This window comes from Musca domestica, unplaced genomic scaffold (genome assembly GCF_030504385.1).
Source record: "Musca domestica strain aabys unplaced genomic scaffold, Musca_domestica.polishedcontigs.V.1.1 58, whole genome shotgun sequence".
In the NCBI taxonomy this organism is placed as follows: Eukaryota; Metazoa; Arthropoda; class Insecta; order Diptera; family Muscidae; genus Musca; species Musca domestica.
This window is the reverse complement of record NW_026712360.1, coordinates 1955583-2016530: the sequence shown is the minus strand read 5'-3', so window position 1 is coordinate 2016530 and position 60948 is coordinate 1955583. Positions and strand designations below refer to the sequence as shown.

At 36.0% G+C, this 60948-nt stretch overlaps 9 protein-coding genes across 9 annotated transcripts; 6 read left to right on the top strand and 3 right to left on the bottom strand.

The window, feature by feature from the left end:
* Positions 1 to 11937: 11937 nt before the first annotated feature.
* Positions 11938 to 15308, top strand: LOC101899252 (SET and MYND domain-containing protein 4). The gene is made up of 4 exons (XM_005188671.4): positions 11938 to 12561; positions 12769 to 12924; positions 12985 to 14108; positions 14171 to 15308. Exons 1-4 carry the CDS (start codon positions 12445 to 12447, stop codon positions 14643 to 14645), a joined length of 1872 nt encoding a protein of 623 aa, XP_005188728.2. The 5' UTR covers positions 11938 to 12444; the 3' UTR covers positions 14646 to 15308.
* A 31-nt stretch (positions 15309 to 15339) lies between these two features.
* On the bottom strand, positions 15340 to 16769 carry LOC101899601 (uncharacterized). Its single transcript, XM_020038618.2, has 2 exons — positions 16345 to 16769; positions 15340 to 16291 (listed from the first exon to the last, which is right to left on the bottom strand). Exons 1-2 carry the CDS (start codon positions 16514 to 16516, stop codon positions 15348 to 15350), a joined length of 1116 nt encoding a protein of 371 aa, XP_019894177.2. The 5' UTR covers positions 16517 to 16769; the 3' UTR covers positions 15340 to 15347.
* Positions 16770 to 17800: 1031 nt separating this feature from the next.
* LOC101898734 (uncharacterized) lies at positions 17801 to 18624 on the top strand. The gene is made up of 2 exons (XM_005188668.4): positions 17801 to 17943; positions 18010 to 18624. Exon 2 carries the CDS (start codon positions 18190 to 18192, stop codon positions 18622 to 18624), a length of 435 nt encoding a protein of 144 aa, XP_005188725.1. The 5' UTR covers positions 17801 to 17943; positions 18010 to 18189.
* Positions 18625 to 18626: 2 nt separating this feature from the next.
* On the top strand, positions 18627 to 20268 carry LOC101898899 (probable methyltransferase-like protein 25). Its single transcript, XM_005188669.4, has 3 exons — positions 18627 to 19022; positions 19086 to 19283; positions 19341 to 20268. Exons 1-3 carry the CDS (start codon positions 18627 to 18629, stop codon positions 20238 to 20240), a joined length of 1494 nt encoding a protein of 497 aa, XP_005188726.2. The 3' UTR covers positions 20241 to 20268.
* Positions 20247 to 21265, bottom strand: LOC101899080 (proteasome subunit beta type-5). Its single transcript, XM_005188670.4, has one exon. The coding sequence runs from the start codon at positions 21171 to 21173 to the stop codon at positions 20328 to 20330; it is 846 nt and encodes a 281-aa protein (XP_005188727.1). The 5' UTR covers positions 21174 to 21265; the 3' UTR covers positions 20247 to 20327.
* A 3902-nt stretch (positions 21266 to 25167) lies between these two features.
* CYP6G4 (cytochrome P450 6g1-like) lies at positions 25168 to 29054 on the top strand. The gene is given in 3 exon segments (NM_001286882.1): positions 25168 to 25647; positions 26496 to 27284; positions 28647 to 29054. Coding segments are annotated over 3 exon segments (1560 nt in total). The 5' UTR covers positions 25168 to 25182; the 3' UTR covers positions 28953 to 29054.
* Positions 29055 to 32677: 3623 nt separating this feature from the next.
* Positions 32678 to 35278, top strand: LOC101899434 (probable cytochrome P450 6t3). The gene is made up of 3 exons (XM_059128777.1): positions 32678 to 32831; positions 33434 to 34708; positions 34765 to 35278. The coding sequence occupies exons 2-3, from the start codon at positions 33446 to 33448 to the stop codon at positions 35038 to 35040; spliced, it is 1539 nt and encodes a 512-aa protein (XP_058984760.1). The 5' UTR covers positions 32678 to 32831; positions 33434 to 33445; the 3' UTR covers positions 35041 to 35278.
* A 388-nt stretch (positions 35279 to 35666) lies between these two features.
* Positions 35667 to 37120, top strand: LOC101898387 (geminin). Its single transcript, XM_005188666.4, has one exon. The coding sequence runs from the start codon at positions 35872 to 35874 to the stop codon at positions 36499 to 36501; it is 630 nt and encodes a 209-aa protein (XP_005188723.2). The 5' UTR covers positions 35667 to 35871; the 3' UTR covers positions 36502 to 37120.
* A 972-nt stretch (positions 37121 to 38092) lies between these two features.
* On the bottom strand, positions 38093 to 45352 carry LOC101898213 (proteasome-associated protein ECM29 homolog). The gene is made up of 20 exons (XM_011296329.3): positions 45104 to 45352; positions 44877 to 45007; positions 44585 to 44817; positions 44272 to 44515; positions 43810 to 44213; positions 43281 to 43754; positions 42945 to 43221; positions 42710 to 42887; positions 42455 to 42648; positions 42230 to 42398; positions 41998 to 42162; positions 41447 to 41926; positions 41196 to 41379; positions 40648 to 41132; positions 40475 to 40590; positions 40070 to 40414; positions 39893 to 40009; positions 39689 to 39829; positions 38529 to 39627; positions 38093 to 38460 (listed from the first exon to the last, which is right to left on the bottom strand). Exons 1-20 carry the CDS (start codon positions 45120 to 45122, stop codon positions 38243 to 38245), a joined length of 5673 nt encoding a protein of 1890 aa, XP_011294631.2. The 5' UTR covers positions 45123 to 45352; the 3' UTR covers positions 38093 to 38242.
* Positions 45353 to 60948: the final 15596 nt, after the last annotated feature.

Genomic DNA, 60948 nt, shown 5'->3' with positions numbered 1-60948 from the left:
ATATTTTTCAAGGACCTTTTGAGCTATTGACGTGGATTTTTTAAAAATATTTTTTTCAAGGACCTTCCAAGCCATTAACTTGGATTTTTAAAATTTTTTTTTAAGGACCTTCTGACCCATAAACACGTATTTTTGAAAAATATTTTTTTAACGACCTGCTGAGCCAATAACTTTGATTTTTTAAAAATACTTTTTCAAGGACCTTCTGAGCTTTAAACGTGGATTTTTGAAAAATATTTTTTCAAGGACCTTCTGTGTTATAAACGTAGATTTTTGAAAATTTTTTTCAAAGGACCTTCTCTGCTATAAACGTGGATTTTTGAAAAATATTTTTTTCAAGTACCTTCTGTGCTTTAAACGTGGATTTTTTAAAATTATTTTTTCAAGGACCTACTGGACCATTAATGTGGATTTTTTTAAAAATATATTTTGAAGGACCCTCTGAGCCATAAACGTGGATTTTTTAAAAATATTTTTCAGGGATCTACTGGACCATTCACGTGGATTTTTTGAAAATATTTTTTCAAGGACCTTCCGAACCATAAACGTGGATTTTTTAAGAATATATTTTCAAAGACCTTCTGAGCCATAAACTTGGATTTTTTAAAAATAATTTTCCAAGGACCTTTTGAGCCATAAACGTGGATTTTTGAAAAATACTTTTCAAAGGACCTTCTGAGCCATAAACTTGGATTTTTGTAAAAATATTTTTCCAAGGACCTTCTGAGCTAACGTGGATTTTTGAAAAATACTTTTCAAAGAAACTTCTGAGCCATAACATTGACTTTTTATTGTTTTTTAAGGATCCAAAACACAAACATGGAGCTCAAGCAGTTTATCTCAAGGACCATCTTAGCAATAAACATGGATTTTTAAGGAATTTCTTCGAGGGTCATCGGAGCCACGAAGTGAGTTTTTGAGGATTTTTAGCAAAGAGGCAAAAACAGAACTAGATTTTTCTTATAAAATTCTTTCAGGACTTTCTCTGCCACAAATTTGGCGTAATTTGTTTCAGATCTGAAAGGATTTTTTTCAAAGACTTGCTGAAGTCTCTTTTTTGTTTTCAATTGCTGAAACTTAAATTTTCACGGGCTTTGTTCAAACCTAGACTTTTAAGTTTTTTTTTCAACACCCATCTGAGAATAGCCCTGACCATTGCTAGCCACAATCCTATCCCACCCACTGTCACAAAATCACAGCCTCCAATTACTGGGAAATTCCATAACTACGCAATTAAAACTAAAAATACCCAAAAAACGAGAAAAGTTTCCAAAATAACCCAACTTCGCCTTGTTTTACTTTTGACATTCCCTGTTTTAATTTTTGGTAATTTGTTTTACCCTGAACTTTTTACTCTCTAATGATGATGGCGATGTACCTTTTAGCTTGCCATCATCTACCAACAACCCACAGCTTAAAACACCTTCACCGAACGCGAACACTTAAAAGAGGTGTTTTTAAAATATCACTTCCAAACAGTTGCAGTTGTTGGTGTTGTTAGTGTGTGGCGGAGTGAAATTTCAAATAGCCGAGTGAGGACCCATCAAATGATGAGATTTCGCGTTTATATTACCCTTCAACTTTTTTTGTGTGTTATTTTAAAACTGCGAAGTTTTCTGAGGTTGGGTGGGTAGTGCAAATGGAAGTGGGAGTGTGAGTGCTCTGTGGCATTGAAATCTTAGACACGGTCAGGTATTTTACGACACGGCAAGGAGTAGAGAAGATAACATCGTATCGCAGATTGCAGGACAACTTGTTCATATGATGCTTGGATGGCTGGGGAAAAGTGTTAAAAGGTCAACAATGACGACCCACATGCGATGCCACAGGCCAGGAAATTTAAACAAAACCAAACAACAACAGAAATGGCGTAAATACAGAATCCCCACAACAGCTCATGCAGCAGCAGCAGTAGCAAACTGCAATGGTTAACTTATGTTAGTGACTCCATTTTGTTTTATTGCCATAAGAGAACATAATTTATTTTTATTTTTTTTTTACTACTGCTTCTTGTTTTAATTTTTCTTCATCATTGTCGGAATGCACTTTCCTCAATATAGCCAGTTTTTTTTTTAATGTTGTGGCATAAAAGTTCTGAGCTGCGTGCGAGTGTGCGGGGGCTGGCTTGGAAGGAAATTGAAAATTGATTCCGGAAACCGTTTAAAAACGGATGTCTGCATTTTTTCACTCTCCTCTCTGCTTCTTTATTTATATTTGTGTGTTTTTTTATAAATTAAACGGATTGCAGGAAAACCTGCATTATAAAAAGTATATATAAAAATGGATGAATAAATGCGGAGGCATCAGAAATAGCTGGCACTCGAGATGAGAAAAATCAAATAAAAAGCCAACTTTTGAACTAAGTTCAAAAGTTAAAGAGAGAGAGAGAGAGAGAGAGGAGGAACATATCGGAGATATAAGCATGGATAGATTAAGTATTTTTGGAGAACCAACAGAGTTTCTAGTTTTGTATTTAAAAAAAATTTCAGGACCCAATTTTTCTAATGACATTTTTAGCAGAACAAAGAAGGTTAATTGACCCGTTCAGTGTCAACAAAATTTTTTGTCGAGATAAAAATCTGAAATTTCGTACCTAAGTTCATTTGATATCTCATAATTTGAGAAAAATACTAATTTTAAAATTACCTGTCACCCAGGTTCAATACCGAATGTTGAATATATTTGAAATCGGCATTCAGAGACATCTATAGTTTTTACTTTCCACTTTATATAAGTATTATTGATCCTGCTATAGTTTCCCTTTTTTATATCAAGATTTGAATGACATCTGTCCCGTGCGATGTGAATAAATATTTCTATAATAGAATGCATTCGAAAAGAACTGATCGGTTATATATTTATTGAAATGTGAGAACGGCGCCCCAATTCCAAATGAATTTGTGTTTTCAGAAACTGGCACAAAAGGAATGCCTTCGTGATCTTCTGGCTTTCAAACTGCACTCTAAGTTATTTTACACTTTGACGTATAGGCTTGGCGATTTTCGTCAACATATACTTCTGATATTGCTTCATGTTCCGCACCTGTGGTACATCAAATAAAGATTCGTCATCATCTTCGATTACATCATCAACATTCGAAAGTTCTTTAAGTATCCTCATGATACCCTCATCTTCTGTTAATGATCCCATTTTCTAGAGAAAATGAAGAAAAAATACTTGAGTTTGCCAGTAAACGTATAGTCCTAGGGTGAGACGAAAAAACTGCAACCAAATTTAGACTGGTGTCATTTTTAAGCCACTCGTCCGACAGCTGTTAAAATTATTCCAGTGACAGCTCCCTATATTGTTTACAAGCGTACAAAAGCATTTTGGTGAGAATTTTTCAGAAAAAAAAGTTATTCGTGATGAAATTTAAGCGTGATAGTGTGATTTCTTTATATTTGGCTGGAAACCCGCAAGTGGCTATCGTTAGAGCACTCCAGCATTTCAATGTGAAATGTGAGACAAATGTTTGTGTCTCGTGCCATTGCTCGTTACCGTGAAACTGATACTGGTAGCGTAACCCGTCGTCAAGGTAGTGGACGGAAGAAAACAGCAACATCAGCAGAAATGGTTCCAAAAATAAAGAATCGACTTGATCGAAACCCGCTCTGCAGTGGCCGAAAAATGGTTCGTGAGCTGAAGATATCGCAATATTCCATTCGGCAAATATTGAAAAATCAGCTCGGGGTAAAGCCAATGAAATTCCAAAAAGTGCAAGAACTTACACCGCAACAGAAAGAAAATATAGACACAAAAGAGCTAAAGAGTTGCTTCGCTTGGCCGTAAGTGGTGAACTGCCGAATTTGGGTTTCTCCGAAGAGAAAATGTTATCGTCGTTGTCAAGCAGTTTGTTAACAAACAAAATGATCCGCTCGTGTTTACTTGCCAAAGAGGTCAGCCGAGGTCAAATGTGCACCTTCTGTTGGCCACCAGAACTCATGAGCCAGCCATGGTGATGGGTTGGGCCGCCATAACAGCCGATGGTCGCTCTCCGGTCGTATTAATGGCATCAGAATAAATACCGCTGCTGGAGGGTGTATTAAAGCCTTGGGCACGGAAACATTTTGGCCGCAGACCATGGACATTCCAACAGGGCTCGCACCACCCAAAAATGGCTACAAAATGAGGTTCCTCCCTTCACGCACAATGGCCTACAACATCTCCGAATACCAATCCGTCGGACTATTGTGTCTGTATTATTTTGGAGCGGTGAAATCAGGCGATCTTGCTGACAAGTGCAAATCGCCAAAACGGGATATTGGGCGCCCAGAAAATGCATCCTTCAGCATATCGACTGTGGCACGTGCAGAAGCGTACTTTTGGCTTATTTACGTACCCGCTAATCACTAATGATTATTTTTGATGGTGATTAAGGATGGTATGTTAGACGCGATTAGCCTACGAAAACATCTTCAAATCTTGTACCAAAATTCGCTGCGAAAACCGTTGACTGATATCCATTTGCGTGGCACATTGTCTGGTCGATGTCAACGGCGCTTGACATGACATCCTCGGCTACAGCAGCAATATTCTCTGCAGAACGGATACTCCGGGGTCTGCCACGCCTGGCAGAATCTTTTGGCGAGCGGCTAAACGTCGCAGTGTTTCACCAGTAGGGATTGGACGGCCAAAAAATCTGCTACGAAATTAACATTGTGCCAAATAAATAGTCACAAATATTCTGCGTTCTGGAGCAGTGTATCGTAACATTGTTTATTAACGTGTATTTCACATATGTTTACTATAAAAATGTCAAAACAGAACTGACGTAAGGGGTAATCGTAGAATGTATGGCATTTTCTGATAGGAGGATTACTTTTGCACCACATTGTATTACAGGAAAAATGCCACTTTCACACAACAAAAACAAGACTAATTAAAACGACAATTTTCCCGCTACGCATTTTTTAGGGTCACCAACGATGCCTAGTTTCCCTTTCTCTATTTTTTTTTTCTTTGCTTTAAACGCACCTATATGTCCCTACAAATTCTCTAGAGTTGCATTTGATCTAATTTAAATTGTATATGGCAACGCTGGAATTTTGTACAATGAGCCAACAACTCTATCCGGTTATCTTTTTATTTCCCAGCAGCCAAGGTAAACACATAATTATTATCTTAAATATAAAATCTAATAATATCTAAAGCCGCATACAACATTTTATAGTTCAAATTATATAATTTTCTTAATAATGACTTTTGATTTTCTCCCCTTTTTAAAACATTTTCTGTCCCTTTTCTTCCCCTTTTTTTTCATGAAAGATTTTCCCTGCATTTATTTTCCAGGCTATATTTGGTGGCTGGTTTCTTAGCTGCTAATAGTCTCCAGGGTAAATTTCCATTAAATTGTAAAAGAATATGGAAAATAAAGAAGATGCTGGTTGCCCGCCACATCTCCCCGGTCTCGCTTTCCGACTCCGACTCTTTGATGGTTTGTTACTCGTTTATAATATTGTACAGAGAAAAAAAGTATGAAATGCGAATTGCCATGTGCCAAGGGGCCCCATAATGTTGGTCGTTTGTTCGTTGGCTCGGCTTGCCGCTCCTCGCTCCTTCATTTATCGGTTGGTTTGTTTGTTTGTTTAGACGTTACTTTGTATTAAATTTAAATTATTCCACTTTAGAGAATAGAGCCACCAACAAAAGCCCCCGGAGCCCATGAAGAAATTACAAAGAAATGAAGTAACAAAAAAGCAGAAACATTAAATAACATATATTTAAATATTGAATTCACTTTTGGCGCTGGCGCTGCTTGTAAAGGTTATGATTATTATAATCATGGGGATTTTTTTTCTTGGGAAACATTTTCAACAACACTTGTATTTCATGTGTGGGATAACGGCTGGAAGATTTTTGCTGAAATTCTAGCTTTTATATGAAACAATATCCCAATAATGTAGCTCAGGTCATTTTACGTCTTCTATCATTTGCCCCGACATAAAATTCCTCACTCCCACTCGATTTTCCTTTACACATCATCTTCTTCCGTCCTCCATCTTACCTTTTTGTCCCTTTCATAATTTACACTTTAACACTTTCATTCTGGGTTATTTACCGTCTGCTCCGTTTTTTTGTGTGTTCTTTGTTACAACAGCACTATTATTCCGCTGCTTACTTCATTATCTCCATTTTCATACACATAAATAACAACAAGGAAAAAGTTGTTAAAATAAAAAATGTTAGGTTCCAGAGTACCAGAGGTTTACTTGCCAGAAATTTAATACAGCACAACAAATTGCCCTGGACACATGGGAAGGGTAGAATGTTGCCATTTTCCCCTCTCGGGAATTTTTGAAGGGCGAATAAACTATGTTTTCTTGCAAATGAAACGCATTGCCCAGCGACGAAATATAGAAGATTTCATGATTTTCTATGGAAAGATCTAGTAATCTGGAAAAATGCTAATCGTACAAATCTCGTGGTCTTTTAATGACAAAATGTGCTGCATGTAAACCTAGTATAAGTCAATGATAAAATCATGGCAGAAGAATACAGGTAGATGCATCAATGCTTGGGAGCATTGATATGTCACAAAAATTTAAATATATTTTCAAATATTAGAAGATTTTTATATGTTTTCTTATATGACGGCATTCGGAGGTTATTATAATTCGCATTTTAAAACAATTTTTACAAATTAAAATAATTTTTCATTCAAAATTTTCAATTCCAAAATTGGTTTGACAGTTCACTGTCCAAGCGGCTGTGTCGATGCATCTACCTATATTCTTCTACCATGGATAAAATAAAGAAAATTTCATAGTAAAATTTAATTTGGTTAATTATAACGGCAATGAACTCCAGTGTAAACGTATCCTTAGGCTACATTGGCAACATGCTAGAAGAATACAGGTAGTCGCATCGACGCAACTGCTCTGACAATGAACTGTCAAACCAATTTTGAAATTGAAAGTTTTGAATGAAAAATTATTCAAGTTTATAAAACTTTTTAAAAAATGCATGTCATAGCAACCCCCGATAGGTGTCAAATAGGAATACTTATAAAAAAATACTTATTTTTTAAAAAACCTTTGAAAAAAATTTTGACATATTAATGTTCCCAAGCGTTAATGCATCTAACTGAATTCTTCTACAATGATTGTCAACAATCTTTCGTTTATTTCATATAGCCGATAATGATGTAAATTTTCCTTATTCTACATTTTCGCAAATTTTCCTACGATTATTTGTTCTTTACTTTATATGCACCTATAGTTCTCTACAAATTGAATTTTCTTTCTAATTAAATTCGTAGCTGGCAACATGCACCTATAGATCCCTTCAAAATGAATCTTCTTTCTAATTAAATATGTTCTCGGCAGCAGAAGGACTTTGTAGAATTAATGCTGGTTTTAAATAAATATGAGAATTTATAAAAAGCTTTTTTGACTGGCTTCCTCGAAAAAAAAAATAAAGGAACGTAGGGCCAAAATCGAACTAAGTCAACCTAAAACTCCTTTGTTAAGGTGCAAGTACATAATAAGCTTGAAGTCGTGGCAAGGCATATTAATGTCAAATTATAATGGAAAACGACGGCAGGAATTTAGTGCGGCTCTGTAATCCCTTCATGGAATGTCACAAAATATGCCTAGCCATGACTTAAATCTTCTTATGTACTTACAACTTTACTCAACGAAAAAGCCAGCCGATGACTTTTATGTACTCCCACCTTAAATAAATTCATGATTTTTTAAAAGACATCAAGGTGACAGCAAATTGTGCTCATTGTATAAATTATGAAGGTTTAAAATCGGACAAAATGTCAAAATTTGTTTAGTTCCAACTTATCATTTATTTGGCTTTTCAATTGTGATTTTTGAATCACATCCTTCTTTTTTGATCAGCTCCATATATCACACCTGCTCATCAGATTGCCTTTCAAAATGCTAATTGTTAATGGAATCACATGGTAGAATTAAGAAGGTAAAGTCATGTAATCATATGTTTACAATTTTTTTTTTTTCAAAATTATTCTTTTGACAACATCTTATTGTCAAAATGTGTATTTAGTAATACCTTGTATATACATGAATCAGAGATGGAAACCTAATTTTGATGAAGTAAAATTTTACAAGGTAAATTACAGAAAATGTAGAGATGGATATGCTTATTAGAATGACTTTTCCTTCTTAATTTTACCATAAGAATCACCGTACGAATGCCATTATGATAAAGTACTCTATTTTTAATTAGATTAACTGTCAAAATGATTTTTGTGATAAAAATCACAGTAAAAAGCCTTAAATCCCATTGTATTTCATTTGACACATACTTAATAGCATTGACAGTTAAAATTTGCTGGATTTATTATATGTATACAGCGTTTCATGGTAGAAAAATATAGGTAGACGCATCGACACAGCAGCTGGGACAATGAAATGTCAAACTTATTTTGAAATTGAAAATGTTGAATTAAAAATTATTTAAATTTGTAAAAATTGTTGAAAAACGCGTATTATAATAACCTCCGAATGACGTTGTATAAGAAAACATATAAAAATCCACTTATATTTGAAAAGACATATAACATTTTTTGACATATTTATGTTCCCATGCGTTGATGCATCTACCTGTATTTTTCTACCATGCAGCGTAAAAATGATTACTCTAGGTTTATATGTTTATGTATCTTTCTTAAAGTACGTTCACACTCAATGAATCCAGATTTTATAATATATACGTCAAATAAAATCCACTGCTTCCAGTATGATTTTAAAGAACAGCTTCTTATTGTGCCATATAAACAGTACAACCTTGTTCAAAAACTCTTTGTTTTTTGGTAAAAATTACTCCAACCAAAAGTTTCACTGGACATACTCTTATTCCCTTTATCTAATGATAGATGTTTATGATTTGGTAACGAGGCTCCTTGTTGTTTTTCTACGGGTGGCAAGATTGCCCACGCCACGAAGGAGGTGGGAGTTGGTAAAAAGCTGCGGCATTTATGTAAATTATAATTCACTTGTTGCATATTTTGTTCATCAAGCCCAGTCCAGGTAAACTCCATTCAAAATGTTGGAGGTTTAGACAAGGCTGTATTCAACGCCTGAGTAACATAATTCCATTGTTAATTTACTTGATAATGGCAAAACATAATTTTAATGCTTGACTTTATTAAACAACACAAAAACAACAAACATGAAGAAGATGGAGGATGAGAGGAAAAAAATAAATCAGAAAGCAACGCCTGCAACCCGAGACTCCTATTCGCACAAAAGTGAAGGCAAATGAGTTAAAAACACAAAAGTTTTATGAGTTTCAGGCAAGAATGCAAAGATAAGAAGACGAAGGTCTTGTATTTTTCTTCTAATTAAAGTTAAATTGAATTAGTTTGGGGTTGTTTTCTCCAATAAAATGCCAACACAATGCTATATTTAAAAAGAAAATTTTTAAAAAAAATTGCCGGCATAGAACAAATTGAGTTAAAAATCTTCATAACGTAGCTTTTATTGGTCCAATCCCAAAAATATAAGGGTTTCCACATGTAGAAGTTGCACACATCGTGTGATACATGTACGACATTTCAGTAGTGGCATACACGACTTTTTTTGACTGGCATCTCAGGCTTCTTCGGAAAAGAACAAAGGAGTGTAGGACCAAAAGCGAACTATGTTAAGCCGATGACTTAAACCATTCAAAAAACGCGTTTAATGTATTCTCACCTTAAGCAATTTTTGACATTTGACAAAATCTGTTGAAGCACATTATTATTATGCTATGTTCACACCGTCCGCATTGTCACCAACTTAAAGCCACATCATTCTTGACAATTTCAACTTGTTTAAAAAAATAACTAACTTCAGTAGCATCTGCTTGAAACTAAAAACCACAATCAATGAATCCTTCGAAAATAAACACAACAACAAAAACTATATAAATAATGTAACATGGTTGTGTTGCTCCATGTATTTTACACTCATTACATTGTTGCTGGTTTAACTACAGGACCCAGCTGTTGCTATAGTTGTTCCGAAAAAAAAAAAGAAACAAGGACATAACTTGCTCTACTGCATAAATATTTATTAAAGCCATGTCCCTTCAACACTGTTGCTTGCAACAACACAACATCGAGATAATGAAAGAAAATGTGGAAGCAATTTCAACTTTAAAAAATGTATACATTTTTATTTCTTAATTATGAAAATACGTTTTTTTTTTCTCTTTTAATTGAGCAATCAGAGAAAATGTTAATGGATTACTGGAGGTAAGTTGAACGAAAAAGAGAGAGAGGAAGAGGCGGAGGGACAGCAGAAAAGAGACATGCTCTCGAAGTCATAATTGAGCCATCAGAAATTGTTAATGGATTAATGAGTTCAGATAATGAAGAGAAAGAAAAAGGGAATAGAGGGAGAGTGAAACATCACACACCAAGGAACATGTTTATATTTTCAAGCAGAGGTGTCAATTCCAGACAAGTGTCAAAAAGGTCGATAGATTTTTTCTACGTACTGAAGGAGCTAAATAATATCGTCTATGTACAAAAATAAGCTTCAAGAGGGCTTTGTAAACTACAATGGTCTTGCATTCATTGAACAGTCTTTAAACCATTTTTCATATTAAGGCCCTTGTAGGACAACACTGACAATTTTACTTTTCTGCAATTATACGAGGCAGTTAATTTGAATTTTGGAAATTGTATGCAAACAGTACATACAGCCTTAAAAGCTTCATGATATGCACACGCCTGAACTTTGATATTTCATAAACAGGAGCAACAGTTGATTTTGTTTCCCTTTTTTTTGTTGTGGTTGTTCCTGTTCGAAAACATACATTCATAAGCATACACACGCCGTAACTAGGTACTCTGTAATGATTACGAAAAAAAAAAGTTTTCTAGCCTGAAGTCGTATACGGAATATTTTGTTTCATAGATGTTAACGACAATAGCAGCAGCTATATTGCCAATGGGATAAATATTGGTAAACATTATTGCCATGCTGGGTAGGGATGTGGCGAGAAAATAATACTAGTAAACATATTTGATATCACGCATGGGTTTTTCTATTTGGATTTAAGAGAATTTGAAAAAAGTGTGTATGGGATCAAGATTAACTCTATGTTTTAATAAATAATTTACATTTTTTAAGGTGAACTCAAAAAATCATAAAAATGCTGAGACGATTAAAATATAATTTTTCAACAGAGAATCTATCCTAAAGGCCCCAAAATAAACGTAATCAGACCTTTATATGCCTTATAAAAAAAATATTTTTTGTTTTATCCTGTTTAACTCCTGCTGGATATATTTGGAGCCACTGGCGGACAACACATCATGCTTTAATTCGAATACGATTTGTACAGTACAAAATTCTGGAGTACTTTCATGGTTTATGGCAAGAATAAAGTAAACTTTGTGACAAAAAAAAACTGGTGTTTTAGCCAACAACCAGTACTGTTTTATTACGATTTGTTGTACAACAATATATCCGCCAAAAAATCATGACAAAAAATAGTAAAGCATTTTTCATTTTAACTACTTTTTTACAATTAATCTTGCTGACATTTTTATTTGTAAACAGACGGGGTATGTTTAAAGAAAAGAAAAGAAAGTTTTTGTTTTTTTGGAAAGAATGGAAACTTTACATGTGTTAATTTTGACTTATCAAGGCGATTGCTGAGACAAATCGTTTAGTGCGTTGTCGACCTACGTAACCCTACTCCTAGTGAAAAATTTTAATCGGCGATCACTACTTTCTCAGGTATTTGCCGCCGCCGGTTGTGTCGGATGAAAATCTCCACCAAGCACCTGGAGAAAGTATGGCGCGTCGACATATTAATACAAGATTTTATTAAAATTTCAAAACATTTTGATATTTCTGAAAAATAAATTCTATTCTTATTTATTTTCCTTCTGATCTGCAGCAAAACATCAGCATCGCCGTTATAGCTGACAGTTCTCCGCCGCCGTGTGGTGATGAGCTCGCCGCCGACGAAAATATTGTCCCACTACGTTATCTGAGTGGAATTGGGTTTTTTAATTTTTTTTATATGTTAAACATTAAAATAGTTAAAATAGAATAACTCTGACAATTAGTTACCACAGGTGCTATAAGAAATTTACGATTTTATTAATCTAACAGTGGGAGCCGCCCATAAACAACTAAAGCAAATGCTCACTAGTGTTTGGCCGGATTGTGGATTGTCGGTCGGCAAAGAAGAGAAACACTAGGCAGCAGCAGCAGGCCATAGAAAAATCCTGAACATTTGAATCTGCTGCTTGCAAAAACACCATATATAAGCAAATAAACAGTACTGCAATCGGGCAAGAAAGAAAAAGTGACGCATTGGATTCCTGATCCCGTGTGGAAGTATTGTTTTGACACAGGTTATCTAACATAGAGTAAGGACGTATTTACAAATCCCAGACCTCCCACAAGCAAGAGTAGTGAAACGTGTAGCAGTGCATGCATTTGCGGTGGCGCAAATAAAGCTGCAATCAAAATGGACAAAATGGATGTGTATGATGTTAGCGATGATTTGGTCAAAAAGCTAAATGACTGGAAACTTATTGGCATTATATCCGGCAAATTTAATGAATTAAAAGAAAATCATTCGAAGGTGAGATTTATAAATAATAATAGAGAACAAAATTGCTTGCACATAACCAAATGTGGGGTTAGAAAATTTATTGATTATTTTTAAATTTGTTCGTTGGGATAGATCAAAATTCCTTATATATTTAGACAGTGCGACGTGCATAAAAATTCCTCTCAACCAAAGAAGTAGAAAATATAGTTATTAATTTTATTTATTTTATATTCCCAGGTAAACTTTGTACTACACGCCTTAAAGGATTTCAAATATATTGAAAAGATTCGGCTAAATGTAAAATTACGGGAAGAGAAATCGAATAAGCGCAGCTCGGAATATCGTATGCTGGGAAATGAACAGTTCTCATTGAAGAACAAAAAATACTTTCAGGTAATGCAGTCGAAATAAATACAAATTTCACGCACATTAATATTCTTTTATCTCATTTAGGCCTTGGAATTGTACAACAAAAGTATTTGCTATTCCGAACCGGGTTCTGAGAATATAGCCATTGGTTATGCCAATCGTTCGGCTGTACTATTCGAATGGAAACGCTACAAAGAGTGCTTGGAAAACATTGAATTGGCTCGCAAAGCAAACTATCCAGCCAGACTGATGCATAAATTGGATAAACGTGAAAAAGATTGTCGTAAACTTCTGGAAACTCAACCACCCGATGTTCAGCCCTATGATTTTCAAATGGAATTCGAGCGACATCCACAAGTGCCCAATATTGCCAGCTGTTTGGAATTGAGAGAATCAGCCGACCAGGGTCGGTACGTTTGTACGAATCGTGAACTGGCCGTGGGGGATTTGATTGCCACTGAGGAACCCTTCTGTTCAACATTACTGCCGCCCATGCGCTATATACGCTGCGCCACTTGCAAAGTGGAAAACTATCTCACTTTAATACCCTGTGAAAATTGTTGTTCCGTAATGTTCTGTTCGGAAGAATGTCGGGAAAAGGCCGTAAACACTTTTCACAAATACGAATGTCCTGTCATAGATTTCCTTCAAACCATGTTCAATAAGATACATGGCATTGCCCTGCGTGTATGTTTGTCAGCCTTGGAATTGTTCCCTACCATCGAAGAGTTAATGGCCTTCTGTGAAGATCCGGATAACCAGAATCGTTCTGCCTTTGATTTGGATTATAATAATTTCACAGCCAAGGAACATTATAGGGCCATACATGGCCTTGTTACCAATCAACATCTGCGTTCCGTATCGGATCTGTTTCAACGTTCTGTTGTGTGTGCCGTGCTTAAGCACTTTATGATCAATTTTACACCCCTTAAGGAGTATTTGGGCGGCGAAGAGGGCGAAAACTTCTTTACAGAATTGCTGTTTAGACATTTGCAGACATCACCCTCGAATATGCATGGCATTGATTTGGTGGAGCAGGTGAATGAGACTAAAGACGATACAACACATTCATCGGGAGCGTTTGCCTTTTTGTCATTGTTGAATCATTCTTGTGCTCCGAATATTGTGCGCATATATAAAGGCTGTAAGGCGTATGTATTTGTTTTTCGTCCCATAGAAGCTGGAGGGGTGCTCTACGATAATTATGGGTAAGTTGAAAGATAGCCATTCATTGTTAATTGAATTGTAATTGTATTTTTCTCTTCTGCAGAGCCCACTTTGCCATTTTACCCAAATCAAAACGCATCGAAACCCTTTCCATACAATATCGTTTCACCTGTAAATGTGAGGCCTGCGAAAATGATTATCCAACATTTGTAAAACTGCAACGCAAAATGTTCGTACCCTATGTCATTGATGAAACTCACACGGCAAATCTCATAGCATATGACTTTAATTTTGCCTTGAAGAACTATCGCAAATATTGTGAATTTCTGACAAAACACGGTGACAATTATCCCTGCCATCAAATTAGCTCTGCCGAAGAATATCTAAAAATGGCTTTGCACATTTTAGTGGATGCTGTTCCTTTGAAGGCGAAGATGAATCAAAGTGCCAACTTTTGGGACGCCTCCGAAGCAAAGTATAGAGCCATAAAAGAAGATCTTGAGGAGTCATTAAATGCTGATATCAAAACCAATGCCACCGAAGTTAAACCCGAAGTTCAAAAACAAATAAATGCCTGAACAAAACAAAAAAACGCAGCCAAGCATTTCTTTTAGAACAGAACCATAAGAACCCTAAAGAAAATACTTACGTAGGTTTGAAAATCTACAATAAAAAAAGAAAATACGTGAACGTATTTCAAGGAGAAGAAGAGAACAAGCAACATATATCAAAAACTTCGCATCGATCACATAGAAACAAAAAAGAAAAAGAAAAAAGAAGAAACAACTTTGCATGTAGTCTTTTTTAAAAGAAACAAAAACAAATAACAAAACATTATTCATGTGTTTCCTTAATTATTACACTTCTAACACTGCGTTGCATTGCTTCGGAAGTACGATCATATACACAGTAATTGTTCGCTTTAACATACATATATACGACTTTTTATTATTATTATTTTTTTATGACATAAGTAAACCATTTGTAAATCGTAACGATTATTTTTTTCTTTGTCTTGTTTAAATTGAAAAAAAAGAAAATCTTCCACTCAAAAACACTTTAAATATTAATTATTTGCAAAAGAATAAGATAATTACATTTGATTTTTTTAATTAATTTTCTCTTTCTACTCTTCAGCCACCTCTTGTGTAATACTAACAGCAAACAATTTCGTTAATTGTAAAATAACAAAAAGGAAAAAATATAACGAATTGAAAAAAACAAAAAAAAAAATCTAAAAACCTAACAATGTAGATTTCACTTAGGGTCCAATGGCAAATTTAAGATAAATTTAATTTATTGAAACTATCATTTGTTGGCATTTGTCGTTGCGTTGGAATGGAGGAAGAAGATGCCGGTCGTGATGTCTCCAAGTGCTGGCGATTATAGGTGGCATTTAGATTAACAAATCCACCTCCGCTTCTCTCACTCTGTGTGGCATTTTGGGAATTTACATCCAAATCTTCGAATAGAATATTGCATTGTTGTAGATTCTTTTCGAATTGTTTTTGGAACTCTTTGTAATGCAAGGGCTTAAAGTCTTCCGAATCCATGCCTCCCACTGCTCCAGCAGCTGTTCCTCCTGTAGGGCCCGGAGCATAACTCAACATATCGGCTAATTGATTAACACAACTTGCCGATGTGGACATTGGTGCTAGTTCTTGTTTTCTCAGCTGGGCAATTTCACTACTTTTGTTATAGATATTATCTCCAACTGTTTCTTTAAATTCATTAAAATATGATTGGTCCACATCGACAAAAAATGTACCATCCAGAGCCTGGAAACCCAAACGTATTAGTAGCGATATTTTCGTATGAAATGCCTCCAGCCACAGCTTATTGGTGTAGTAGATGTTATTCTGTTCCTCATCTGTACAGGAATTCCAAAAATCCAATAGAGTATTTTTGGCCACGTCAATTATTTGTGAGTGTTTTTCATTTGGATACAACTGATTGACACCGGCCAAGTGGCGAAAGGTTATATCCATTAGCTGATATTGATATTTGGTGTGAAACAATTGCCATTTATAAATCATGGTCATTAAATTCCATAGCTTGCCCATGGATACATCATCCAGGCGCATTAGCGAGCAGGTGGCAATATCTTTAAGCATGAATTTACAATGTTCTTCGCTTAGGCATTGGCCTCCCGTAGTTGTAGAGCCCACAATAAGGGAATTGATGAATTTCGGTTCCAACAAAACCGATGTTATGTCATGTAGGACTGTAAAGGAGAAGAAGTTATTAATTTTCTTTGAAAAAATATGAATTTTCTACCTTGTATTGACTTTTCTTTGGCAATCTTCTGGGCCTGCAAACGTTGATCAATCACAAAAAGCATTTCACAGCCCAAGTTAACAATAATAAATACATTAGCTCTGGGATTATGTGCCGATGATGGCACTGATGTTAATGGTGTTAGGGTTGTTGATGGGTCAGGCGATGCCATTTTTTTTAAATTTGTTGTTGTTTATTCTTTAAAGTCCAATGAGCGTCGAAACACGTCCACGTCCTGTCACAAATCAATGAAAACTATTCTTACTGGTTCACTTCTATCCTAAACAAAAACGGAAGGTATTAACATGAAAGGACAAGGGGCAATGTGTCGTTGCCCTATTGCTATGGAAACCGCAACAGTGTGTTGTTGTTTTTGTTGTACTAAGAAAAAAATAATATAAAATAAGTTCAATTAAATTTTTTTTAACCAACAAAGATTTGCTGATGTGAATACAACAAATATTCAAAAATAACTAATTTTGAAAAAATATATGAAACGTTCGATTTCCTGAATACTCCATGAAATTAAATTACATTTCCAAATGCCTTTCTCTTTTCGGTAGAAGACGGTTTGGAAATAGTTATTTTTTTAGAAATTGTAGAACATATGTATCTGACCTATGCAATAACCCTATAATTGTTTGTATGTAAAAATACCTATTGCAAATAAAAGCTAGTTGAAAAGCCAAACAATGTTAAATTGTTCTGCCTATCTGATTACAAAGGACATTGTGCCAACTTATTATACCAAAAATACACATAATCCAATTAAGTGGCACTTAGTTCGAAAACCATGACCTTTGTTAACATTCATATTTTGAGTCAAATATTCGAAATTCGCACACACAAAACTTCACCAGAGAAATAAACTAAACTTTTTTGGTGAAATGTGGTTACGATAACATGATATTTCCTCATCCATCTTGCTACTTAGGAACTGCTTTTGTTCTTTCGTGTATTGTGTATTTTATTCCAATCAATTTTCCTTCTAAATAAAAACGCTACAATTGGACAACCATCTGTTTGTTTTCCTAAATTCTCCCATGTTTGTCTGATAAGTGGGACGAGTTCAGTTGAAGGCTAGACACATATACTGAAGTAATTATTTTATCATAAAAAAATACTGCCACCAGTTGATACAATTTTCCATTTGAATATTAACAATCAATCAATAGATAAGTTCCCACGCCATAAAAAGAAAAATGTAAAAATACTAGTGATTAGAAATAAAGTCATTTGTTTGTGGGGGTAAGGGATACTTTCAAACCACACGAACAAGTTCCATGTCTCAGGTCCTTTAACCTTCCAACCAAAACTGGGGGTGGTTGAAATTTTGACTCCGTTTCATATGAAAGACATTAAATTAAAAAAACAATTTCTGATATTACCCGATTTTTAATTATAGTACTTTAATAATTATTACCAGAGGAACAAGTGAAAAATATTCATGGAAATATCCATTTCAAATTCTTATTTATTTCAATGATGAATGAGATATTTGGCGCTTTTTAGGCGTCCCTCTCTCCGAAAAACTACAGTCTTTACTGAAGAGAGAGAGAGAGGCTGGTATAAATCGTTCTTAACACGATAATTTTGCTGGTAAATATTACATTTTATATTATGGTATTTTACTTAACGAAAACTCTTCTTCTCTCTTTTTTAAAGTTTGTATTAATTTTTATTTATTCCATTCAATCACATAATTTAAATATCTATGAAAAAACGGTTGCCTGGCACATAGATTATCGATATCTTGCATATCGATTACAGCAAGAACAGCTGTTTATGTTTACATCTACAACTCTTTCTTGTGCGGTCATTACACGTTGACTCCCCAACAAAATAATGTCCACGGCCAGCGGGAACGAGGAACGTGATATTAATGATCTTTTTGACGATATAACACTCGCAGAAAATCATCTAGTGGAGGCCAGCTATAAGGAGGGCTTTGCCATTGGCTGTCAAGAAGGCAACGACGAAGGCTATAGACTCGGTTATGCCCAAGGAATACAGCTGGGTGAAGAATTGGCAGAGATATTTGGTCGGGTTGTAGCTCTTCAACAACAGGAAACACACACTGAACGTGTAAAACGTTGCCTTGAACAATTGCGTACATCCATTGAATCATTCCCCCGGGACAACGACCCGGAAGCTGATATTATTGGTGCCGTGGAAAATATTAGAATTCTGAATAAGAAACTACTCGTGTTAACCGGACGTGCCAAAGGTTCTACATCGACAGAAGCTGGCAAAGCAGAAAAGAAAGATTTATCCTTTTAAAAATGTCAGCTCCGCAAATCTGTAAACGTCTCGATGCCATTTTAAAGTTCATGGAACCCTATTGGCCATGGGTAAACTGTCACATGGTCAATTTTATAACTGACAATCATTGGACCAATTTTGTGCCCAATGAAATACAGGAGGAGCTACAAAGTTCTGAAGCCATACATGAATGTATTGAATCAGTTTTTTGGGCGGAGGCATTCAGTGCAAACACAAAATTCACCGAAACCGCAGCATTTATTCAACGAACCCAGGCCCAGTGCCTTGAGAGTTTTAACGAAATTTTATTAACAAAAGATGATCTGGCCAAATGTGTACTGTCAAAACTCAGTACGGAACAGGCCCAAAATCCAATTAGCATTAAGGAATTTTTAAGTGAAAAGAAGCGACATGAGGTATGCCAAAGAATTTCTGGGTATTTTTAAACATTTATCTACATTTAATTCCAACTAATACAGGTTGAAATCACAGCCAATCTAATAAACGACTTAATTCGGGGTACCGAGGCTGGCAATAATGCAGTCATTGTGGATGCAGGAGACGGCAAAGGTTATTTATCTTCACGCTTGGCTTTGGAATATGGCTACAATGTGTTGGGTATAGACAGCAATCCCTCGAATACCGAAAATGCCATGGAAAGAAACAAAAAACTAAAAGTAAGCCAAATTTCCTCAGTCCATTTCAACCATTACAACTTAACAACTTTTTTATAGAAAGCTTGGAATGGTCTTAAAGATAGAGCAGAATTGGAGTCAAAGGGCATAACACCACCAAGACGGGGAAGACAAAAACAAAAGACAAACGACAACACCAACCCCAATGTTACAGACTCCGACAATTATAAAACAGTGGAGAAATTCATAACTACAGACCTCGATATAGCCGGTCTAATTCATGATTATTTCCCCGAATTACCTGAACAACAAACCGCGGTGTGCTTGACTGGTCTACACACGTGTGGTAATCTTGCATCCGCCTGTTTAAAATTATTTCATCATCAAGAAAAATGCAAAATTCTCTGCAACATTGGCTGTTGCTATCATTTGCTAAAAGAAATGTACTCTGGACAGGAATTCTTTGGCAACAAACATATACTGGACATGAATCCAGAAACTGGGTTTCCTTTGAGTTCATACCTGCAAGAGAAACGTTTATCTTTGGGAAGAAATGCTCGCATGTTGGCCGTACAATCGACAGATCGTACCAAAACCAGTAAAGAACTGCCAAATATCTCCCTACTCTACCGAGCTCTGTTTGAGATACTGGTTTGTGAAGCTTTTCCGGAAATGAAAGATGCCGTTCAAGTTGGTAAATTGCGAAAATTCAGCAATTTCGCTGAATATGTAGAACTGTGTAAAAAGAAGCATCCCTGTTTGGAAGTTATATCCCCCGAAAGAATAACAGCCATTGCTGCCGAAGGTGTCAATCATAAAAGTCATTTAGACATGTTTTATCTGCTACGCATGACTTTCGCTCCTGTTTTGGAAAGTATTATAGTTTTGGATCGCCTGCTTTTCTTGTTGGAAAATGGCCATCAACAGAGCTATGTTGTGGCTGCATTTGATGCTGTTGTTTCACCTCGACGTTTTGCAATAATTTCAATAAAAGAATAATACAACTTTTGGTTACCAAAAATCCAAATTTCTTATTGTGTTTTATTAATTACAAGAATTTAATTCTGAGAAAAATATACCTTACAATTAGTGTTTCTTGTTCTTCTTCTCCTCTTCGTATTTGTAGTGCAGTTCCATGCAATCAGTATTGGAAATATTAATCCAGCCGTTGGGTGTCATGTGATAGACACGGACAATACCACCCGAGTAGGCATCACGATAAGTGGCATGGTAAATAGCACGACGACCCAATTCTTGAGCTGCTTCATCCTCTAGATCCCAATGGTAACCAGAATCCAAAACACCAAAGGCATATATGGAACCACTGCCAACCGAGAAAACATTGCCTGGGGTACGTGAACCTTCAGAATCAACATAGTATAGGCCGGGACCTCTCTTGTCATAGCCAGCCAACATCATGCCCATACTCAGACCCATGCCTTTGTATTCATGTGCAATATTGGCCATAATTTTACTGGCGGCTGCAACAGAAATGCGTTCCTTGTTCCTCAGCTCATGTAAACGGCATTCCTTGGCCAAAACACGATCCCAGTAAACACAATCGGCAGCACCACCAGCCAATGTGCCCAACAAGAATTGATTAATCTCCACAATTTTCTTCATGGTCTGTGAACCAATGAACTGACCACCAGTGGCACGGGAATCCACAGCCAATATAACACCTCCCTTGTATTTGAAACCCAATGTTGTGGTACCATGATCAAATTCAATTTTGATGCCTGTCTTATCACTGCTCGCCTGGATTTTGTTTAGATTTTCAACGGGATTCTCGAATGGTGGTGCCTGCAAAACGTATGGATTCATTAGATTGGAGACATAACGTTGACTTTCTTGCTCCAAATCGGATGTGGTAAAGTTGCGCATTTTCATGTAAGGCGCATCGGAGATGTTGCAAATTTCAGCCAAAGCCATGATTATTTGTATTTATTCTTAAAAAAATTGAACAATTTGCCGGAGTATTCCTTCGTTGGAGAATGACAAACAAGAAATTTGGTTTGCTAGTGATTGGCAATTTTTTGCATTTTCGATTGTTTGCGTTATCGATAGTTTTGATTTCATCGAAAGGGGGAAATTTAACAGGGTACCAAAATGAAAGGCGTTCAACGTTGTTATGTTTTTTTAAAACTTTAACATTAAATATTTAATTGGTTCTTAATCCAGAAACTGGACTTTGAAACCCCACATTAAGGAGAGAAACATTTATCTTAGCGTATTCTTGTTCTTATATTGGCATTTCAATCTACAGAACATAGTAAATAGCAAATGATACCGTACTTTCAGTCATATCTCAATTAGAAAAAGTAGAACAAAGCTTCCTCCTAAATACATTGTTTACTTAACAAAATAAAGGTAAAAATACATAAAAAGCTTATTTGACTGGTTTCACTGGAAAAGAACAAAGGAGTGTAAGGCCTAAAATCGAACTAAATCAACCTAAGCCTCCTTTGTTGACTTAAGAAAGTCAAAAAATGTTTTATGTATTCTCACCTTAAGGCTCCAGTATAGATTTTCACCTTTCCTAGTTTCTTTGAAGTTTAATAATTTTCCTAAGGAAATTATGTATTATATATTATTGATTATTTTATCACGTATATTCTATTTCAAGAATTTTGATGCCAATAATAAATAAATGTTTTGTTGCTATATTTTTTTATTGGTAAATCTAGTAAAAAAAGAGGAATTTTACATTCGCTCTGAGGGAAACGCTTTGCCCGGAAAGTACGGGAAAGGAAATCTAGTAAAAAAGCCAATCAGATGCGTCTAATAGTAAGAAGTAAGTATAGTAGTTTGTGTTCCCTCGAATTTTACCATGTCTTTAAATGAAAGCTAATGCCATAAAGTGCGTCTGGTTGCATTTCCTGCAGGAATTGTCTAAAAACTTCTTTCTTAGAGAGATAGGTAGTTTTATTTCCATTTCAAGCTGTGAAAATAAAACAGTCATCCTTGCAAAAACTTGCAAACAATCAGCTGATTTGTCAAAACAAACAAAACCATTTTTGCGCCATAAACAAAAAACATTTACATCTGCGATTCCGAAAATAAAGATGTTTTAAAATTGTTAAACCAACGGAAGAAGAAGGTGAGTTTCAAGTAAATGCATTGGTAAAATTGGCCAATTCACAATTTTTAAAAAAGATAGTTTATTGACTGCTGAGTTATCTCAACCAGTTTTTATATACCTATAACATGACTTGCTAAATTTTAAATTCTCAATACATTCTTTTGATGAGATTATCTCTGGAATTACTATTATTTGCACACACACCCACATATACGTATGCGTGTAATTTTTACATGATGTAATAAACAAATAAACACAATGTTTTGTTTTCCTCTTGTTTTGCAATATGCAATTGACGAAGTAACTGCGAAGCAGTGTCAAATGCAAATAGCAAACAATTAAAGTGATAGACATTTGGACAGATGAATAATTGATACGTGATAACACACGCTGCTAATATTAATAAAATATTAGACAACATTCTATGGTTCTGTCGGTTTTGTTGTGCATGCATTTGCGCTAACACATTTTGAAATGACCGGTAAAATAATAATCTACTATCATTGCACTTTGTTGACGTTGATTAAATAAGAGGGAGGTATTAAGTGATTTTGTTTTGAAATGTTACTTTTACAACAATCAAGCTTTCTTTAGGGTATGCAGTGTAGAATTCGTAACATGATGGGATTTTTTTTAATGACTAGGAGCATTACATATGTCATTTATCTTTGCCATGTAAATATGAATTTTTTTTAAAAATCTCGGTTTGACAAAACAAACAAAAACAGAACCTTCAAGAATCTAGTTTTTAACATTTGTTTTCGATATCATAAAGGGGAAATCGGGAAAGTTTTAAATTCTAGCAGTTCTGGAACGGACCAATAAGTTCAAAATTTCATTGAAATTTACATGGTAGAACTATGAAGGTAAAGTCATGTAAACATATGTTTAATTTTTTTTCAAATTTATACATTTGACATCATCTCATTGTCAAAATCTATATTCATAAATCCATTGTATACACACAAAACCAGAGATGGCAACTGCTTTTTATGCATTGAAATTTGAAAAGGTAAATTACAGAAAATGCATTTAAATTTGAAATAAGGTTACCTTTGTTTCATTGTACCATGGAAACTTAGTTCTCATTTGTGAATATACAACGAATTTAGAATTTGACAACTAGATGTTGTCAGAATAATAATTAAAAAAGGCAAGCGTTTGGTACAACATCTGCACAAGATTACCTTCTTTATTCTACCATGTGTATGGCATAAATAATATTAAGTATAATGCTAGGAACACAATTGGAGCGAACGACGAATTTCGCCCTACGCGGCGACAAAATGAGCCGCGAAAATTCGTCGTAAGGAACACAATACCGACGAAATTATAAAACAGCTGATGAAGTTGTTTACTTTTTGCTCATTTGTTGACTACAATGAATTATACAAGAACACATAATTCTTTACGTTCTCTATTATAATTTCACTTATGTCCATCTTCTCTATTATAAATTCACTGATATCCATCTTCACTCAGGCGCAAGTACACAAATAAATAAACAAATTAATTATGTTTTTTTTATACGAGTAACAGATAGTAGAGTGACCATAACAAATTTTAAAGTAAAAAGTAACTTTATTTACTAAAACACATAAAATTCGTACAAGTATGGCCACCTTGTACTGTTTTGTTCGCTGGTCGCCGGCGTATGAAATAGAAATAAAGCTAATTGAGTTCGCGGCGACCGACGAAATTTTCGCCGGTGCCGTGATTGTGTGCACTTCCATATACACATATGTGTTTTATTTTTGACGACGAACATACGCCGCGAAAAAATTCGTCGTTCGCTCCAATTGTGTTCCTAGCATAAAGGTGTGAGTACATAAGCAGCATGAAGTCTTCGAATGGCCTACTTTTTGAGCCGCAATCGAATCCTGCCGTCGTTTCCCCTTATAATTTTAAATTAATAGGCACCGTCAACTTTAGGCCCCTCTACGACAATAGTGGTCTGTTCCAGATCTGCAAGAATGTAAAAGTTTTTACTACGATAACCGATTGTGATGTCGAAGAAAATTACAAAACTAGAACATACCATTAGCAGAAGAATAAAGGTAGTCGCATCGACACAGCAGCTGGGACAATGAACTGTCAAACCAATTTTGAAATTTTAAATAAACAATTATTCAAATTCATAAAAATTGTTGAAAAGTATATCATAACAGCCTTCGATTGGCGTCGTATAATAAAACATAAAAAATTTATTTCTTAAAAAAAAAAAACTTTTAAAAATTTTTGACATATCTATGTTCAAATGATGCGTCTACCTTTATTCTTCTACCATGGGAACATGCCATAGTTTTAACCACTTATACAATATTTTCGTTGCCACCATTTTGGGGAAAAGAAGTTTCATTTAACAAATTTGAAAGTACGCCCTAGTTCAAGTTTCCCCATCAAAAAGTACTGCCCATCCTGCATATATCAATTGAAAAAAAATCTTGAAAGGGCAACCCTATTTTATAGGTGTGTAAACAATTTGTTTTATTGAAATGCTATAAAAGATATTTCGAAAAATATAATTTCACTTAGTTTAAAAGAAAAACGTCTTCTGTAATGTCATATTCGCTGCACGGGCCCAAATACAAAGGATAACATTTTAAAAGGATAATCTAAAAAAATAAGCTTCAAAGTGATCTCGGAGAAAACAAGTGACACAAAGGTCCTTCGAGAGGATTTAAAAAAATAAATATAAAATTTCCAAAAAAATCACTCGAATATTTTTAAGTGTTTATTTACATTTTATAAAAATCCTCTGTAATTAGACAGTACACAAATCATTATAAGTAAATTACAAAGAACAAATAAAAATAAAAACAATTGTGGAAGCACTTCATAAAAAACACCTCAGATAAGATGATTGCTTCGAGTGTTCTATTAGCCATTACATTTTTGCTCAGCGCTTTGTATTTTTGGTGTCGCCAAACCTACCGTTATTGGCAGCGTAATGGTATACCCTATAGTAAACCTACTATGTTCATTGGCAACACCAAGGAAGCATTTACCTTGAAATCTAGCTTCGGTTTACATTTGTCAAATATTTACAATGAACCGAAAGTACGCGATGAGCCTGTCGTTGGAATATACATATTCAATCAACCCGGTTTGGTTGTACGCGATCCTGAGCTAATTAAATCCGTTTTAATAAAGGATTTTCATTTATTCACCAATCGTTACGGCCAGTCTGATCCTCATGGTGATGTTTTGGGTAATAATAATATGTTCTTTGCCCGCAATGCCTATTGGAAGGAGTTGAGAACGAAAATTTCACCGGTGTTTACGAGTGGAAAGGTGAAACAAATGTATCCTTTGATGTTGGAGGTAATAATATATTTTATTATTTTGTGCAAAAACATGCAGTTATGTTATTAAGGATATGTTAACATTCTCGCCCATAACCTGTTCATTTATAATTTAATGAAATTTCCATGGTAGAAGAATAAAGGTAGATGCATCAACGCTGGGAACATTGATATGTCAAAACTTTTTTAAATGTTTCTTCAAAAATAAATAGATTTTTATATGTTTTCTTATACGACGTCATTCGGAGGTTATTATAATAAGCGTTTTCAACAATTTTTACAAATTAAAATAATTTTTCATTCAACATTTAAAATTGCAAAATTGGTTTGACAGTTAATTGCCCCAGCAGCTGAGTCGATGCGCCTACCTATATTCTTCTATCATGGAAATTTCTATGGAAAATATATAAATATAAAAAAAGAAAAGGTTATTTCAAATATGCATACCCATCTCTGCATTTTTTGTAACTTACCTTATCAAATTTCACCGCATAGAAAAAGGTTTCCATCTCTGATGTGTTTATATACAATAGATTTGTAAATATAATTTTTGACAATTAGATGATGTCAAATGAATAGTTTTGGAAAAAAATGTGACCATGACAAAATTATTTTTTTGTCAAAATTTTACATTTGACAGCATGTCACTGTCTAAATGTTTATTTAAAAATCTATTTTATATAAACACATCAGAGATAGGAAACTGTTTAATTTTACAAGGTCTATTACAAAAAAATGCAGAATTGTATATTATTATTATTTAAAATGAGGTTACCTTATATAATTCTACTATGACAAAATTCAATTAAAACAAATATTAAAAAAATGATAATTAATTACGTTTTCAAATGTCTTCCCATTTTTTAGGTCGCCTCTCAATTGGAAAACTACTTGTCACAGAAGGGAGATCATTTCACAACCGAAGTCAAGGAGATTTGTGCCCTCTTCACCACAGATTTAATTTCGACAATTGCCTTTGGCATTAATGCAAATAGCATAAAAAATCCCGATGGCGAATTCCGTTCACAATGTCGTAAATTTTTCCTCTTCACCCTACCAAGAGCTATCGACTTCTCTGTGGCATTTTTCCTGCCAAAATTTGTCTCCCTCTTACGTGTGAAAATATTCCCCAAAGATTTTTCCAAATTCTTACGTTCCACCATTACCCATGTTATGACCGAACGTGAACGTACCGGCATTCCGCGAAATGATTTAATTGATATCCTTGTGGCGCTGAAGAAAGAGGCAGCCAAGAATAATCACAGTTTTATGCAAAATCATGATTATTTAGTTGCCCAGGCCGCCGTCTTTTTGACTGCTGGCTTTGAGACATCCTCGTCGACGATGGCTTTTGCTCTCTTCGAAATGTCAAAGAAACCTGATCTGCAGGATCGTTTGCGTCGAGAAATCTGTAACGCGTTATTGAGTGAAAAGAATGGAACCTTAACTTATGAGCAGATTAACAGTTTGGAATATTTAAATATGGTGGTGGAAGAGACATTACGCTTGTATCCGGTGCTCCCATTTTTGGATCGACAACATCAAAAACCAGCTGGGGTATCCAAGGGTTTTACTCTAAAGCCATATTATGATTATACTCTGCCCGATGGAATGCCAATTTATATACCAATCTATGCTTTACAACGTGATCCAAAGGTGAGTTAAACGTCCTTCACGCATAACAAATCGAGTGGATTTTAACTGTCAATTACAATGCGTATACGTCAAATAAAATCCACTGGATTTGAGAAACACATGGTCTGTTCCAGAAACTGCAAGAATATACTAGTTTTGCAATTTTTTTTCGATATAATAAAAGCTGCATCGGCACAGCTGCTGGGACAATTAACTGTCAAACTAATTATGGAATTGACATTTTTGAATTAAAAAATTATTCAAATTTGTAAAAATTGTTACAAAAAAACATGCATAACGTCGTGTAGGAAAACATATAAAAATCTATTTTTTTGAAGAAACATTAAAACGTTTTTGACGTATCAATGTTTCCAAGGGTTGATGCAGCTACCTGTATTCTTCTTCCATGATTTGACGTATACACAAGGGAATTGATACTTGAAATTCACTAGACTTGGTGAGTGTAAATGTACTCTAAGCAACAGTGACTCAATTGTCAACTCCTTTGCAAATTTGTCAAATGTGTCATCCATGGCAGAAGAATACAGGTAGATGCATCAACGCTTGGGAGCATTGATATGTCAAAAAAAAATTAAATGTTTTTTCGTATATAAGTAGATCTTTAAATATTTTCTTATACGACGTCATTCGGAGGTTATTATAATTCTCGTATTTCAGCAATTTTTACAAATTTAAATAATTTTTCATTCAACATTTTCAATTCCAAAATTGGTTTGACAGTTCATTGTCCCAACAGCTGTGTCGACGCATCTACCTATATTCTTCTACCATGGTGTCATCTTCAAGGTTAATCTGGCAAAGCGCTCTAATGTAAACATACTATAAGAGACAATTAATATTAGCTCCGTTCCAGATCCAGCAAAAGTCCAACAGGATTGTATTTTCAAACCGAAGTCATTATTTAAGCGTTTATCTATTTTAGCCTTTAGCCATATGAGGAATTTTAAAATGTTTCGTTTCTACATTTTTACCAGTTTTCAGTTAACATACTTTGTGGTAAATTAGGTTAGCATTATTTATTTACGTTTTTTTTCTAAAATAAATCTAGACACCATGCGCCAATTATTTTTAATAAAGATATTAGCTGTCGGTCTTTCAATTGTCATTGTATGAAAAGTTCAGAGGCAAATGAGCGATAAAATAGGCAACAATTAATTTTCAAGTATTGTTATACATATGCCATTAGACGATTTGTAACCCATTCAACCTCGAAATCAATCAATCAAATCTGATCCCCAAAAGAGATAACAGAAACGTTCTACTAATACAATGAACTCTATACTAAATAAAAGACCATACTAATTACATATAATTTTCAATAAATTAAAACGCATTATTCGTTTTTGTTTTTTTTTTTTATAGTATTGGCCCAATCCCAATGAATTTGATCCGGAACGTTTCACAAGTGAAAATAAAAAATCGCAAGTGTCTATGACCTACATGCCCTTTGGCACTGGACCGCACAATTGTATTGGCAGTCGCATTGGTTTGCTGCAAAGCAAATTGGGTTTGGTACATTTCTTAAAGAATCATCGTGTCGAGACATGCAATAAAACACCAACATGTGAACAGTTTGATCCCAAAGCCTTGGTACTGCAATTTGAACAGGGTATAACACTGAATGTGGTGCGTGATCAACTCTATGAGAATGCCAGAAAACAAAATTAAGTTAAATTATTAAAATTGTTATGGAAAAATAAAAAAACAGAAAATAAATGTGTATTTATAATATCTTACTATTAAGTTCTTGTTGTAATCTTATTGGGAAATTATATAAATAAATAAACGTTTTATTTATTAAAACAATTATTTGTTTATCTTTTCAGGAATCATGCTTGATAAAGGAAATAAATAAATAAATTTATTAATAAATTGACTAATTATGACATGCATAACATGTGTATGCAAACATTCATTCATATGTCTCTCTCTGTCCCCTTTCTTGCATGCGCAAACTGATTGTAATAGTAGCTGACGCATAACTTGATAGATTGTTTTATAATTATAGTTAGAAGTCAATGTACTGCTTACTGTATGTTGCGTTTCAATTATAAGATGTTTAGAAAATACCCATGCATCTTAATCTCCCAGCGAGCGATTTGTCATGCAATGCAAAAAGTCGTATGCATTTAATAACAAGTTTGTTAAATAGAATTTATCTTTGCAAATCTGAATTTTGCCTGGGGGTAGTGAAAGTATTAGAACTGGAAAATTCGATTTACAATTGTCAATCTATTTGCATGCACACGTTTTTGTTAGTTTCCTCATACCATGTTCACATTATGAAATGCATTCAAAAATGAATAAAGGTGATATCACGTCATGCAATACGTTTGTTTGGTTACTTTTCCTGCAGGAATTGTCCAGCAGCTTCTTTCTGTGAGAGTAAGATAGTTTTATTCCCTTTTGCAAGAAAAGTGTGAAAAGTAAACAGACGGAATTTCAGCAAAAATTTCCAAGCAATCAGCTGATTTGGCAAAACAAAACTATTGGCATGGTACAATGAAATAAATTTCAACTTAGCATTCCCAGCTCTGCATTTCAAGTTACCTTGTCAAATTTCAAGGCATAAAAATAGTCCCCATCTCTGACGTGTATAAAATGGATGAATGAATGTAGACTTTGAGAATGAGATGTAAAATTTGAAAAAATTGTAAACATATGATTACATGACTTTACCTTCTTTGTTCTACCATGACAATTGGACCACATTAAAAGAAATAAATGAAGCACACACATTTCAAAAGTGAGATGAAAAAACAAAACAACTGGGCATGCGATTTCCAAAATACAGATGTTTTCAAATAGCTTGTCCGAAAATGAATCGGCGAAAGGAAAGGAGGAGTTCCAAATGTTTACATAAGGAAATTTGACAGGAAGGATTTTCAAACTCTGTAAAAAAACTGTCGATATATCTCCCTCGAGCTGCTCTTCTCTTTCGCAGAACTTTTGTGTCAACAAGCCCCAGTAAGAATTTGCAACAGTGGTTACAAATTTTGTGAGTAATCTGACACACCTAATATTCATTTATTTTTTTTTTTTATTTTTTTTTTATTTATAAATCCGATGATTTTTGCACTGTTCCAGAATATGCAAGAATCTGCTAGTTTTCCAATATTTATTATTTCTTTTGATATCAAAAAAGGGAAATCGATTATTGTAGTAAACATTTTTTACATTATTGCAGTTCTAGAACAGACCATTTATTATTATTGCTCTGTTCCAGAACATGCAAGAATCTATTAGTTTTGTAAAAAATCAATACCTGGGCATTTCTTTGATTACATTTTATTATAAGTCAATGAAATGCATGGTAGAAGAATATAGCATCAATGCTGGGAACCTTGATATATCAAAAAAGTTAAAATGTTTTTTTTTTTTTTTTTCAAATATAAGTAGACTTTTACATTTTTTCTTATAGGACGTCAAATGGAGATTATTATAATATGGTCTTTAATAATTTTTAACAAATTTGAATAATTTTCATTAAAAATGTTAAATTCCAGAATTACTTTTGACAGTTCATTGCCCCAGCAGCTGTGTCAATGCGTCTAACTGTATTATTCTACTATGATGAAATGTTGCTACCAGTCTGTGTCCACTTCAATTGATCTGTCATCTGTCACAAGCCCTAGCAACGTGTTTATCCTAAGGCTACGTTGTGGCTTGGAAATTAGCTTCAATGTAAACGAAGCCTTAATTTGGGGGAATGAAACTGTCAGACCACATATCATATTATGTGGCGTTTCCACTGCACTTGATTCGCTCTCTATTCGTTGTTTGACCCTTAACTATAAAAAAAACTACTTAATTCTTCACACAAAATTTCCTGAGCGAACACTCATATTTTTACGTTGTTCAAATCAAATCACTCTCAGAACAACGAAAAAATATGTCCCATCCCTAACAAATGAGAGCATTTATCGAAAAAATAAATTATGACATTTAAAAATTAAAAATAGAAAAATTTAATGAAATTTTAAAAATTTTTGGGAAGACTTAAAATTATGAATGAAAACTACAATGTTGAATGGCGTATGTAAATTCAAACAAAAGTAAATTTTGTTTTCTCTCACATTCGAGGTACGCATTTGGTCCACAAGTTGAAATTCCCACAGAAAACTACAAACAAAAGAGGCAATATTTTCAAAATATTTCCATCAGCAGAAAAAATGTTTGACAAATGTCTCTCCAGCAGAATTTAAAAATGGAAAAACACAAAAATATGTTCAAAATGTCAACATTTACATAAAAAGTTGAAAACGTGAATGAAAATTGTGAAATTATTGATATAAAAAATTTTTGGGAGGAAAGCAATAATTTCTTCTATTCTTATTAGTGAGAATTTCATGTATTTTCGTATAAATTCCCATTAAAATCAAGAAACAAAAATTTTGAAAAAGGGAATTGTTTTACTCTGAATTACGAATCGTGCCGTATGAACGGGTTAATTCGTGTACCTAATTCTGAGAGCGAACAACGTTGTTCGGTTTCCAATGGAAACATGCTATTAGTACATCACTATCAAACTTATACCGCCTTTACACCCAATTTAAGACAAATATGTTTAAGGGCTTTTACGTCATTTGTGATAAACATCTATTTTGCTTTTAAAAATACAACCAATAGTAAAATAATTGAAATAATATCGAAAATTTTGTAACGAGAAAATAGCTTTTTCATCTATCCCATCAACTCGATCCTAGTATTTACCGAATTCGTTATGTCTGAATACTGAGGTCTAAAACAGATCAAAGATTAAATCGCGACGTCAAGATTAAAACTTTGGCCTGTTATTATATTATTTCTTTTTAGATATTATAACGTTTTAGGACATGTTTATATTAGAAACTTTGCTGGGCTAATAGTACGTTTACACATAAAAGGGGTTACCCACTGGATTTGGATTAAAATTTTCATATCCAATACTTAGGCTGGAAATACATAAAGAGCATATTTCGTTGGCTTAAGTCACCGGCTGGCTTCTTCGTAGATGAACAAAGGAGTTTTAGGTTGACTTAGTTCGATTTTGGGCCTAGGCTCCTTTGTTCATTTCCGAAGAAGCCAGCCGATGACTTAAGTCAGCCAAATATGCTCTTTATGTATTTCCAGCCTTATACTTCAAATAAATCCTCTTAAGGTAAGTTAAACATACAAAAAACTCTAACATAAACATGGTATAAGCTACGTCATGAAGAACAAAAATATATATTTACTCCAAAAAACTCAGAAACAAAAGTAAACGATAATCGTAAGATTGCATTTCGATGACATTGCGTGTCTCAATCAATTTTCAAGTTGTTACAATTCCCAGTTTTTTTCTATTGTATAACATTGAAAAATGACAATTACCCAAACCACATGAAAGCGAAGTTCGGAACTTTAAGTGTTTACTATTTCTACAAAGGTGATCAATTGCAAAGTTAACTTCAATTTTATCGCAACATATATTCAAAGTACGCAGTTTTATATTAGAAACGGATATACATTTTGGAATTTAAGAAATTTTTTTGAAAAACTAAAACAGAACAGATTCCTTGCGTCGAGGTAAGAAATGTTATTGAAGCTTGGATTTAGAGTGAAAGTATCCTTCATCAACTGAAAGCTTCATTGACAGAAACCTGAGTTTTTGTTGGAAATCTGACGGAAGTGACGAAGAAAAAGTATCTTTACTCTAAAGATGTGGGTACCTAAGCAGCATGAAGTCTTCGCATGGCATAGTTGCATCGACACTGCTGCTGGGACAATGAACTGTCAATCCAATTTTGGAATTCAACTTTTTGAATGAAAAATTATTCAAATTTGTAAAAATTGTTAAAAAAAAATGCTTATCGTCACAACCTATTTTTGAAAAACGTTAAAAAAATGACATATCAATGTTCTCAAGCTTTGATGCATCTACCTGTATTCTTCTACCATGCATATCGTAAAGCGATGCCAAAAGCGCACTCGAATCCTGCCTTCGTTTTGCCTTATAACTTGTCATTAATATGCCTAGACATGATGCCAAGCTGCTTATGTACCCACACCTATATTCAGATAGATCATTATCCTGTTTTTAATAAAAAAAATACTTCTATATCGGACGCCGGAAAAGGCGTTTTATCTAAAAACCATTTCTCAATCTTTCTCCCTCTCTTCATTTTCAGATTCTCTAAACTATGACGCTGATTATTGCTACAGCACTTCTCATATTCCTTATATACGTATTGAAAGTGTATTTGAACTATAAACTGGATTATTGGAAAATACGTAACATTCTGTATGTCCGACCTTCACCTCTGGTGGGTAATCTAAAAGATCTTTTCTCTATGAAAATTAGCTTTGGTGAACTTTTTGCAAATCTATATGCAGATAAAGACTTACAAAATGCCCCCATTGGGGGAATATTTTTGCTGCATCAACCCGCCTTAATATTACGTGATCCCGCATTAATTAAATCCCTTTTAATAAAAAATTTTGACAAGTTTCAAAATCGTTATGAGGCAGCAGATGCCAGACATGATGCCATGGGAGCTTTAACATTACCCTTATCAAAATATCACATATGGTGGGGTTGTCGTAAGAAAATGTCGGAAATGTTCACTACGGGTAAAATAAGGTTCCGCATGTATCCCCTTATGCTGGAAGTAGTAAGGGAATTGGAATTGCTCATAGCCAGACGGTTGCAGGAATCACATCAAAATCCCAATAAAGGTGTTATCATTGAAGTAAAGGAAATGTTTTCGCTATTTACAACCGATATAACTTCGATTCTTCACTACGGAGTCAATGTAAAGGGTCTGAGACAAGGTCACTCAATTTTAAGACAACAAACATTGGATTTGTTCAATGTAAACCTCTTCAGACTATTGCATTTCTTCATTATCTTCTTTTGTCCCCACCTAACGCATTGGTTTCGATCCAAGGTATTTAGTAAAACTTATGCCGAATTTATGCGTAAATTTACCTCAACCATATGCAAGCAGAGATCCCAGTTTACATCTCCAAAATCCAAGGGAGATTTAATTGATGTTTTATTAAAATTTCAAATTGAAAATCATCAGGATCCTTTACATTATAGTCAACACAAGGATTTCATAGCCTCTCAAGTGGCCATATTTTTGTTGGCAGGTTTTGAAACCTCATCCTCAGTTTTGGGATTTATTCTTTATGAATTAGCCAAACAACCTGATGTACAGGAAAAACTAAAACTAGAATTAAGAGATGCTTTTGGGCAAAAATCTTCACTTTCTTATGAAGAACTTCAGGCGTTGCCCTATTTAGAAATGGTGCTGTGTGAGGGTTTGAGAATGTATCCAGCTGCAGCATTTATAAATCGTGAATGTACCGCCTTGTCAGGATTTCGTTTAAATTCCGATTTATTCATACCCCATGGAATGCCGGTTTATGTGTCAATATTGGGCTTACATCGTGATCCAAAGGTAAGTCAATTTGCGTATTGAATTTGGATATTCATATGAGATTTATAATTTTGCAGTATTGGCCTGAACCAGAAATTTTCAAACCGGAACGCTTTTTATTTAAATCGCACAAGTTTGACTCAACTATTTATCAGCCTTTCGGAGTTGGACCGCATGCCTGTATTGGCAGCCGTTTAGGCCTTTTACAAGTCAAATTGGCTTTGGCCCATACCATGAGACGTTATTCTGTTAAAACTTGTCCACAAACTGTGAAGAATATTAAATTCGATCCAAAATCATTTATGCTACAGGCCAAAGGTGGAATATATTTGAGGTTTATCAGTGATGATTAAAAACCGTACAAATTGTTTGATTAAGAGCTGTGTAAATGTGTCATTCAACGTGTTTAAAGTATTATTTTAAACATAATAATTTTATTGTATATTGAATAAAAAACTTAGATAATACTTTTTGGTTAAACAGAAAGTCTTTTGTATTTAACTGTGATGCACATTTTAGTCTGAGAGATTTCTCGCATTAAAATGTATGGATTATAAATAAAATACAAATCTATCACTAAACTGCTATCTACTTATGTAAATGTTTTTATTTATTTTTATTTTATTGAAAGAACTTAGGAATAGTAGTGATTTGTTCAAACACTTCAGTAGATTAAACTGAATTACATAGTGTAAAGCGCCTTTAATTATTTGAATGGTCTTATTAGAGCGTCCTCAATTATTAACTCTTAAACATCTTATGCTTTATGGAAATATTTATCAATTATTTTCGCTATTGGTTATAAAAATATGCAACTCATAAATTCATAATAAACAATTAAAAAAAAATAAAAATAAAAAATCAATTAAAATTAAACGGTTAATGTGCATAAACGCCATCTATATTTCCGCCCCTCTTCATAACAACAACTATTCTAACTGCAGCCAACTTCACCTTGTTTGAACGAAAAAAGGCGCCATATTTTGACATTCGAAGACAAAAGATAAACCACCACCATCATCTTGCGATCATCATTGTGTATTGCCGGAAAATATAACGTTCGAATTCCAACAGATGAAAGCGTCACTCGCGTGAGTAAACGATCAAAAAAATCAGATATAGACAAACGTTCGAATTTTTGTGACTAATTTATTAAACCACTACCCATCATCCACTGTGCAAAAATGTCTAACATTTCGGCAAAGAAAGTCTTCATCCAGATCGAGTCGGCGGCCGAACAACAGGAAAATCTGAAAAATCAAAGGAAAACCCTGAAAGTTTTACAGGGAGTAGCCACCGATAAGGAGAACTTGACTGGACGTCCACAAATTGACAAGCTGAGTCGCCTTAAAGCAGCCACTGAAACCACATTGTCTGCCAGCACAGACTATGCGAAACGCAAAAAGATCGAGACACGAGTTGCTGAGACTCAAACGAGTCCCAATAAATCTTCAACCAAAGACGAAACGTCGACGTCGAAGAAGATCACCGCCGAAGACCTAACCGGTGAGGCCAAGCCCGGTGAACATTATTGGGAACGTTTGGCTGAGAAACGACGCGAAGCCTTGGAACAAAGCCTCGATGAAAATCAGCGTCTCTATGAACGTATTGAAGGTTTGGAGGAGGAATTGAATACTTCGCGCCAGCAGCTGGAAGAGGCCAAACATTTGGTGGCTGTTCTTTCGGAAATGCTAAATGAAACCGAAGGCGACGAAGAAGAAGGTGTGGAAATTGAGGAAAAAGATCAAACAGAATCGAATGAAGATAATTCAGATGATTCCAATGATGCGACACCCACGAAAGAGGACAATTAGTGAGTGGTGGATGGATTAGCTAGCAATAACATAAACAATTATTCCACTACTTTAGTCGCTAAGTACCCACACAAAAGACTTAGAGGTTGGTGTAAAGAAAGATTTCACACGCGACCTTCTATATTTCCAAACAATTTCCTTAATGTTTAGAATTGAGTTTTATGCTATGTATTTGATTGATTTTTATATTCAATGTTAAATTTCCTTTTTTTAACTATTGTCACAAATAGCTGGCGTTGAACTTAAGTCCATGTTTAGCTACAACCATACTATTAATGTAAGTTAGTTTTTTTTTATTGTTTTTATATAAGATAACCGAATATCAGTTTGTAATCAAAAAAATCTATCAGTTGTCATCAACTATAGTCCTAAGGTATTTGAGAATTACGGACCAAACTTATGTTTCTCAATTTTGTTGCATATACTTGAAGAATCACAAATAGATTTAAGATTTTTTTCCCCAATGTAACCAACGACCATTAATGTATTAGACAAAAATAAAATCTTGTGTTATACTACTTTACGATCAATTGAAACCATTGTTATAAAGAAACGCTATTGAATTTTTTTTATCAACTATCTTATAGAAATATTTTAATAAATTAATTGTATTAACGAAGATAAATTGGTTTTATTCTTTTGCCTTTCATAGATATCTTTTATGCAATGTCTATGTTTTGAATGGGTTACATTATTTTTTATCCATTGAAAAGTCTATTAATCAACGTATACAGAAACGAAGAAAATTGTTCTTGTGTACCAATAAGGTTAAGAAAACCTTTAGACATATCATCGCTCATTTTCAACCACCACCATTGAGTTTTCCACAAAATCCCGTTCAGGTAGATAATTGTAACTGTGAAGTGCTGCAACCACGTAGCCTGTTTGAATTACGTGACATTAATTAGACAAAGGATGAATTGAATTTTCAAAACGATTTCAAATAGGTTGTGATCGACGTTTTACGGCGTAGTTAAAAAAGGGAATGGGTAGCAAACATAACCTCAATTTAAACCCGCCATTAGAAAAACTCAAATTATAGAAAATAGTAATTGTAAAATAGTGCTGCGATATAACCCTGTAGCTATATCAAACAGATATGAGTAGAATACACAATAACCATCTTTTGGTTGGAAAATATATCTAAGACGACCACATAGAAGAGAGAACGAAACCAGTCCAAAATTAAAAAAAAACTGACACTGCTTAATTGAATCAGAGTATTCTACAGAGGCACTTCCTGTAAGTAGATATGCCAAAACACCAATTCCTAAGGCTAGACAAGTCATGACACGAACCTGAAATAACTTGATAAGTCATTGACCGATCGAGACTTAAATTGAAAGTTATTTTCCTAATGCAGCACACAATTTTTGATTTCACTTCTGACACATTAATAAACCTATTTAAAATCGGATATGAAGCATTAATTTTCAATCACCGAAAACACGCAATTAACGACCATGAAAAAAAGAAATTACTCACCATTTAATTATCCCCGAAAGTTTAATTAAAATTATCTTAACCCCAATATGAATTGCATGCATAACTTGAATTATTCTTCAAAAATTATCCAAAAAGAAATATATGATTGATCTGTTATATTTTGAAAATAATAATAATAATATTTTATTTTTGAGACAAAATAATTTACAATAGAAATTCCCATATTATACCTTTATGTTTCGTTACTTATGAATCTCATTTTGTTTTTCATGCCACTTCATGCCATTATTTCATTTTAATGATCTTGGAAGCCAGATTTGAGAAACTTCTCTTCAATATCTTTGATGCGACAACGAACTTCGGGGGCCGAATCTTTTTGGAATTTCGGCAAGTTTTCGTCAAAGTTTTGTTTGATTACAGTCAAGTTTTTCATGTCCTTTACCTCGCTAAGGCGTTTGATTAGAATCAAAACAATTGAAAGAGCCTCTTTCCTTAGGCCAGTGTGGGGTATACCTAGAAAAGAAAAAGGGTACACAATCAATCTAATGTCCAACACTTTATTGAAAATCCATTCCACTCACCTGCTGCATAGCTGACAGCCGATAAAACACTTTCACATATCTTGGGCACAATAACATCCCTTTCCATTTCCTTGTCAACTTTAACCTTCTTTTCTTTGTTGCCAGCAGCATCGGATGTTACATCGTCTTGGTTATTTTCTTGCTTACCCAAGATGTGCAGACGCTCTGTGTATTTCGCCAGGGCAATTAGCAGACTTACCTGTACCGGTCGGGTATTGTCTACCAAAATTGTTGAGCAGCGTTCGGCAAACATGATTTGATATTTGGCCTGGGTATTGACAGAGTTGCGTGGCCATGCCTTGCCCAATGTCTCACACACCACTTCCTTTAGTTTATTTAAAATGGTGGCCCGTTTGTTGCGTTCATCTGTGGTTAAAACCTCTTCCTTGTCATCATCGGCGTCATCATCTGAGGTAGATAATTTCCGCAAGGCCTTCTTGTCCAATATCTTCCAAAGCATATTATAGACTTCCTCGAAACGATCAACTTCCAAATCCTCCAGAATATCACCCAAACAGGGTAAAACCAATGTCCGGTATTGGGGTTCTTCTTTGCGACATTCCTTCATGGCTGCCTCCACAATACGTTCACATACCTCGTGTTTGTGATCCAGGCCCTTACAAAGGGCAGCCAATGCTTGTAGTAAACGTTCTTTTCCCTGGAACGTTCGTCCTTGGAGGCCATTGATCAGTAAATTAATTAACTGTAAACGATCCTTCTCTTCCAAAGTGTCACGTAAACGTTTTGCTATTGTTTGTATGGCATTGGCTGCCTGCGCCTTTCTTGACCAACTGGCATCGTTGAGAGATTTCTCCAATTTCGGTACAATAACATTGAGGTTCATGCGTATGCCAGCATCGCCGGGACTAACTTCATTCCACAAGTCACGCCACGACTCAATATTTGATTTGTTATCCTCGTTTTGTTCCTCATGCATGGCAAAGAATATCAAAGGCAGTGCACTGTCCAAATAGTCTTTAATCAGCTCATTGTGACGCTTATTAATGGATTGTAGAACTTGTACAACCGCCGAACGATGTGAGGAATTGTCCATATACAATTCATCAAGTTTAAGGAACAAGTTGCGTATAGATTGTTCCTAGATTTGGGGGACAATAGTCTTCAAATATTTTTATTAAAAATGCATATATCTTCCTTACCTTTGCAATTCCAATTAAATGACCAATGGCACTGGCGTAATACTTCCTCACAGTGGCATTGCGATCCTTAAGACCCACAAAACAGGCACCCAAATATTTACCCACCAATGGTGTCATTTCCTTACTCAGTCGAATGCTTATCTTTAACGGAAATCAAAAAGGATGATATATATTTTGTGGAGGAAAAAACCTCTCATGACATACCAGACATATAAAATGGGCACAGGCAATTTTGGTGCCCAAATTTACGGTGGTTTTGACCAGGTCCAAAATGGCTGGAGTCATTTTTTCCAATGACTCATAGTCTATGAAACGTACACACTATTTAAAAAAGAAAACAAGTTATAATAAAAATAAATAAAAAACAAGAAAGTTGAATACCTTGGCCGTTGTCTCTGTGGTGTGATGCGATTTGGCTGCTTCGGCTCTAATGGAATCGACTTTCTCTTGGGCATCATGATCTGCACCCAGACGTGTTGAGAGATACGACAATTTTGAGGACTCTAATTCACCGGTGGCCTTTAAAAGGCATGGTATCAGGGATGGCAAATGGGGTGCTATTAAAGCTCCCGATGAATCAATCATTTCGGAAATGGTTTTAATGCTGATCTTGCGTATATCGGCCACAACATGTGTTACACCCGTTTCCAAAAGGAATGGCAGTATGGAAGAGGCAACAGCCGAGCCGGATTTACCATGATCCGAAGAGGCAGCAGTAACACAAAGCTGAAAAAACAATTGGAGAATTGTAATATAAAATAAATTTAATACTTTTCTGCTACACACCTTGCTAAGAAACAGGGCAGTGCCTTCGGCAGCCAAACGAGTGCCTTCGTGAATGTCATCCATAACACGGAATAGCTGATTCCATAACTCCTTTAGCTCCGGTTCGGGGACCTCATCTAAACAATAGATAAAAAATTAAGACTAGTTTTAGAAGTATAATTCCATTTACTTACCCACTTCCATGGCATTGCTTTTCGATGGTGAGGCTGGAGCACCTTTGCGCATCCTTTCCTCCGAGCGTAGACGCAGACCATTTGGCCTCCTCAGCAGATCTCGTACAGCCAAACAGCAAGCAATGCGAACACGCCATTCATTAAATGTTAAATTATCCAAAAGCTCCCGCAATATTTCCCAATAATATTGTTCCACCACTTCTTTGGGTTCACTGACAATTGAATCCCAAATAGAAATCATGGAGTTTTGAATTTTCGGTGTTGGATCGTATTTGTAACGGTAGAGTCGTGGTATGATTTTACTTAAATACGGTTGCATTTTGGCCTTTGTTTCACTGGAAAGGGATTTGAGGCCAAATGCTGCACCCAGCTTACTGGTCCAGGCAGCATTGTGATTGGCCAACTGCATGAATTGATAAATCATTTCCGGTTGATTGAGATCAGAGGCCAAGGAACATAGTTCTTTGTAGGTGGTAATGTTGCCACTGAGAGGACAAAACATTCAAATCATTAAGGAAATATAGAGAGCCAAAATTTGTGATAGTTACCCGGTTGGTGTTTTACCCAGCATACCCTCGGCAAAAAGTTCTGTGTCTTCATTTACTTTATTAACCTTGCGTTTGCCGCCCATTAATTGGTCCAGCAAGGAGTTGGCCAGTTCATTTTGACTTGTGGGATCTGAGAGATTGTACACCAAACCCAAGCCACGAGAAGCCACATCTTGGACAAATTCTTAAAAAAAATATGAAATCAAATTAATCCAAAATTGTACGACAAAGTTACGTTATAAACGCCTTACCACTATCATCCGACAATAGCTCCGTAAAAGCATATTGCAACATTTGCTTCTTATTGAGCACAGCTGGTCTATAACTGCAATTTTTGATTACGGCCAAAAGCCATACCGAACACGACTGGCGGCAATGGGGATTGGGTTCGGGTACCAAACGTATTAAGGAATTCAAAAATACCTCAAATGCTTCATCGCTGCAATGGGGATTGATAAAATCTTCCTTGGGTTTACCCTCACTTATATCATAGCCACACAGGGTCGTTGCAATAGCATCGGAAATTGCAATATTTAAAGCAGCGTCCTTTTGAATTTTCACCAAAGAAAGGAATTTCTCCAAATTTCGATGCGTAAAGTATTGGCCATCGCCAATGGCTAAATTTCCCAAACATTTTGCAGCTTCTGCTCTGATTTTGGGTCGTACCGAAGAGCTCTTTAAAAGTCGATGGACCACCGTGAATATAAAGTATTTTGTGGAACCAGTGGCCGCTGTAAAAAATGGACATTAAATTAATTCGCTACAAGAAATTGTAAAAAAGAAAAATTCCTAATAGTCTTACTGTATTCCGTCATTTCTTCGTCATCATCATCATTGTCATTATCAGGTTTCTGGAAGGTTATGGACAATTGAACATTTGGTATGGCTGTCCATTTGCTGATCATTGAGAAACATTTTGCAGCAGCAGATATCAGCAAATCCTGGGGTCCTTTTACCAAAAATTCAGCTGGAAATAACAACACATAATAAACATAAATAGTTTTCACAGAGATATTCCAAAAACGTTTCTTTACCTATAACTTTAATGGCATCGACGAATTGTGACCAATTCTGATAGTCTTTGGCCACATCAGATTGCTTATGTTTCTGGATTGTGCGGCTAAAGGCATGTCCCATTACCAACAACCAGCCATGTTTATGTTCCAATGATCTCTGGGCCAAATCCTTGAGACAATCGCCAATCTATAAAAAACAAGATCAGATTAGAAAACTTAATATTTGAACCATAGAATAAATACCTGAGCATTGAATTCATTTTCCTCAAAACCATAGGCCCACAGAATTCCCACAATTTGGGCCACATTTGAACGCATATCTTCCGATACATCCTTAAGGGAATTTGTTAGAGGCTCCAATAAATGCATTTGAGATTTACACAGCAAGTCCGGTGTAACACTTAACAAATCGTAGAGACACAATAAATTCGATTCATCTAAGGTATAGAAAAATTATAAATTAATTATAAAATGTTTCAACAAAACACATCGCCTTACGTCTTCTAGCCTCCAATGCCTTTTGTATAAATAACAAATATTGATGTAGTTCATTATTTTCCGATTCCTCATAGTTACACTGGATATATTGTTTTAGTTTGTGCTGATATTTTGTATCTCCTGGGGCACAGCGGGCACCAGCCGAATACCACAAGCAAATGCGTAAATAATCCAAAATCTAGAAATAAAAACAATCATAATTCAACAGCAATTTCAAGTGATTTTCAGCACTTACATCCTCATAAACCTCTAATGAAAATGGTAACTTTGTTCTTCCCACAACCACTGCCATGTTCTTTTTTAATCTCTTTTCGGCTATTTCGTTAACATGATGCATCATCGATTTAAAGCTGGGCAAGACAACGTGTCTTTGTTCGGATATTAGTTTATTGAAATCTTCAATATTTTTATCATCATCCAGATATTCAATGGAGGATAACATTTGATAGTTTATGTGGTCCTTTTTGGAAACACCATACAGATATGATGTTACATTCTCACGCAATGAGTTACTAAAATATAAGACAAATAAATTCTGTAAAAATTTTATCCATAACACAATTTTTCTCACCGCTCTCCAGCTATCAACAGCAATAGATATCTCGATGGTGCATAATATTCCGGATAACATGTGGTCAAAAATATACTGGTAACATTTTGTACAATATTTAGCTTAGATTCTGCATTGTCGGAAAGCATGGCCAATAGTAAATGTTGTTGGCCGGTCAGTTTTACCACTTCATCGGTGGAACCATCTTCAGTTTTGTGTTCTTCTGGCTTCCAGGCAAAAGCCGGAGCCATTGCCACCAAAGCTTCCCTGATGGAGGTGTGTAGATCGGGTGGTGAGTTTGTTAAATGATTAAAATAGGATAGCACAATTTTCAAATCCTGATTGACGGCCGTGGGGCATGTTCGTGAGAGCTGGGCCAATGCAGAATAGGCTGCATTTTGCACATCATTGGGCTCCGTGGAATCTTTGCCAACCAGTTTCGAAAAACCAGTCAAAAGTACCTTTGATACCTTGTTGATAATTTCCAAAGGTCCTCTGCAAGGAATACACCAAATTATTTAAATTCAAATATGCCATTAAAATAACTTACTCTTTAATGAGATTTTCAGCAAACTGCAAGGATAACACCTTACACTTTTGATTGGTATTTGTACCAAATAGGCCTTCAAACACCACCTGGATACCTTTGGGTACACTTATACCCTTGCCATGGCATTTAATGAGATATAATAACAATTTTTGCCTTACTCGGGCACAGCAAGGCGTTGTCTTACGTTCAGCAATATTTGAGCCATTTCCCGAAAACAGAGAATACAAAGGCATGGTGACATGAGGATCAGTAAAATCCAGAACTGTAACTACTTTACTAAGCTCTGCAATGGCTGGTGTGGCCACACTGAAACGTGTATCAGCCGAAGCCAAAACCAACAGAAGGAAAATATCCAAATCACTGAACATGCCGGAGCATATGAAACGTACAATGCCCTTTTTAATCTGGAAGTCAAAAGGCATTAGTTTTTGTTAATAATGTAATCAGAATAAAACTAATTACATTTTCCAATTCCTCAGCCTTCCAATTATTGACTGTGACCCGTTTAAAAGAGTAGGGACTCATGCCCGGTGGTACACCCTGCTCTTGGGTAACACCATAGGGCAAGAGTAATACATCTTGCAACAGGGATAGAAAGTTTTTCTTTATTTCAGGTTTGTCATCCAAATTTAAAACTTCCTTACGCTGTGCCGGATCATCGGGTAGTTTAATGTCATTCATGTCAGCCAAAATTAACATGAATAATCTGCAAATAAAATTAAAACACAGCCGCATAATGTGAATTCTTTTCCATATCACACTTAGATGTAGTTACTTGTCTTGATAATTTTCCAATTTGCCCTCACAGCCAATCAGCTTTGCTGCCAACTGTGAACGAGATTCAATGCTCAAACGAGGATATCCCATGGTTATGAATATGATGGCGAAGTTCTGTAAGAATGGTGAACTGGCTGAGGCCTTGTATTGATCAATTAATGCCTCAACGGGAATTTGGACCAATGGTCTGGAGCTCAATCGTCGCTTGATATGAGTCAGTACCTCTACAACCTAAAGAAAATATGTTCAAGATTTATGTTCACAACTTGAATATTGACAAATAAGCCTACCTTATTGCGAACTGTATCATGTGGAGAAGTTATTTTCAGTATAACCGGTGTCAGGAACCTTCCCACACATGCTTCCAATTTCTCATCTGTATCGGCACAACCCAGACGCAGCAAGACTCGCTCCAAAAGTTCTGAAATTACGGAGAATTATAAGATAATAATAACTTTTTTATAAATCTTCACGAAAAGGAAAATTCCAGCTCTGGACAAAGAATTCCAAGTCTTACCAATTTCTTCGCTGGCCATTGTTTTGTTTGTTTGTGGCACTTCCTTCCAATTACGTACAAGCAACACTTGTTATTCTCTTTTTGTGTAAATATGTAGATTTTAATTCGGAAGAACTTTAACGGGAAATGCTGTCTATTTATTGTTAAACTTAATAATTAATTAATAATTTAACAAAAACTTATTTTCGGACGCTTTGCTTCCGAGAAAGAAATGACAGTGCAAATTGGACAGTGCGCAATACGGCATCTCTGAAACGAATGGCGACATAGAAGAATATAAATAAAGATGTGGAATCAAAACAAAAGGCCACTTAGAGTTCATTAGATTGAAATTTACCAAGAACTTTTACGAATAGGAAGAGTAGTAAATGAAAAATGCTGTTAAACGATATTAGGGATATGTAATTCGAAAATGTTACAAAGGAATAATTCGAATAAAAAGCTGTAGAATATGAACTACAAATTAAATAATTCATGTTTCCAATATCATCCATTGAGGCTTCTTTTTCTCACAATGATTGCAATGAGAAACAGTACAAGCTCAAAGCGATATTGTGTGTTAAAGACAAAAGAAAAACAACAAATTGCCAACCGAATAGGGATCACAAAGCTCAACTTGTGCAACTTGCGATGGAAGAGTTCAATAGTGTCGATAAAACAGTTATCATAATTGAAGTAGGTAACACGGGGTCCTAGTTGTTCACAATAAAATGATAATTGTTGATAACACGGGATTCCACGAATTCATTCAGCGGGTTATAGTAATTTTAATTTAATTTTTTATATGATATAATAATAATAATAATAAATATATATAAAAAAATCAATTGCTTTGTATATATGTCAAAAAATCCCTCGGACTACTTTGAATGCATTAGATATTTGGCACAAAAAACCAACAAAACAACAACGAGCGAAGGTCTTATCGACACTGAAATTCTCACTGTGGTTTTTATATCAAAACAATGTTAATAAAACAACAACTACAAACGTACGGCCTTATCGACCTGTTATTCTCTTTATATTTGTTGTTTTATAGATGGCCGGTAACATAAAACCAAGGCGTAGCGCGTTAATTCGGTTTTGGCCCAAATTTTGTAAGAAGTTTTGAGAATTTTTCGGTATTTTTGAAAGATGTGCAATGCCGAAAGACTTAAGTTGACAATACATAAAACACTTTTTTTGTCATCGGCTGGCTTCTTCAGAAAAGAACAAAGAAGCGTAGGGCCAAAATCGAACTTGGTCAACCTAAAGCTCCTTTATTCAAAGATAGGACAAGATAGGACAAGACAGAGTCAAGATATGGTAACCCTGTGAAAATACCTCTGTTGTTACGATATCATAACAACATAATTACAAATGTTAACTGATTTAAACCGCCAAAGCAATGTGCAAATTTTCGGAAAGGTCCATGGAATAGAATTTTGAAACCAAAATTTTGGATTTTTCAAATTTTTATTTGATATCCGTTTCTGTAATAGTGGTTCTTATATTAACATGTCTCTGCCATGAGCTGTTACTCTATGTATTGTAGACACAAACCATTTGCTCAAAATGCATTTTGTCTAGTCTTTACCATTTTAGGTCTTTGCTTTATTCCTCTAAGAAGAAGCCAGCCAAAACAGCGTTTTATGTATTCTCGTGGCATGCAAAAGATGTGTGACGCCTTCCTTTTGCTATGCCCTTTTAGCTCTAAAAATCAAAAGCAGAATGAACGCGCTGCGCTTTATGAATATAACAAATACAAGGAGATGGCTTTATCGACTCTGTTATTCTCTTTATATTTCTTGTTTTATCGATGGCCCGTAACATAAAGAAATGCGTGGCGCGTTAATTCTGTTTTGGCCCAAAAATTGTTAAGAGTTTAGTATAAAGGCCTAGAAAACTTGGACTGGTGCACGTAAAAAAATCCTCGTTTAGGTATGTCGGTCTATAACAGGGCCAGACAGAGGGTCACAATTTTCTTTCCCGAAATTTGTTTACGGTGGGAATGCATAAAGCGCTTATTTGGCTGGCTTCTTCGTAGAGGAACAAAGGAATTTTAGGTTGACTTAGTTCGATTTTGGCCCTAAGCTCCTTTGTTCATTTCCGCAGAAACCAGCCAATGAATTAAGCCTGCTAAATAAGCGCTTTATGTATTCCCACCTATATTCCTCTTTGATTACATTGTTTTTAATGCTGCTGATTGTGAGTATGGAGTGAATTATGCTTATTGAACCTCAAATTCGACAGCATATGTTTTTTCGAAGACTTTAATTTGATTTGTGATATATTCGAATATTTTTAAGAAATACCCTAATTATTTTATGTATTCCATTGAATAAGAAGACAAGTAGGTAGATATTGGAATCAATTAGTTTGGTAAGTGTTTTGTAATTCCGAGCATTTTGAAGGTAAGACGTCATCAAACAACCTTCCAACCTTTTATACTTTCCAAATTCCCCTTACCCATTCATAAATTGCTGCTCAGACCTTGTACATAGACACAACACACACACACACATACCCACCTCTACGAAGACACGTAACAATTTCCATAAAAGTGTTAAGCTTTTCTAGTTCCTTTTCCTTGCATGTTAAATTCCTTTTATGCTCCTTTCGAATTCACATGAAAATCCCCCAAAGATATTTGAGGCTTTCGTTTATCGCTGTGATCTTTCAACACGCGACGCGCCCCGTACATGACCATGCATAGCCACACATGTCACCGACAGACACACCAAATACGTTGGGTATCCTTCAAAGCAACATATCCACACACGGATACATACATATGTACATGTACTTTTGTGTCCACATATCTACCTATTTGACTGAGCATGCACTAGGATGTGGATGAGAATGATTTCTGCAACTGGCAACATGGTCACCATGCTGCCAGGCTGTTGCGGGGGTGTTCGTTCGTGTGTCTCTGTGTTGAATGTAGAAAATTTTACCTTGTACCTGAATGAGAGGTTTTTTTTTTGGTGAACACTGTTGGACCACCTAGATAGTATATGGAATACACATATGTATGTGTGTTTGCATGTCTGTATACTTGTGTGTTGTGAAGGCTAATGTTGCATTGCCACTGTTGGTTGGCTGGTTGGTTGGTTTATGCCCTGATGAATACAGTTTCAATATTCAAAGTCGTTTTCTCTGCTACTTGATGTTCTTGTTGTCGCTTTTTGAAACAGTCAAGGTTAGTTTTTGTTGTTGCTGCTGTCGAGCAAGCGAGCTGCTGTGCTGCTGTGAGTGTTGAAACATTTTCCCCAGGTATTCCTTTGTGTGAGTGTGTGTGTGTAAATAAAACAAGAGCGAACTACTGCTAAAAAGATAAGTGAGAGATGGCCAACAATACCATATGCATACATACGTAAGCGTATGCATTCTGCATTTGTATGCAATTCGAAATCCATAAGTCCTTTGTGATGCTAATTTTTTTTCTTTCCCATCCTAACATCATAGATAAACCTTGAATATTTAACCACAAAAAGAAAAATAACCACCACCATCCATCCATACATACATATGTAAATAGTGTGTGTACATGTGTGTGTTAGATATTTGTTTTATTTATGTATGCTTATGAGTGTTATATCAATATGAAAGCGTATTAATGGCGCTACAGTGTAAATAGTTTCGAACAAAAAAAAAAAAAGAAACTATTATCAATAAAAAGGTCAAAAGTTGTGATTTTCTGCTTAATGGATTTGAAGCTAAATTAAAGCTTCTCTGCCCACACACACACACACACACACATACACACACAGATGTATGAGAGCACGTGAGTTTTTGCTGTGATTAATCATGACGTATTATCAATATTAATAACTGGGGAATATCAATCATACGCCATGTTTTTTAAGAGATGAGAAGAGAAATAATTTCACGGATTTTGCTCAGGAATTGAACAAGGCTATTTCCGTAGAGGAAAAAACTGGGTCAGAAACTGACCTAGGCTTTTCCCGTATAGGAAAAACTTTGCTCAGGAGCCTGAGCAAGGTTTTTTCCGTATAGCAAAATAACTTGGTCAGGAGCCTGACCAAGGTTTTTTCGGTATAGGAAAAAATTTGGTCAGGAGCCTGAGAAAGGCTTTTTCGTATAGGAAAAGACATGGTCTGGAGCCTGAGCAAGGCTTTTTTCATGTAGGAAAAAACTTGGTCAGGAGCCTGAGCAAAGCTTTTTCCGTATAGGAAAAAACTTGGTCAGGCTCCTGAGCAAGGATTTTTCCGTATAGGAAAAAACATGGTCAGGCTCCTGAGCAAGGCTTTTTCCGTATAGGAAAAAACATGGTCAGGCTCCTGAGCAAGGCTTTTTCCGTATAGGAAAAAACATGGTCAGGCTCCTGAGCAAGGCTTTTTTCCGTATAGGAAAAAACATGGTCAGGCTCCTGAGCAAGGCTTTTTCCGCATAGGAAAAAACTTGGTCAGGAGCCTGAGCAAGGCTTTTTCCGTGTAGGAAAAAACTTGGTCAGGAGCCTGAGCAAGGCTTTTTTCTGTATAGGAAAAAACTTTGCTCAGTAGTCTGAGCAAGGCTTTTTCCGTATAGGAAAAACTTTGCTCATGAGCCTGAGCAAGGCTTTTTGCGTGTAGGAAAAAACTTGGTCAGCAGCCTGAGCAAGGCTTTTTCCGTGTAGGAAAAAACTTGGTCAGCAGCCTGAGCAAGGCCTTTTCCATATAGGAAAAATCTTGGTCAGGAGCCTGAGCAAGGCTTTTTCCGTATGGGAAAAAACTTGGTCTGGAGCCTGAGCAAGGCTTTTTCCGTATAGGAAAAAACTTGAGCAAGGCTTTTTCCCTATAGGAAAAAAGGCTATTTCCGTAAAGGAAAAACTTTGCTCAGGAGCCTGAGCAAGGCTTTTTCGGCACAGGAAAAACTTCGTAAGGCTTTTTACCCGTAGGAAAAAACTGGGTCCGAGCAAGGCTTTTCCGTATAGGAAAAACTTAGGTCAGAAGCCTGAGCAAGGCTTTTTCCCTATAGGAAAAAACTTGGCCAGGGGCCTGAGTAAGGCTTTTTCCGTATAGAAAAAATCTGGGTCAGGAGCCTGAGCAAGGCTTTTTCCGTATAGGAAAATATTTGGTCAGGTGCCTGAGCAAGGCTTTTTCCGTATAGGAAAAAACTTGGTCAGTAGCCTGAGCAAGGCTTCTTCCGTTAGAAAAAAATTGCTGAAAAAAAAGCAAACTTTTTCGTATAGGAAAAATGTTTAATCAATTTTCGAATCCATGAAAATTTAATCCTTTACATACCCACCATCAAATATTAATCGTCCTTGTTTCACCATGCTGGTGAATCCTTGTCCATGTGTGTTTCCATGCCGTAAGCTATGTACGTAATACAAAAATCATTGTCACTTTCACTCTGTGCATGCCATGACTGCAAGGGGTTTACCTACCTCAAGAGTAGCTAATTATCCTTGCAATGGGGAAAATATGAAAGCTTTGAATCAATGTTACACAGAGATTTACTGGTAATACCTATGGTTGAATTTGAAGAGACAATAAAAGCCATAACAGAAAGCTTTGCTCTTTGTTTTCAAACACTACAGACGCACACATACACACACACCCAGCTACAATAAATAAATAAAATCTCTTGAGAAATGTATCCTTGTATATGTATATATAGTTGTTATATACAAACACACACACACCACATAATCGTCATAGTCATCATCGTGATTATTGTTATTATTATTTTTGTTATCAGCATATTCGGTATCACGGCAAGCATCTATTGAGTTAAGTTGTTTGGTTTGGCTTTTGTTTTTTCTCGGTTTCTTTTGTGAACATCAAAAGCCTTGCTTTCGTTTCGTTTTTCGTTTTTTTGCATCTCTGAGGTAATTTAAAACCAAGGCAAAAAGATTAAAACAAAGCAGAGATACAGAAAAAGTAGAAGAAGAAAACAGTATCTGAAAAGAATCTTCAGTACGCCATAAAGCCAAGCAAAGCAATGAGCCAGGTTAAGATAATAAAATCAAATATGATCCATCATTGTCGTCATCATCGTGGCCGGTAGACATACCATGGCTGGTGGTGGTGGTGCTGGTGTTTGATACAAAAAAAGAATTCAATTATTTTGTCCTGCCCCATTGATGGGTAATAGCTGATGGCAACAGGCAAGGTTAGACTTCTTGCCATCTTCTTCAATTTATTATTATCGTCTCCCATCCACCTTAAATGCCTATTGTCAGACTTTCAATGGCCTAGAAGAAGTCTTCATGTCCTCCTTGTCACTTTACAAAACCACAAGGTGATGGCCAAGTAGATTGCCTGCTAATGTTATGCTGAAAGATTAAAAGTAAACTTCATTAAAATTTGATTTGATGTTTTGAATGGTTGGATCGTTTAAATAGAATATGGCCTGAAATCGGGGGCAAATGTACCTTCATAAGTACACTAGAAGAAAATGGCTGGACATTCTTTGGAATTTTTAGAAATCAATTTTTGACAGACCGCTTTCCTTGCAAATGGGGTATTGCAAATTAAAACTTAGTTCGAAAATGTCAATAATCCGTAATAAGATGGAAAAACTATTGTGGAAAAGAAAAAAAATGCTACGTTCCAGAACTCCAAGAATGTAATATTTTTACTACGATAAAAAAAAAAATAAAATTAAAAAAATAATAAAAATAAAAAAAAGAAAATGACAGATAAAAAATGCAAAACTAATAGATTTTTGCAGGTTCTGAAACACAGTAAAAGTTTTATGGCGTTCGAATTATGTAATTTTTACTGTATGTTTTTTACTTTACATTTGCCCCTCTCTCCCAAAAACTCACCTCCCTCCATCAAACTTTACACATGTAAATTGAAATATATTTTGTTTTTTTCTTTTTGTTAATGTACCTAATTTAAAACAACTTTTCTCATATTTCCGTTCATTAGCCTAAATTACATACTTTCAACTTTAACCTGAAATATTTTTCATTTTTTAATTCAAGCAGATATTTTGGTGAAAGTGATTTAAAGCCATCTTAGGTTGCTCCCTTGATGTTTTCGAATGAATGATTATGTGCTCATTTGTTTAACACCATAAATTTCTCCCATACATACAGACATATACATACATACATACATACCTACATACCCACATAAATATATACAAATGTAATTTGTTTTGGTATAACACTTATACCCATCATTGTACTTTAGACATCACCTAATAACACGGCCGTTATGTTGTACTACGTTACTCTCTCTCTCCCCAACTCTCACACAAACACACTCTCTCCCACAATTGTAGGTACATCACACAATGAGTACGGAGAGCTTTGTTACTGATTGGATGTTGGAGTTTATTAAATACCAAATAGTAAAACAAAATACAGAGGGAGGGGGAGGGGAAATAGACGGTGATAGAAAACCACATTCACAGGCAACAAGGTGCTTTAACCCAGTAAAAACTTTTAGAAAAAAATCACTTCTCGTAGAGGCAGAGATATACAGAATTCGCTTTTTCCGTATAGGAAAAAACTTGGTCACGAGCCTGAGCAAGGCTTTTTCCGTATAGGAAAAAACTTGGTCTGGAGCCTGAGCAAGGCTTTTTCCGTATAGGAAAAAACTTGGTCAGGTGCCTGAGCAAGGCTTTTTCCGTATAGGAAAAAACTTGGTCAGGAGCCTGAGCAAGGCTTTTTCCGTATAGAAAAAACTTGGTCAGGAGCCTGAGCAAGGCTTTTTCCGTATAGAAAAAACTTGGTCCGTATAGGAAAAAACTTGCCTCAGGAGCCTGAGCAAGGCGTTTTCCGTATGGGAAAAAACTTGGTCAGGAACCTGAGCAAGACTTTTTCCGTAAAAACATTGGTCAGGAACCTGAGCAAGGCATTGGTCAGGAACCTGAGCAAGGCTTTTTCCGTAAAAACATTTTTTTCTCAGGCACATATCAAGAGCTTTAGTAAAGGGAAAAAAATCCTCAGAAGCATAGTAAGGCTTTTTCATATAGAAAAATAATTCTTAGTCCTTCCTCCTTTGACCAAAAAAGACTTTTTAGAATTTTAACTGGGTTACTTTGCCGAATACCAGGTAAAAACCTCACAGAATCACATTAAATGTCAATAACAGCAGCCACTAACAACTTTCCCCAAAAAAAGAAAGAAAAAAAAAACAACACGAAAATAACACGGGAATCACAAAAGCAAACATCAACTGACAGGCAAACCAAACCAATCAGGCATAACAACAATGGTAATCCACACACACACATACACATGTGCGTACATATCTATTTTTAAAGCCACAAATGGAAATGGTTGATAAAAAAAAAAACAAGATACCCAAAATAAAAAGATAATACACCCAATTCGTATGTTAAATCAATATAAATACAGATATCCTCTTCTCTCTCCTTCTCCTACTCTGTTTTGGTTCGGTTTCGTAAAAAAGAGAACTTCCAGTGAATATAGAGCTAGCATCGACATAATCAAATTATTTGTAGGCAACAATCACCTACAAACACCTGTTTGTTTATTTGGGAGCCAAAAAGCATTGAGAGTAGAGAACAAGAGAGAGAGAGAGTGGTCTATCTCTTTCATTCTTATTGGTTATCTATTTAAATCATTTGTTTCCTGTCACAAAGTAGAAAAGAGCACAGGGTAAGAATTACGCTTGGAACTTATTTGAATTGGAAAAAAGGAAAAAGTTTTTATTTTCCTTGGTCCTTATGTTTCGTGTCTAAACGTTAGACATACTCACAAACGTACACACGCACGTAAACATAACCACCCATGTCTAAACTTAAAATATGCATTATCATGTTTTTTTTTTGTTGAACTTTGATGATGTTGCTGGGTCTTCGTTGAGCGGTAGAGGTGGCGGTGTGGTTGTTTGTTATTGATGTGAAAGATAAGGATGTAGGTAACCCAGAGTTGTCCCCCTGACATTAACAGAAACGCTCGCCCAAAACATTTTGTTAATGCGTTGCCTAGAATGCGTAGCATTTTGTTTTGCCAAGGTCCGATGAGCAAAAGGAATTTTGTCAAATATTTGAGTTTGTAATAATGAATGAGAGTGAAAAGATTTGTTCTGTTTGGGTAGGTATCTGGGAAAATTTTGTGGGTAATGAAAATGGCTGAGATTGTTTCCTTATCTTAAGTGTACACCAAAAACATGAAGAGACATCCCAAAAAGGGGATCAAACCAACATCCATACACAAATATGTACATATGTATGTACGCATGTACCTACACATAACCTGTAAAGAATGTTAGCTAGCTAATTTGAATACAAACATCCTGCCATTTTATTTATCTTTCCACTTCAGAACCACCCTATCCTACCATACCCCTCCCTTTAACCGAATTTCTCTTATCGTTTTAAGTATTTCGTTAAAGGCAAACATGGAAAAAGTTTTAAATTTCAAATTATGGAATCTTATTAAGATTTCCTTTCATGGGTGTTGGTTGTTCTTCTTAAAGCCAGAACACAACTGAACTGTATCCGATTCAAAGTACATTTGCACTTTAGATTGTGTATGGGTGTGTGTGAGTACAACACGCACGCCATTACGCATATTTTCTTGTCACATTTTTGAAATCTCAAATGAGGGTAGTTTGTATAATTTTGTTGAGAATACATATGTAAATACAGGGTGAGATGAAAAAACTGCAACAAAGTCAAACGCCATAATTTTTACATTTTTTTTTAAATGTTATCGAATGAAAGTAAAAAATGTCGGAAATAGCATAAGATTTTGGAATAAATTTAGATTTGTTCGAATTGGTCGCCTTTGGCACGAACTATGGCCTTCAAACGGCCAATGAAACCATCACACGCTGCTCGAATGTTGCTCTGCAGTATTTTGGTCCATTTGGCCCGGCGAAACGCTTGCCTGAGGTGATCGACAATTTGGTAATTTTTAGTGCCAAGCTTGCTTTTCAAAATACTCCAGACACAATAGTCCAACGGATTGGTATCCAGAGATTTTGGTGGCCATTATGCGCTGGAAATGAAGCGAGGAACCTCATTTTGTAAACATTATTGGGTGGCGCATGCTGAGTTCTGTTGGAATGTCCAAGGTCTGCGGCCAAAATGTTTGCATGCCCAAGGCTTTAATAAATCCTCCAGAATATTTTCGCAATAATATTCGGTATTTATTCTGATGCCACGGTTGATTAATGCAAGCCTAGAGCGACCATCGACTGTTATGGCGGCCCATACCATCACCATGGCCGGGCCTTGAGTTCTAGTGGCCAACCGAAGGTGCACATATTTGATCGGACCTCTTTGGCAAGTAAACACGAGCGGATCATTTTGTTTGTTTACAAACTGCTGGACAACGAATGTTTTCTCATCGGATAAAACCAAATTCGGCAGCTCAACACTTTCGGCCAAGCGAAGCAACTCTTTAGCTCTTTTGATCTATTTCCGTTCTGTTGCGGTGTAAGTTCTTGCACTTTTTGGAATTTCAATGGTTTTACCCCGAGCTCATATTTCAATATTTGCCGAATGGAATATTGCGCAGCTCAAGAACCATTTTTCGGCCACTGAGACGCGGGTTTCGATCAAGACGCTTCTTTACTTTTCGGACCATTTCTGCTCCCACATGGAAAAAACTTGGTCAGGAGCTTGAGCAAGGCTTTTTCCAGCATTTAAATGTGAATAAATCTTTTGTGTCTCGTACCATCGCCTTGTTCAGGCTCCTGAGCAAAGTTTTTCCTACACGGAAAAAGCCTTGCTCAGGCTCCTAAGCAAAGTTTTTCCTATAAGGAAAAAGCCTTGCTCAGGCTCCTGACCAAGTTTTTTCCTATACGGAAAAAGCATTGCTCAGTTCCCGACCGAGTTTTTTCCTGTACGGAAAAAGCCTTGCTCAGGCTCCTGAGCAAAGTTTTTCCTATTCGGAAAAAGCCTTGCTCGGGCTCCTGAGCAAAGTTTTTCCTATACGGAAAAAGCCTCGCTCAGGGTCCTGAGCCAGTTTTTTCCTATACGGAAAAAGCCTTGCTCAGGCTCCTGAGCCAGTTTTTTCCTATACGGAAAAAGCCTTGCTCAGGCTCCTGACCAAGTTTTTTCCTATACGGAAAAAGCCTTGCTCAGGCTCCTGACCAAGTTTTTTCCTATACGGAAAAAGCCTTGCTCAGGCTCCTGACCAAGTTTTTTCCTATACGGAAAAAGCCTTGCTCAGGCTCCTGGCCAAGTTTTTTCCTATACGGAAAAAGCCTTGCTCAGGCTCCTGACCAAGTTTTTTCCTATACGGAAAAAGCCTTGCTCAGGCTCCTGACCAAGTTTTTTCCTATATGGAAAAAGCCTTGCTCAGGCTCCTGACCAAGTTTTTTCCTATACGGAAAAAGCCTTGCTCAGGCTCCTGAGCAAAGTTTTCCTATACGGAAAAAGCCTTGCTCAGGCTCCTGAGCAAAGTTTTTCCTATACGGAAAAAGCCTTGCTCAGGCTCCTGAGCAAAGTTTTTCCTATACGGAAAAAGCCTTGCTCAGGCTCCTGAGTAAAGTTTTTCCTATACGGAAAAAGCCTTGCTCAGGCTCCTGACCAAGTTTTTCCTATACGGAAAAAGACTTGCTCAGGCTTCTGAGCCAAGTTTTTCCTATACGGAAAAAGCCTTGCTCAGGCTCCTGAGCCAGTTTTTGCCTATTCGGAAAAAGCCTTGCTCAGTCTGCTGAGCCAAGTTTTTTCGTATACGAAAAAAGCCTTGCTCATGGCTCCTGAGCAAAGTTTTTCCACTCGGATTTTTTTCAAGAAAAAATCTTCCCCATTTAATGATAGCCAGATCAGATTATTCTCTTATTATCGTCTCCCCTGTTCAAGAGGCACAAATTGTGATAATATCATTTTGAAATTGTCTCCTTTATTTGATATGACTATTTGTTGAAGTGTCCTGTGGTATTCAATGTTGAAATCTTGAGAATCTCTAATCTGCTTTGCAATGGTATTACGTTGTTGATTCTTCGTCTGCCTCTGTCCGGGTGCTACCACCACTTGGTCTTTGTTGATGTTATCCTTTATTTCTTTGTCAGCATTGCTCCTTGACCGTGTAAAAGAACCAAGTGTTTGCATTGCATTGTCCTTAGACAATAATATTCATGGCTTACACGTGTAGACGTGTGGGTTGGGCTTGGTCTTGGGCTAGGGAAAGCAAATATAAAGGCCAGAGGTTCGGGCAAAGGAGGGGTTTTTAGAGGCCTTTAGCAAAGTGTTTGTGGCAGGCAAATAGAGGGTACATATTTTACCTTATGTGGAATGTCCTGTGAAATTTTAGTTCAGATTAGCTCCGGGACTTGGATAGGCCCTAGGGGTCTTTTGGTTATTTTAGAAGGCCTCCAGCATTTTCTTTACTCAAGACCCCATCTGGCAATCTTCTGTTGGGAATTTCATCATCCAATGCAATCCTTATGAGGCCCCAACAAATAACAAACAAGAATGGAGAGATAGAAGAGCCTGGAGGAACTGAAGAACCCATTGAATTTATATATTCCCATCCTCTTTTCCTTCTTTGCATTAGGCAGCGGAGGAGCAATAATTGAATTGCAGTAGTAGTCGAGCCAAAAGCAGCCACACTTACAATTGCTGACATTCATCGTCTGTCGTCGCCATCCTCGTCAGGAGCTGCATGGGACCTCCGCTGTGGGTATGTTGCAGTGTGGCTGGTGCCATTGTAAACACAATTTCCCCTGTAACTCGAATGGATGATATTGGATACGAGTTTGCACCAAAGAAGAATAACAAGCTCAACGATAGCAGCAACAACAACAATGGAAGGGCAACAACAATGGCAGCGACCAACAACCGAGAACTGTATGATGTCTTTACAATCCTGGCTGATTCAGCAGTTTTTCAGCTGTTTGCTGGTGCTGGCTGTTATTGTTGTTGCTGCTGATTGTCGGAAAGGAAAACATGGTAATTGAAATTAATTTCGAATAGGGTGGAGGCAACGAAAGCAACAACAAGAACAACAACAACAACAATGGCAAATGACAGCGTACAATATTGCATGCAATTGGAACTATACATAGGTGTGTTAATATACTTGTCCCGACCTGGTTTTCATTTCCATGTTCCTCCTCCTCCTTCTTCTGCTTCTCCTAATTCTTTCCTCACCTGTAAACAAGAGCAGCTGCAACAGCAAAAAAATGGAAAAGAATATATTATTTTGTTGTATGGCACCGCCACACAGGATAACATTGTTGTTACTCTAACTTATGCAGAACTGAGGTGGCAAGCACCAGGAACAAATACGACTGGCATGGACGACGACGAAGACGTTGAAGACAACGTCATGCCTGTGTTCATGTGCATTTGAATTTCAATTTTGATCTTCTTCTTCAAGTTTTGTGGTTGAAAACGAAGAAAGAGCTCTTCTGCTCCACCAGTCCTGGCACAGCATTGAACTCCTGCTCCTGAAACATGGGAAATAAGAATTTATTCACACGTATGGAGATGTTATCATGCCTTGGCGTTTCCCTGCTCATACCAAACTCTGGCAGGCAATATAAACACGAAAAATGTTTACATTTATTAATAAATCTGGAAATGTTCGGGTATTAGGTTGGTGGGGAGATTCTAAAAGGAAGACATTTTTGGAGAGGTAGAGTGAAAAAATCTCCACAGAAGTCTGTAAGGCATTTTTCAGGCTCAGTTTTTTCCTATACGGAAAAAGCCTTGCTCAGGCTCCTGAGCCAAGTTTTTTCCTATACGGAAAAGGCCTTGCTCAGGCTCCTGAGCCAAGTTTTTTCCTATACGGAAAAGGCCTTGCTCAGGCTCCTGAGCCAAGTTTTTCCTATACGGAAAAGGCCTTGCTCAGGCTCCTGAGCCAAGTTTTTTCCTATACGGAAAAGGCCGTGCTCAGGCTCCTGAGCCAAGTTTTTTCCTATACGGAAAAGGCCGTGCTCAGGCTCCTGAGCCAAGTTTTTTCCTATACGGTAAAAGCCTTGTTCAGGCTCTTGACCCAAGTTTTTTTCTATATGAAAAAGCCCTGCTTAGGCCCCAGAGCCAAGTTTTTTTCCTATACAGAAAAAGCCTTGCTCAGGCTCCCAAGCCAATTTTTTTCCTATACGAAAAAACCCTGCTCATGCCCCGGAGCCAAGTTTTTTTCTATACGAAAAAGCCCTGCTCAGGCCACGGATACAAGTTTTTTTCCTATACGGAAAAAACCCTGCTCAGTTCCTGAGCCTGAGTTTTTATATCCTCAGGCATATGGCTGCAGAGGGTATATATAATTTGATACGGCCAAAATGTGCCTTTAGACTCTAGGTCTCTTTGGACCAAATCCATTGCAGGGCATTTGGAGTCGATCTAGTCTATCTGTCAGGCTGGTGTGCACAATAACTCTCAAAGGGAGTATCCGATTTAATCCAAACTTGGTACATCGTAATGTCCGTCTGTCTGTTGTAATCGCGCTATCTTTCGAACAAATTGAGATACCAGGCTAAAATTTTGCACTCATGTTTATTTTTCCAGTAGGCATATTAAGTTCGTAAATGGGCCATGTAGGTCCACGTCTTCATATAGCCCCCATATAACGGTATCTCCCTATATTCGGTATTTTGATGATTTTAGGGTCATTATTCTCCGGAATTGTTTCAAATTACGTATTTAGAGTTCGTAATGGGAACCTGTAGTTCCCAGGCAGTGACAGAAAATTGGCTATGCAAGACCACGTCTTCATATAGCTCTCATATATCAGTACCTCCTTATATTCGGTATTATGATGTTTTTAGCGACATTATTAACCGGAATTGTTTCAAATTTAGTATTTGAAGTTCGTAATGGGTACTACAGCCTATGACAAAAAATTTCGTAAGCAGGTCCACGTCTTCGAATAGCCCCCATATAACAGTACCTCCCTATATTCGGTATTTTGACGATTTCAGCGACATTTTTCACCGGAATTGTTTCAAATTTGGTATTTGAAGTTCGAAATGGATACTACAGCCTAAGACAGAAAATTGTCTGTGCAGGTCCAGGTCTTCGAATAGCCCCCATATAACGGTACCTTCCTATATTCGGTATTTTGATGCATTTAGCGACATTATACACCGGAATTGTTTCAAATTTGGTATTTGAAATTCGAAAGCGATACTACAGCCTATGACAGAAAATTGTCTATGCAGGTCCACGTCTTCGTATAATCCCTCATATAACGTTTCTCCCGATATTCGGTATTTTGATGATTTTAGCGTCATTATTCACCGGAATTGTTTCATATTTGGTATTTGAAGTTCGAAATGGATACTACAGCCTAAGACAGAAAATTGTCTGTGCAGGTCCAGGTCTTCGTATAACCCCCATATAACGGTACCTCCCTATATTCGGAATTTTGACGAGTTTAGGTACAATACCCACCGAAATTGTTTGAGATGTCGCATTTGAAGTTCGTTATGAATGCCACAGCCTATGACAGAAAATTGTCTATGCTGGTCCAGCTCCGATATAACGGTACCTCCTCCTATAAATGATATGATTTTAGCTACATTATTCACCGTTTATTTTAAGTTTCAAATTTGAAAATGGCTAATGGCTTATGACAATCAATGCCTATATAGGTCCACGTCGTATAGACGCCAATATAACGGCCATATTCGGGATTTTTAAAATTTTAACAGAATTTTTTAAGGATATTTTTTTTTGAAAATTTCCAAATTCGTTCCAAAGTTCGGTCCGGCCGAATTTATTGCTTTTTAACTTGTTCTAATTTTTTTATCACTTTCCCCCTTCCGACCTGCCTTAATATGTAAATCTTGCTTTGAAAATGTTCTGCCTTCCAAGAAACCTGCGAAGAATCTCAGGTGAGGGCAGACGCCAAGACATGTTTGTATTTGGCCTTTCGTAAACAATCGAGGTACGTGGATGCGTGCGTTAGACTAATAATGTCATACAACAGGACGAAGACAACATCCAAGTTAATGATGGCGACGTATGAGTGTTGG

Bases quoted from the DNA above. Each gene is read 5' to 3' on its own strand.
- LOC101899252 (XM_005188671.4), top strand. From the start codon at position 12,445: ATGGACAAAATGGATGTGTATGATGTTAGCGATGATTTGGTCAAAAAG. The intron at 12,925-12,984 runs GTAATGCAGTCG...TATCTCATTTAG, and splicing joins AGAACAAAAAATACTTTCAG to GCCTTGGAATTGTACAACAA. The intron at 14,109-14,170 runs GTAAGTTGAAAG...TCTCTTCTGCAG, and splicing joins GTGCTCTACGATAATTATGG to AGCCCACTTTGCCATTTTAC.
- LOC101899601 (XM_020038618.2), bottom strand. From the start codon at position 16,516: ATGGCATCGCCTGACCCATCAACAACCCTAACACCATTAACATCAGTG. The intron at 16,292-16,344 runs GTAGAAAATTCA...TCTCCTTTACAG, and splicing joins CAAAGAAAAGTCAATACAAG to TCCTACATGACATAACATCG.
- LOC101898734 (XM_005188668.4), top strand. From the start codon at position 18,190: ATGTCCACGGCCAGCGGGAACGAGGAACGTGATATTAATGATCTTTTT.
- LOC101898899 (XM_005188669.4), top strand. From the start codon at position 18,627: ATGTCAGCTCCGCAAATCTGTAAACGTCTCGATGCCATTTTAAAGTTC. The intron at 19,023-19,085 runs GTATGCCAAAGA...CAACTAATACAG, and splicing joins GTGAAAAGAAGCGACATGAG to GTTGAAATCACAGCCAATCT. The intron at 19,284-19,340 runs GTAAGCCAAATT...ACTTTTTTATAG, and splicing joins AAAGAAACAAAAAACTAAAA to AAAGCTTGGAATGGTCTTAA.
- LOC101899080 (XM_005188670.4), bottom strand. From the start codon at position 21,173: ATGGCTTTGGCTGAAATTTGCAACATCTCCGATGCGCCTTACATGAAA.
- LOC101899434 (XM_059128777.1), top strand. From the start codon at position 33,446: ATGACGCTGATTATTGCTACAGCACTTCTCATATTCCTTATATACGTA. The intron at 34,709-34,764 runs GTAAGTCAATTT...ATAATTTTGCAG, and splicing joins GCTTACATCGTGATCCAAAG to TATTGGCCTGAACCAGAAAT.
- LOC101898387 (XM_005188666.4), top strand. From the start codon at position 35,872: ATGTCTAACATTTCGGCAAAGAAAGTCTTCATCCAGATCGAGTCGGCG.
- LOC101898213 (XM_011296329.3), bottom strand. The intron at 41,380-41,446 runs GTAAGGCGTTTA...ATTTTTTTTAAG, and splicing joins GCTATTGTCGGATGATAGTG to AATTTGTCCAAGATGTGGCT. The intron at 39,830-39,892 runs GTATGTCATGAG...TTTCCGTTAAAG, and splicing joins GTGCCCATTTTATATGTCTG to ATAAGCATTCGACTGAGTAA.